Source organism: Cibotium barometz, chromosome 53 (genome assembly GCF_041138505.1).
Source record: "Cibotium barometz isolate CiBa-2024 chromosome 53, ASM4113850v1, whole genome shotgun sequence".
In the NCBI taxonomy this organism is placed as follows: Eukaryota; Viridiplantae; Streptophyta; class Polypodiopsida; order Cyatheales; family Cibotiaceae; genus Cibotium; species Cibotium barometz.
Genome location: NC_141098.1, coordinates 15974444 through 16030968, shown reverse-complemented (window position 1 = coordinate 16030968; position 56525 = coordinate 15974444). Strand labels below are relative to the sequence as shown.

General features: G+C 43.7%; 3 protein-coding genes across 3 annotated transcripts; all 3 read left to right on the top strand.

Annotated features, from left to right (window-relative positions):
- The first annotated feature begins 6297 nt into the window (after positions 1 to 6297).
- Positions 6298 to 11662, top strand: LOC147608351 (uncharacterized). The gene is made up of 4 exons (XM_086789430.1): positions 6298 to 7077; positions 10313 to 10428; positions 11404 to 11509; positions 11603 to 11662. The coding sequence occupies exons 1-4, from the start codon at positions 6298 to 6300 to the stop codon at positions 11660 to 11662; spliced, it is 1062 nt and encodes a 353-aa protein (XP_086645556.1).
- A 19737-nt stretch (positions 11663 to 31399) lies between these two features.
- LOC147608350 (uncharacterized) lies at positions 31400 to 31816 on the top strand. Its single transcript, XM_086789429.1, has one exon. The coding sequence runs from the start codon at positions 31400 to 31402 to the stop codon at positions 31814 to 31816; it is 417 nt and encodes a 138-aa protein (XP_086645555.1).
- Positions 31790 to 51319, top strand: LOC147608349 (uncharacterized). The gene is made up of 2 exons (XM_086789091.1): positions 31790 to 32051; positions 50154 to 51319. Exons 1-2 carry the CDS (start codon positions 31968 to 31970, stop codon positions 50925 to 50927), a joined length of 858 nt encoding a protein of 285 aa, XP_086645217.1. The 5' UTR covers positions 31790 to 31967; the 3' UTR covers positions 50928 to 51319.
- Positions 51320 to 56525: the final 5206 nt, after the last annotated feature.

The following is a 56525-nucleotide window of genomic DNA, read 5'->3' as shown; positions in this document are numbered from 1 at the left end:
AGGCTGTTCAAGACAAAGATGACATAATCCAATGTAGGTCTATATTTAAAAGACTTAAGGATCCTTCCATGATTGAATCTAGATGGGAGATGCACAGGTAATGTATGGTTGAGAATGAACTAAGGATGTTCAAGGAACCTCGTTGATTTTATAAAGGAGACTTTGCCTCGAGGGATGATAGTATATATGCCTTACTTAATAAGGATTGTAATGATATCACATACACCTTACTTTGCCTCGAGGGATGATACCACATACACCTTACTTAATATAAGGATTGTAATGAAAAGGATGTAGTGTTACTTTTATAATTATATTCAAAAGATTACAATTTGAACTTGTTATTTAAGATGACCCTTACCTTACCCTTGTCATATTTATCTTATTTAATGATTAAGATAATTAACAATTATGAATTTGAGTTAACTCAGACTATGAACCGGGTGACAAGATTATTAACCAAGCTTTTTTGTGATCCAAGTCCTCCTCAATAGGATTAAGACCTTTATCCAAGTATTTTTAAATATAAATTTAAAAATACCTATGATATTTGGGTATTTTCTGATAAAAATGGTGTTTATGATATCAATTATATGAATATTATGATTCAAAATGTATGTTTCTCCATTTAGAATGTATGTTTCTCCATTCAGATGTCTATTTCCTCAATGGTTCTGTGTGAAATCTGATATTTAGCTTTGGGTGAAAATTTGCCCTTAACACCCCAGATTACCTAAAAAAAAGCTTTGGGCCCCAATCTTTGTTTAGATGCCAAGGAGTGTGTGTGGTTGATTTTTAGTCACCATGGAGAGAGAAAGAGAGTGTCATTTTTAGCTATAAAGAGAGAGTGTGTAACGGGAGGTTCAAATGGATCTCATTGGGTGTGTGTGTGTGTGTGTGTGATTTTCACCTAGAGAGAGAGAGTGGGCAAGGGGAGGGACAAATGGAGATTATTGGTGTGTATGTGTGTGTGTGTGTGTGGTGATGTAGTAAGGTGTGTGTGTGTGTGTGGTGATGTAGTAAGGGGAAGAAGAAGAAGAAACAAAAATTGTGTTGATTCACCCTCTCTCTCTCCTCATTTGTAAAAAAACCAGCTAAGAGGATGACCTTTCTTCTAAGGGAGAGATTCCCTATGTTTTTTCAAGAAGCAAAACTTTCCTTTTTATTTATCTAAAGAAGATGGAACTTGTCTATTTATTTATTTTTTGTGTTCTTTTTATTTTTCTTTTCAAGATTCCAAAAGAAGAATATATTTCTATTGATGCAGGGTTTTGCAACCCTATGAATGTCCCTCAAATGAAGCTTAAAGACAGGAAGCAGTAACCTTTTAATCACATGTCTTTGTTTTAGGTTTTTTTAAAGGTCATCTTTAGGGTTTTCCATGTATGGATGGATGTTTTATGTACCTAAATAAGTATTTTTGTATAGGTGTGTGTTTTCACTTTTTACCCTCGATAAAAAATGATTTATCGACCGAGTCACCGCACGGTAACAGTAAATAATTACGGTGTCGTGCCAGGGCACGTCTATGGTGTGAAACCATGCTTGTGAGGCCATTAAATGCAAATCCAGATGCATGGGATTAAATGCCACAGTGTACATGATGTGTATATGCCTTTACGCATTCCGAGGGCTAGCAGAAGTCCCTATGCCCGTGTACATATGGGATGGGTGGTGTGCAATAAAACTTTGCCCTGAATGCCCCGGCAAGTGTACAGATGGAATGGCTTTGGAGTGAGTTAGTGCATGCATTTTCCGTTGGAGCAGCTGTTTTGGAGACTTCAAGTTTTTATTTGTATGAGCTTTTTAGTTGTCAAGAAGGTGTCTGGGATGTGTGTAAATAAGAGGTGGAAGAGCATGAGGATGTCAATGATGGGGTTTTGATGAACCTCTGGTGGAAATGGATGTAGATAAGCTGATTATGTGGAAAGAGCCCAATTTAGACTGCAAATATTGAAATTTACAAGAGATGCCAGCTAAATATGAATTGCTCCTATGCTTGAGTTTTGAGAATCTTTTAGGTTTGGAATGGCCGTCTTGGTAATGATGATGCCGATGATTCAAGCCGTGGCAATGATCAGTTTTGGAAGGTCATGAGTACTGCACGTGAAATTGAGGCACAAGGTGATGTAGAGGGGTGTGGTTATTATGAAGCTTTAAAAAAAAAAAACATGATACACGTGGCCAATAAAACAAATGGCCACTTGGAAGCCTTTTTGGGCCGCCAGCTTGATGTGTCTAGAAGGAGCGAAGGCGTGAAGAATGGAGAAGGTGGCCGCTTGGAGCCGAGGGGACGGGGGTGAAAAGTAGGAAAAAAACCCGCCTCAGGGGATTCTGCAGACTACGATGCTGGAGAGGAGAGAGCTGAGGGATATGGGTTCTTGGGGGGAATACACCTCTAAGCGCAGAGTTTTGATGCTTGTTTGTATAGCTGTCACAGAGCTAGAGTGTTTGTTTTTGTTTGTTTAGCCAGCACTGACTGGTAGTGCAGCTTGCCGCCTCAGGGCGCAGAGTTGTTGTGTTTGTTTTGCCAACAGCAGATGGCCAACTCTGGAAGAGAAGGAGAGTTTTTTTTTAAAATGTTGCCTTGTTTGCTTTGTTGCCACTGGCTAGTAGCAAGGAGGAGAGTAGGAGTGTCGTGTTTTGTTGGTTGGCAGGCGCTAGGTTTTGTCTGAGAGGTGAATGTTTTGCTTTGTCATGTTCCCACCACTGATAGCAAGGAGCAGAGAATAGAGGTTCCGTTTGAAGAAGTCACTAGTTATGAAGTTGGTAAAACTTATAGGAGCGATGTGTTTTCTGTTGGGGTCAGCCTGCTACTAGAGAGCATGAAGGAGTACTTATTTTTAAGCAATGAGAGTGTGGCTTGCTAGCGCCCCTACAATTATACTAAGAACGGATGCCACTCTAAAGAACTCAACTAAACGAGGGTCTCTTAAATGCCATGATGGTTTCTAAGCTTCTATGTGAAGGCAACTCCTTGTGTTCCTTGTGTTGAAGCCTTTGCAATATGATAAAAGCAGTAGAAGAAATGGACTAACAAGAGCCAGAAGTCGCCACTACTTCAAGGAGGAGGAAGTTTCGCATATTTTGGCTTTGCTGCATTCTCCTACAGTCGCCTTCTCTTTGGAGCTGCCTTGGATCTTGGGTCCTTGCCCCCTATTGCTGGAGTATTCTGGATGAAAATTCCGCCTGTTTCTGGAATTAAATGCTGCTTGAAGGTATTTTGTCTATTCTCTATCAGTTCTGTGGCTGCTGCTGGAGGCTGCCCGAGTATTTATTTGTTGTTCTAAAGGTGATCCTGAAGGTAATTTCAGAGTAGGCTAGGCGTGTTTATGGTTCATGTTGCCCCTAGATTGCTGGTTGACGTGGTTTGACCACTCCTATCTGGTGTTTATTGCAAGTTGGTTGCTGCATGAAGGAGTTCTCCCTAATTACGATATATCTGGTGGCTGGTTTTATTGAATTCAGCAAGTATGTGGTGATATTCTTACACTGCTGAGTGGCCATCGAGAGGACAGGTACACCGGTAGGTGGTCTTTCTCATTTGGATAGCTGTGTAAGGTTGGTTTGGCTGAATCTAGCAAGGATGCTGTGGATTCTTACACTGTTGAGTGGCCAGTGAGAGGATAGAGCACCTACAGGATTAGAAACGACTCTCACAGCCATAAGTCTCGTACTTTCCCAGCGACACCGCCCACGTCACGACAGCTTTGGTGAACCCGACGTGAAACTGCTGGGGTGAGAGTGTGGTGAAATACACAGGGAAGCTATGGCTGAGAATCCTGAGGGACAGGGGGTTCATTTTGACCCCGGAGTTATGCAAATGTTTCAGATGTTTACCATGTATATGCAACAACAGTAAGCGGCTGAAAGGGGGCAAATTTCTACAACTAAAGCACTGCAATCAATTGTGAAGAAGGTGGATCAATTTGATGGTAAAAACATCACAAAGTACCTGCGCAATTACACAAAGGAAATGGAGTTAAACAGGGTGACTGAGGAGGATATGGTTCGAAACTTTGAGCTGGTATGTGTTCCTGAAATAAGAGAACGTATAAGAGGATTGCAGGCAGCACATGGTGGCAGAAATTGGGAGGAGTTCATGCTTGCTTTGAAGGATGATTATTTTATGGAGGATTCTGAGCGGGTGACCAAGCGAACTTTCTTGGAATGGGTCACAAAACCCAAAATGGGAATTTCTGCCCCACAGAGTTGCTAAGAGAGTTTGAGAAGCGCTATGCCCAGCTGTCAAGGATTGAGCACACAACCTTGGACAGGGAAAAAACAGAGCTCTTCTTATAAGCAGCTGGGAAAGATCTCCAAGAAAAACTGGAAATTCTCCTTGAGGATAAGGATACAGAGCAGGGTCTAAAGAATGATTGGAATGATGTCGAGGATGCGGTCACCATGCTAGCAAAGCGGCAGTGAAGGAGGGATAAAATGGTGATGAGCTCGGGAACTCCTATAACTGCTGTTACCCCTGAGAATCTACCAAAACCAGCTGCTGCAATCCCAAAGGTAGAAGGGCCGATGGATGAGCTTATTAAGGGCATGCGAGACCTAAAATTGAAGATGTCCAGGATTGAGGAAAAAGGGCTACCATTAGGGCAGGCTTCTATGCAAAGGCCTCAAAGCAAAGAAGGGTTTACATTCAGATGTATATGGTGTGATGACCCATAACATGCAAAGAAAGACTGTGCTAGCTATAAGGAAGCCCTCAGAAATCAACTTGTGTTTTTCAAAGATGGGAAAATCCACCTTACAGAGACTGGTCTTCCATTAAGCACAAACTTTGGAAAAGGAGGGATGAAAAAGCTGGTTGAAGACATGGTTGCTGGACATGCCATCTCTATGGTTGAGGTAGCAACCTATGGATTAAAGGTTGGTCAATCGAAGCAGGAATCTGAGAATGATGAAGATTATGAGAATGAAGATTTTTGGCCATCAACAATGGAGCTAATTGCTTCAAAGAAGGTGTCTAAACAGGCTTTGCATGAGGCAGGTGACTGTATACGTCATGAGACTGGCTGGGAAGAGCTTGTGGATTCTTTATCTGTTCATGCCTACATTGCAAAATGCCAGAATAATGAGGCACAGGTAGAGGAAAAGCGTAAGAGGAAAAATGAGGAAGGAGGGCCATCAAAAAGGGTCACCCGTGGGGGTAGTGAAAAGAAGGATTCTGGGCCATCACATATGCCTCCGCTGCATAGCAAACCTCCACAAGAAGTATCAATGGAAGAAGTACCAGCAAAAATGAAGCATGAGAAGGAGAAGGGAAAAGGGAAAAGTCCACTCTACAAGCTTCAATCTGATATTGAAGCCGCAACATACCTCAAAAAGGTGCTTGAAGAGAGGATTCTAAACAGTAGGGTGGAATTTACACTAGGGGAAGTCTTGGGAATTGCAAAGAAAGAATTCCATGATGAGATGATTGATATTATACGAAGGAAAAGGCAGTCCATAATTGAATCTATTCCATCACAGGGGAGACAAGTACTTCCAAGACTCATGGAGTACAGGTACAGCAAAAGGAAGAGAGAGAGAGAATGTGGTGGAATGTAATCACTCTGCTGAAGGGGCACGACAAGTGCGCTTTGTGGATGAGGATGATGAAAAAGAAGTTCTTACAAAGAGTCATTACTCTAGGAGCCATTGGGCAAGGGCCACCACTGAAACCCTTGTCAAGATAGGTGACTTTGGAAGAGCCGTATGTCGCTCTAATCGACCATGGGTTTGAAATAAATCTTATGGCTAAAAATCTCTACAACAAATGTAAGTGGCCAATGGATGTAGATCATGGGTGGATGATTAAAGCGGCTAATAACTCATCTGGAGAGCTCTATGCAGCCTGTCCAAATGTAAGGGTAAAGGGGATGTGAAAGATGATCAGAACTTCTTTGTCCAGGAGATGTCATCGTATCCCCTCATCCTTGGGCAACCCTACATTACAGCTATGAGGATGGAAACAAAAGTTTTGGATGATGGCTCGGCATATGCAAGAATAAGGAGTAAAGATGGCAAGAAAGCTGTTTAGTTCTTGACAGTTTGCATTAACCATGAAAGGAACCGCGAGTCTCTTCGAGAACAGTCACTCCCAAAGATAAACAGAGAATTCATGAACTGCAGGGAGATGAGGGATTTTGGCCAGGTGCCATTGTAAAGCGAGATTGCAATGGTACAAGGGGCAATGAGTTCTCACAGGACTCAATCAATGTAAATAACTTTTCAGCAAACTTTCAGGGATTTTCTAGCCATGGGTCAGTAGCATATGTAAAAAGCAAGGATTTGAAGCGTGGTATGCATCAATATGTACAGAATGTACAAAAAAGTTTTGAACAGTGTGGTCTTTTGAAGAAGGATAAGTTTATATCAGGTGTCCTTGATGAGGTGTCATTTGTGGATACTATGGGTGAGCTTTGTGCCATGGAAAGTTCATGCTTGCAGGGTGGGAATGAGATGGTGAAAGTATCGTCTGTGGGTATGTATGATGTAATCAAGGAATTTGAAGAAGTGGAATGCAAAGGTATGTATTGTGGGACAGATGCTCGAGTTGATACAAAGTATAAAACGGTTGCAAAGAAGGTGAAACCAGTTGCCTTGCCCCTGCCACCAGAAAGCAAGGAGAAGATAGATGAAGCCTCTATGCAACCGAATCTCAGAGATCCGAAGAAAATTGGGCATAAGTTTACACAGGAAACCCTAAAAGAGCTGAAGATCGGTGACAAGGATTTCCTGTTACCAGTTGAAAAGGAATGCTTTGAGGAGATGCTTGTAAAACATGGGAAGGCCTTTGCTTTTCAGCCGCATGAGATAGGCTGTGTTGATCCAAGCGTAATAGCGCCAATGGTGATCTTCACTGTTCCACATGTGCCCTGGAACTTGCGACCGATTCCAGTACCAAAAGCTCTCTTGCCAAAGCTGATGGAATTACTAAAAGAAAAGATCAGGATGGGAATTTTGGAGCCATCATGCGCTCCATATTCCAACAGATGGTTTACCGTGCCAAAGAAAAATGGAGCATTGCGCTTCATTCAAGACATGCAACCTGTAAACAAGGTCACAATCAGGAATGTGGGAGTAGGTCCGATTGTGGACGAGTTTGCAGAAGCATTTGCAGGGAAAGCTATATACTCTATGGGTGATCTGTATTCGGGATATGATCAGTTCCAGCTGGATATACAAAGCAGGGACATGACCACAATGAAAACTCCTTTGGGTTTGGTAAGGATGTGCACCTTACCACAGGGAGCCACCAACTCAGTGGTGCATATGATGAATGGAATGAATAAAGTCTTACGAGACTTCATACCACAAATAACTATGCCTTTTCTGGATGATGTGCCAATAAAAGGCTGTGATGAGAAAGATAAAGATGGGGATTTGGATTCAAGGGGGTGCCGCAAGTTTGTAGCAAATCATATAAAAGATTGTGATATGATTCTATCCAGGCTTGAAGAGGTGAATCTTACTTTGTCTGGATTGAAATCAGTGTTTGGGGTTGGTGAAGTGCTAATCGTGGGGCATCTTTGTAGTACTAATGGGCGCAGACCATGTCCAGCCAAGATAGATGCGATACAAAGAATGAAAGAGATATGCATTTATGTTACAGAGGTGAGGAGATTTCTTGGTGCATGTGTCTTTTATGTTATATGGATCCCACATTATGCACATGTAGCAGATCCTCTCTACCAACTTTTGAGGAAAAATCAGAGATTTTTATGGAGTATAGCACATATTAAAGCTATGCGGAAGCTGAAATGTCTGCTCCAATCATCACCTACTCTAAGGAAGGTAGATTATGAGTGTGGCAGGCCTGTGATTGTTACAGTTGATACTAGTCCTACTGGGATAGGATGGGCAGTAGGGCAAGATGATGAGGATGATCACAGGTATGTAATCAGATTTGGAGCAAAGGTATTAAGCATTCGTCAGCGAAATTATCCGCAGATCAAGAGGGAGTTATGGGGAATAGTCACTGCTCTAAAATGTGAAAAAGAATATCTTATTGGGGCATCTGTACTTGTGGAAACTGACTGCTTGCCACTCCTTGGGATGATTGCAAGCTGCACCACTCTAGATATCGCTATGCTCAGGTGGATTGCCTATATCAAGTCACTAAATCCTGAGTTTAAGCATATTGCAGGGAAGGACAACCCAGTTGCAGATATGCTATCAAGAGCCAGGTATGAAGATGAAGAAGAGATGATTAGTGACATTGATGATGTAGGCACAAAGTTCTATACTACTGCACATGCAAAAGGGGACCATGCTTGCTCTTTCATCAAATGCACTTGAGTCTTTTACTGAGGAAATGTATGAAGAAGATTGGTTGCTTATTGGTCAATACTTGAGTACTTTGACAAGACAGGAAAATTGGTCTGACTCAGAATTTAAGAGGATCCGCAGAAAGGCATATGGGTATTTTCTAAAGAATGGGTACCTGTGGAAGCATCCTAAGCAGAGGAATGCTATGCCACAGAGAGTTATATGTGATAAAGAGACTCAAGGGAAGCTCATGAAAGAATTCCATGAGAGTCTCTGGGCTGGACATCAAAGTGTGTGGGCCACCTTTACCAAAATAAAGGAAAGATATTGGTGGAAAGGAATGTACAAGGATGTATCCCAATATGTGGAAACATGCATGGTATGTCAAATGTACTCGAATGTGCGACATCGTGATGGCCTGCAACCAACCTACCCACCTGCCATGCACTACAAATGGGTAGTGGATCTAGTTACAATGCCCTTGGGAATCTGGCAGATGCAGTACGTAGTACTTGCAAGAGAAGACCTGACAAATCAGGTGGAAGGACGTGCTCTTAGAACAAAGAGCACGGAAGCAGTATGCAAATTTCTCTTGGAAGATGTGATTTGCCGATATGGTTGTGTTGGGAAAATAACAGCTGACAGGGGTGAGCTAGATGCTGAAGAAGCAAGGGAATTCTTTTCTAGAATCGGCATCAAATTGGCCCTAACATGTGCTTACAACCCTGAGGGCAATGGTAAAAGCAAGCGAGGACATCCTCCAATCATTAAAGCGAGCGAGGACATCCTCCAATCATTAAAGCTTTGGCTAAGGCATGCAGAGGAAGAATGCGGGAGTGGCCAAGACTACTACCATATGCTTTATGGGCTGACCGTACAACTCATAGCTCAGTGACAGGATACATGCCTGCAGAATTAATGTATGGTCAGAAGCCGGTAATGCCAGTTGAAGTAGTCCCAACTTGGAATGTATTACCCTGGGTGGAAGAATTGAACAGGGAAGACCTCCTTGCATTGCGAATGAGGCAGTTGGAGAGAAGGCCTGAAGATGTAGAGCTTGCTAAAGCTCGTTTGAAAGATGCAAGGTTGAAAAATAAAGAAAGATTTGATAGAAGACACAGACTCCGGCCAAAACCCATTGAAGAAGGTGACTGGGTCCTAATGTATGATAGTAGTCTTGACAACCAGTTCACTGTGCGCAAAGGAAGTTTGCAAAAAGATGGTTTGGCCCTTACATTGTCAAGCATGTGCATGGAAATGCCACGTATACCCTGTGTGAGCTTGATGGAACAGAGATAAAGAATCCTATAGCAGGCAAAAGGATCAAGATGTTTAAAAGAAGGCATGACAGTGATCCTTTTGATTCACAGGAGACTCAAGATGAGAGACTTGATAGTGATAGCATGGATATGGTTGAAGAGGAAGAGGATGATCTTCTTGGTAATGTAGAAGATGAAGAAGATAACATCCAGATATACGTGGATCTTAATGATGACTTGGCACATACCGGAGGATGTGCAGGTTTAGAGGGGGTGGATGTCGTGCCATGGCACGTCTATGGTGTGAAACCATGCATGTGAGGCCATTAAATGCAAATCCAGATGCATGGGATTAAGTGCCACAGTGTATATGATGTGTATATGCCTTACGCATTCCGAGGGCTAGCAGAAGTCCCTGTGCCCGTGTACATATGGGATGCGTGGTGTGCAATAAAACTTTGCCCTGAATGCCCCGGCAAGTGTACAGATGGAATGGCTTTGGAGTGAGTTAGTGCATGCATTTTCCGTTGGAGCAGCTATTGGAGACTTGAAGTTTTTATTTGTATGAGCTTTTTAGTTGTCAAGAAGGTGTCTGGGATGTGTGTAAATAAGAGGTGGAAGAGCATGAGGATGTCAATGATGGGGTTTTGATGAACCTCTGGTGGAAATGGATGTAGATAAGCTGATTATGTGGAAAGAGCCCAATTTAGACTGCAAATATTGAAATTTACAAGAGATGCCAGCTAAATATGAATTGCTCCTATGCTTGAGTTTTGAGAATCTTTCAGGTTTGGAATGGCCGTCTTGGTAATGATGATGCCGATGATTCAAGCCGTGGCAATGATCAGTTTTGGAAGGTCATGAGTACTGCACGTGAAATTGAGGCACAAGGTGATGTAGAGGGGTGTGGTTATTATGAAGCTTTAAAAAAAAAACATGATACACGTGGCCAATAAAACAAATGGCCACTTGGAAGCCTTTTTGGGCCGCCAGCTTGATGTCTAGAAGGAGCGAAGGCGTGAAGAATGGAGAAGGTGGCCGCTTGGAGCCGAGGGGGCGGGGGTGAAAAGTAGGAAAAAAACCCGCCTCAGGGGATTCTGCAGACTATGATGCTGGAGAGGAGAGAGCTGAGGGATATGGGTTCTTGGGGGAATACACCTCTAAGCGCAGAGTTTTGATGCTTGTTTGTATAGCTGTCGACAGAGCTAGAGTGTTTGTTTTTGTTTGTTTAGCCAGCACTGACTGGTAGTGCAGCTTGCCGCCTCAGGGCGCAGAGTTGTTGTGTTTGTTTTGCCGACAGCAGATGGCCAACTTCGGAAGAGAAGGAGAGTTTTTTTTTAAAAATGTTGCCTTGTTTGCTTTGTTGCCACCGGCTAGTAGCAAGGAGAGTAGGAGTATCGTGTTTTGTTGGTTGGCAGGCGCTAGGTTTTGTCTGAGAGGTGAATGTTTTGCTTTGTCATGTTCCCACCACTGATAGCAAGGAGCAGAGAATAGAGGTTCCGTTTGAAGAAGTCACTAGTTATGAAGTTGGTAAAACTTATAGGAGCGATGTGTTTTCTGTTGGTCAGCCTGTGCTTCTGCTACTAGAGAGCATGAAGGAGTACTTATTTTTAAGCAATGAGAGTGTGGCTTGCTAGCGCCCCTACAATTATACTAAGAACGAATGCCACTCTGAAGAATTCAACTGAACGAGGGTCTCTTAAATGCCATGATGGTTTCCAAGCTTCTATGTGAAGGCAACTCCTTGTGTTCCTTGTGTTGAAGCCTTTGCAATATGATAAAAGCAGTAGAAGAAACGGACTAACAAGAGCCAGAAGTCGCCACTACTTCAAGGAGGAGGAAGTTTCACATATTTTGGCTTTGCTGCATTCTCCTACAGTCGCCTTCTCTTTGGAGTTGCCTTGGATCTTGGGCCCTTGCCCCCTATTGCTGGAGTATACTGGATGAAAATTCCGCCTGTTTCTGGAATTAAATGCTGCTTGAAGGTATTTTGTCTATTATCTATCAGTTCTGTGGCTGCTGGAGGCTGCCCGAGTATTTATTTGCTGTTCTAAAGGTGATCCTGAAGGTAATTTCAGAGCAGGCTGGGCGTGTTTATGGTTCATGTTGCCCCTAGATTGCTGGTTGACCTGGTTTGACCACTCCTATCTGGTGTTTATTGCAAGTTGGTTGCTGCATGAAGGAGTTCTCCCTAATTACGATATATCTGGTGGCTGGTTTTATTGAATTCAGCAAGTATGTGGTGATATTCTTACACTGCTGAGTGGCCATCGAAAGGATAGGTACACCGGTAGGTGGTCTTTCTCATTTGGATAGCTGTGTAAGGTTGGTTTGGCTGAATCTAGCAAGGATGCTGTGGATTCTTACACTGTTGAGTGGCCAGTGAGAGGATAGAGCACCTGCAGGATTAGAAACGACTCTCACAGCCATAAGTCTCGCACTTTCCCAGCGACACCACCCACGTCACAACAACGGTAAATTTGTAAATATTGATATATTCACCAATGTGTGTCTTTATGCCTAGTTAATCAAATAATGACCCTAGAAAAAGTCAAGGAGCTCATCTGGTAGAAGAAAAGTAGTGAATATGGCTTGGCGAGAAACACTCTTAACATGGGATTCACTATTATGGCAACCAAGGTCAAAGTGAATAGTAAAGGTGAGAAGGGGATGAGAGTTATGGGTCAAATAATTTGGCAATGTGATCCATAGGATAAGATTCAAATCAAATGGGTATCTTTTGGGAAAGAAAGGCCAACCACACGACTAAGACTCATGAGTTCATGTGTGGGGTCCTCTATGACAAGTTTTAGACTTCTATGACAAGCATACATGGCCTCTTTGGAATTATGTACACACTCCCTACATGTGGCACCTTTTTCTCACTCTTCTTCAATGCAAAAGTCAAGTAAGCTCTCTCTCTCTCTCCCCACTTGTCCAAATCACTTTTGGACTCTTCCACTTGTCCAAATCCTTATCTTTTGGGACCCTTTTTCCTTCAATTTCTCATTTTTTTATTATGAATTTAGTGAGCTAAATCCATATACTACCACTAGAGGCCTTATTTTCTTCACTTTTTCCACGAAATCAAGCCATTTTTCCTCTTTTATAACTCCCACTTAAAGTGTGTATTTTTTAGTAACTCTCCTCTCTCTCCTTTTTCAAAAAGTGGACCAATCAAATGCGAGCTCCACTTTTCCTCTTTCCCACATTTGCTAGACTCATTCATTTGCTCACACACACACACACACCCTCCTCTCCCAAGACTACTCATTTGGAGCTTGAAGGTCACCGTCACCATCTCTCTCAAGCTATTCATAAAATTCTCTTCTTTCCCCATCGCCATCACCCTTCTCTCTTAGTAATATCATCTACATCTACTCTCCTACTATTCCGTTTCATATTCTACTATTCTAGCTAAAGAAAAAGGTGAAGCATTCAAAGAAGGAGGACCAATCACAAGAAGGATTAGCAGTGGGGGGCAGCCAATCAAGAGGAGATCTCCAACTAATTACCATCATCTCTTTCAATTAATTATTCACACGAAACTACTAACAAGAGAGATAAAGAACAAAAAATAATGCTCAACATCATTTCTTCTATTTAGTCTTGAAAACTATTTTGAAGACTAATCAATCGGGTTGGTACTATTTGAATAAACAAAGTATAATCTCTCTCTCTCTGTCTCTCTCTCTCTCTCTCGAATATCTTTTATTATATAGAATTTTAGAAGTCCTTACTAGCTAATAATTAATGTGTGTATTGGTTGAGCATCCATTAACTAAATCGATGGTATTGCAAAGTAAGAAGAGTGTTTGTGTTAACACTTGGAACACCTTGAGGTCACAGAATTGACTCAATTTATTAATGCTATCATTGTATTTATTGCATAAATGTCATGCTCTACAAAAGTTGACACTTATGTAGGGATTGGGTGACAAATTTAAAATTCACTCACTGGATTGTTCGGTAGTAACCTCAATGGATCATTCATGATAATTCTCTACAATTGGACTACACCACCTACCTTTTGAGTTATGGCATGCCAACTCATCTCATATTAGGTTCACACTTTGGATCACTTGTAGTTGTCTACCTACTTTAAAGTTTGTGTGTGTGCGTGTACATGCAAATGCCTCTATTCCCCAATATTTTCATGGTATCAAATTTTGGTGTAATATAAGAGTCTAGAGGGAAAGCTAAAAAAACATACAAAGTGTTACAAGGGCCAGAATATCACTATCTATTCTGCCTTCTTTTTTTGTGCAACACTAGGTTTGTAAGATTTGGTAGGGGTAACAAAAATAATCTCCAATCTGGGTGGTGTCTTCAAAGGCCTATAGGTGAAAATGGAATCTTGGAAACTTCCAAGTTTGCTTTGGCCTTTGCCTCAAATTTAGAGGGTGCTCACGTACACTAGGAACTACACAAAAGGTGAGAACAAGATGGCTTTAGAATGTCCATAGGAGAATCCCACTATTGATAAGACGAATACTTTATATGGAAGCCAGGTTTAAGAAAGCTAATGTATTGTACTATGCTTTGTTAGTTTCTATTGCACTACATACAAGACATTGCTTTGTTAGTTTCTATTGCACTACATACAAGACATTGCTTTGTTAGTTTCCCATCATGGACCTTGCACTCCTCTTGCTTTATAAGGAGCTTCATCCACTACCACTTGGGTCATTCACAATTGTCTCCACCTTTATGCATCCTATCAAGTAATGTAGTTGGGAAAAACATTACCTAGCCTTGCTTTCACACTCACCATTATGCAATCAAAGTATGAATTGAGTTTGTGGTGGGACACCCTCCTAGATACTTGGAGTGGGAAACAATGAGATAGGGAGGTGGCCTAGGTACTCACTTTGGATTGTGATGATGTCATTCCCTTTATACCTAAGCTTCTTTGAAAGAGAGGTAGAGCACCCAATTTTGAATTGAGGCAGTAACCTCATAAATAACTATGTATAATATAAGAGCAGATGTAGAAGGCTTGAGCCCAAAACACTCAAAGTATCAAAATAGGTGAGTACACATACTAATATTTAGGCTATAATATAGCCACAAGTTTGTATACACATAAGCTATGTGTTTGAGGGGAAAAAAAAGTGGATGTAAGGGAAAGAGAGAGAAATAAGTGTGTGTATGAGATAGAAGTCAAGAGAATAATGAACTCTTTTTTTTTTGGCTTTACGCAAGATGAGAGAGAGAGAGAGAGAGAGAGAGAGAGAGAGAGAGAGAGAGAGAGAGAGAGGATAAGAGACATAAAAAGAGCAAGGTGAGAGGTAGAAATAAGAGACAACCAAGTGTACATATGTGTGGAGAGTATAGAGAGGAGGGAGGGTGTGGAGTTTGAATTTAAAGGTGATAGAGCTAGGTAGAAGGCAAGGGAGAACAAAGAGAGAGAGATTGCCCCATTTTAAAGAGAGGGGATGGATTGATTATGGAGGGAAAGGTGGGAGAGGAGACAAGAGAGGGGGGAAAATTGAGCAGGAAAGAGAAAGCCCACCCCCTTTTAAAGGAAGGGGGTGGATCATGCATATAGAAAGACACTGAGAGAAGGAGGTGGCAAAAGGGAAGGGTGGTAGAGGAGACACTAAGAGAAGGAGGTGGAAAAAGGGAAGGGTGCAAGAGGAGACAAGAGAGGGAGCCCACCCCCTTTTAAAGGGAGGGGGTGGTAGAGGAGACAGTAAGAGAAGGAGGTGGAAAAAGGGAAGGTTGGTAGAGGAGACACTAAGAGAAGGAGGTGGAAAAAGGGAAGGGTGCAAGAGGAGACAAGAGAGAGGGGGGTATGTGCATGCATAGATAAAGACAATGACAAGAAAGAGGGAGCCCACCCCCTTTTAAAGACAATGACAAGAAAGAGGGAGCCCACCCCCTTTTAAAGGGAGGGGGTGGACTGATTATATAGGGAGGAGGTGGATTGATTATATAGAGAGGGGATGGATTGATTATATAGGGAAGGGTGAGAGTGGAGACAAGAGAGAGGGAGGGTGTGCGTGCATAGAGAAAGGCATTGAGAGAAGGAGGTGGCAAAAGGGTGAGGGAGGACATACATATGGAAGCAATAAAGGTAGATTTACATGGAGAGAGAGAGAGCGGGTAGTTGGTGCATATCTAGCTACATTTTGTTACTCTAAAATAAGAAAGTTTGATGAGAATATAACTAGGTAAGATTGCATGAAAATTCTTGCACATTAAAACTACTCTTATTAAAAAAATTGCCACTTTGGTGGTTACTCTCTAATCATAGTAGTTTAGGAAAATGACTTTTAGGGAAAGAGGTGTAAAAAATGAATAAGCTGTACAAATTATCATATTACTATGAGACTTATGGCCAAATTTACAAGTCCTTTTGTTAGAATGCTTACTTTTATTAGTTTTTCTCAAAAGTGCCTACTAAAACAATTTCCAAAGTAGGCCCAAAATAGCTTTCAAAATTCATTGGTGTGTGTCTAAAGGATTGCTAAATGCATCGTGGAGGCTCCATGAGAAGTGCCAACTGTTTAGGTAGCTCCAAATTAGGTTAGGAAATTGTATTTTGAATGACAGTTTTAAATTTTAAAAAGTAAAGTTTTTATATTTACTATGTTTTTTTAGAAATGGCTCCATCTAGTGGTTTACAAGTATAGAGCATACTTTCAAAGTTTCACTAAAATTGAACTTTCCATGTAAAAGTTATCAAAAGAATCTTCACAAGCCACTTAGTGGCTCAAGCCAATTTAGTGGCTCATTTTACAAGACTAGTATTTCAACTTGCTCACCTAATATTAGCATGCATTCATTAAAATATCATGTTTTATAAATCCCCATTGCCCTAAAATTGTGCTTGATTTTTTCCCAAGCATTTGGGCATGGGACCACAAATCCATATATGTATATGCCAAGACCTTGACCTAATGCTTTTGTCGTCCACCTCCATGATCTTTGGGGATGCCTAAACGATCATTGCATTTTGGGCATGGTAATGGCCAAGCACATGAATTAGGGATAGTCAAAGTTGTATTGTTTTACATGTGTGATGTTCTTGGTTAATAAGTGGGTAACTAATAGTTATGGATAAAGCGTAGATTGGAGAGTGTGACAGAAGTTGGATGATTAGCAAGCAAGGCAAGGCATCATTGACAGACAAGTTTTGGAACTATTGGACTACTCATTTTTTTTAAAATGAGTAGCAAGCAAGGCAAGGCATCATTGACAGACAAGTTTTGGAACTATTGGACTACTCATTTTTTTTAAAAATAGCTACCATAGGAGGAATAACTTTGGAAAGACATTTATATTGCTAATTTAGCATTTGGGTCAATAGATTATGGTACATGTGTTTAACATCAATCACATTAATTCATTATTTTGATATATTTTTATTGAGAGACATTAATTTAAACTAATATGCACTGCATATTATAAAGATACTAAAAGGGAGGATGCTTTTTGCTCTTTCCCCTTTCATTGGTATTAAAGCACAAGTACAAAGTACATGAAGAGCAATATAGCTTAAAGAGTAATACAACTTGAAGAGTAATACAGCTTGGGATCAGAAACTCATAACTGAATTAAATATTGAAGGCAGTAGAAATATCTAGTTCAAGTTGGATAAAAAAGAAGAAATTTCATTTTGAAATTATAGAAAATTAGTGTAAATTTACAAATTAGTATGGTTAATTTCTAAAAAATGAAGGTTCAAAATAATGTTAATAGAAAAATAGTTGCCTCAAAAATTAATTTTCTCAAACACGGATTGAAGGGGAACTCCTTTTTCAAGTTACTGAAGAATACTTTTTAAAGTCAAAGGTCTTTGTGGAATACAAAGCTTTGTTTTCTTCTTTGTTGAAGAATTAGTATACACTAATGCAAGATACCACCCTCGAGCCTTCCCTTCACATGGAGGGGAATATCACTTGGTAGGCTCTCTTGCAAACTCATTGGGATAGGTTGTATGATCCTTAGCCCCTTAGGACGTCGAGATGTAGTACTAAACAATCCCAGCCCACAAGATTCTAACTACCAGTCAAATTCAAGGGATAAGTATGAATGGTTTGTTTGATAGAATGTCTCTTTATTTCTTTAAGTTTGCTTATCTCTTGCAATGAATACATGTAGATATAATCTTTGATGAAGCTAGATCTAAAACTATGAAGATTAATTGTGAGCTCTATGCCTTTATAGCAATGAATTTTTTAATCTATGTAATTAGGATTAATTTCAGATATAAATATAAATTTTATGATTCTCATATTATCATTTATGGTATTCCTATGTCATGATATATGTATATTGGGTTGGGTAATCCCAATGTGCTTGAAAAAGATGACATAATCCAATGTAGGTCTATATTTAAAAGACTTAAGGATCCTTCCATGATTGAATCTAGATGGGAGATGCACAAATAATGTATGGTTGAGAATGATGGGAGATGCACAAATAATGTATGGTTGAGAATGAACTAAGGATGTTCAAGGAACCTCGTTGATTTTATAAAGGAGACTTTGCCTCGAGGGATGATAGCATATATGCCTTACTTAATAAGGATTGTAATGATATCACATACACCTTACTTTGCCTCGAGGGATGATACCACATACACGTTACTTAATATAAGGATTGTAATGAAAAGGATGCAGTGTTACTTTTATAATTATATTCAAAAGATTACAATTCAGACTTGTTATTTAAGATGACCCTTACCTTACCCTTGTCATATTTATCTTATTTAATGATGATTAAGATAATTAACAATTATGAACCGGGTGACAAGATTATTAACCAAGCTTTTTTGTGGTCCAAGTCCTCCTCAATAGGATTAAGACCTTTATCCAAGTATTTCTAAATATAAATTTATAAATACCTATGGTATTTGGGTATTTTTTGATAAAAATGGTGTTTATGATATCAATTATATGAATATTATGATTCAAAATGTATGTTTCTCCATTTAGAATGTTTGTTTCTCCATTCAGATGTCTATTTCCTCAATGGTTCTGTGTGAAATCTGATTATTAGTTTTGGGTGAAAATTTACCCTTAACACCCCAGATTACCTAAAAAAAAGCTTTGGGCCCCAATCTTTGTTTAGATGCCAAGGAGTGTGTGTGGTTGATTTTTAGTCACCATGGAGAGAGAAAGAGAGTGTCATTTTTAGCTATAAAGAGAGAGTGTGTAACGGGAGGTTCAAATGGATCTCATTGGGTGTGTGTGTGTGTGTGTGTGTGTGTGATTTTCACCTAGAGAGAGAGAGTGGGTAAGGGGAGGGACAAATGGAGATCATTGGTGTGTATGTGTGTGTGTGTGTGTGGTGATGTAGTAAGGTGTGTGTGTGTGTGTGTGTGTGTGTGTGTGTGTGGTGATGTAGTAAGGGGAAGAAGAAGAAGAAACAAAAATTGTGTTGATTCACCCTCTCTCTCCTCATTTGTAGAAAAAAAGAGGATGACCTTTCTTCTAAGGGAGAGATTCCCTATGTTTTTTCAAGAAGCAAAACTTTCCTTTTTATTTATCTAAAGAAGATGGAACTTGTCCATTTATTTATTTTTTGTTTTCTTTTTATTTTCTTTTCAAGATTCCAAAAGAAGAATATGTTCCTATTGATGCAGGGTTTTTGCAACCCTATGAATGTCCCTCAAATGAAGCTTAAAGACAGGAAGCAGTAACCTTTTTAATCACATGTCTTTGTTTTAGGTTTTTTTAAAGGTCATCTTTAGGGTTTTCCATCTTTAGGGTTTTTTTTAAAGGTCATCTTTAGGGTTTTCCATGTATGGATGGATGTTTTATGTACCTAAATAAGTATTTTTGTATAGGTGTGTGTTTTCACTTTTTACCCCCCGATAAAAAATGATTTACCGAGTCATCGCATGATAACAGTAAATAATTACGATAAATTTGTAAATATTGATATATTCACCAATGTGTGTCTTTATGCTTAGTTAATCAAATAATGACCCTAGAAAAAGTCAAGGAGCTCATCTGGTAGAAGAAAAGTAGTGAATATGGCTTGGCGAGAAACACTCTTAACATGGGATTCACTATTATGGTTAAACCAAGGTCAAAGTGAATAGTAAAGGTGAGAAGGGGATGAGAGTTATGGGTCAAATAATTTGGCAATGTGATCCATAGGATAAGATTCAAATCAAATGGGTATCTTTTGGGAAAGAAAGGCCAACCACACGACGAAGACTCATGAGTTCATGTGTGGGGTCCTCTATGACAAGTTTTAGACTTCTATGAGACAAGCATACATGGCCTCTTTGGAATTATGTACACACTCCCTACATGTGGCACCTTTTTCTCACTCTTCTTCAATGCAAAAGTCAAGTAAGCTCTCTCTCTCTCTCTCCCCACTTGTCCAAATCACTTTTGGACTCTTCCACTTGTCCAAATCCTTATCTTTTGGGACCCTTTTTCCTTCAATTTCTCATTTTTTATTATGAATTTAGTGAGCTAAATCCATATACTACCACTAGAGGCCTTATTTTCTTCACTTTTTCCATGAAATCAAGCCATTTTTCCTCTTTTATAACTCCCACTTAAAGTGTGTATTTTTGAGTACTCTCCTCTCTCTCCTTTTTCAAAAAGTGGACCAATCAAATGTGAGCTCCACTTTTCCTCTTTCCCACATTTGCTAGACTCATTCATTTGCTCACACACACACACACACCCTCCTCTCCCAAGACTACTCATTTGGAGCTTGAAGGTCACCATCACCATATCTCTCTCAAGCTATTCATAAAATTCTCTTCTTTCCCCATCGCCATCACCCTTCTCTCTTAGTAATATCATCTACATCTACTCTCCTACTATTCCGTTTCATATTCTCCTATTCTAGCTAAAGAAAAAGGTGAAGCATTCAAAGAAGGAGGACCAATCACAAGAAGGATTAGCAGTGGGGGCAGCCAATCAAGAGGAGATCTCCAACTAATTACCATCATCTCTTTCAAAATTAATTATTCATGGTAAGCTCTAGAACCTTCCTCCTTTCACTCTCTTCCACCTTCTAAAAACCTAAAAATCAACCATGATGACATGCATGCACTCTACTAACCCTAATCCAGTAACTCTCTAATCACCATTAACAACCATAAGACAACCATGCCACCAAGTATAAAAGGGCAAACCCTCCTTTTGTAGGGGAGAGAGAGTCCCCACTTTCTTGTAACCCATGCCTCAGCCATAGCCTATGTGCCAATGCTTTGTGGGTTGATAAGCTTCTCCTTTGTGGGAAGAGAGAGCCCCCACTATCTTGTAACCCATGCCTCAGCCATAGCCTATGTGCCAATGCTTTGTGGGTTGATAAGCTTCTCCTTGTAAAGATTGAGTCTCTTTGTGGTGCTAATTACTTAAGTATTGTGATTTTCTAAGTGCTAATCTCTTTCATTTCATTCATAGTGTTTGGGTAGAGGGGGGTATGTGATTGAGTTTATGTTGTAAATTGCTTTTAAAGTCTTGCATAAAGAGCCATGGTGAGAGCAAGGAAGACTTCCAAGCGAAGGCTTGCTAAGCGTTTTCCTTGAGAGTCACAAATCCCTTGCACGTGCATGTTGGGCACTAGTGGGTAGGTTGCTTTCCCCGAAGTTATCAATGCTTTGTGTAATCACTTGTTGTGAAAATAAATACCTGTGATTGATTGTGGTTGTGTGGTTGGTGTATGTGTGAGTGGTGATTACCAAGGCAAGCCGCTCCATGTGCCCACCCCTCTCTCCAAGTGTGTTGAGCACCTTGCGATTGAGAAATGGGTCGTTGAGCTTTCGGAAGATTGGCACCCTTGATTAATGACCATCTCTTTGTTAGTGAATTTTTGTGTGTATGTGGTGATAGCGCGTGTGCTTTGTGGTCTCACATATCATTTGACTTGTGTGTGGTTCTTTGTGATTCATGTGAGGGTTACGTATTCCTAAGAAATTTGTGGTTACATGATTTGTGGATTATGTGTCACACCTTATGAAAGTAGTTTCCTCGTTTCCTTTACAACGAGGTGGTGTCCCCTTCTCTTTTGTGGATATTCTAGACATGACATCTAATTTCCTTACATCATAGCTAGCTCTCCCCTTTTTAGAGGCATTTATGCTACTTGCCTATTGCTTTCTATTGAAAAGTTGAGGTTGGTGGGCCCTCATTATAGTAGGGAGCCCTTTTTGTTCACCTTCCTTTTAAACTTGTTTGCATTCAATCCTTTGGAAGTATGGTTTTAGCCTCCGTCCATTAACTCTAGACCTAAGCATTTTAGCCTCCATCCATTTTAGCCTCCATCCATTAACTCTAGACCTAAGCATTTTACCATCCATATATTGCATTCAATCCAGTATGGTTTTAGCCTCCATCCATTAACTTTAGACCTAAGCATTTTACCATCCATATATTGTAGCTAGTAATTACCAGTGGGAAAATTATTGAATACTGAAATTGGAGCTTCCCATCTAGTATGGAACTTACCATCATTCCTAAAATCAAATCACTTATCTTATTATATGACCAATGAGAACTCATCCATATTCTTGCTTGCCATTCTATATCCAAGACTCACTGCCTAATCCTTTCTTTCCACTCCACCTCCTAGCTAGCCAAAATTCTTACACTACCTAGGTCTGATTTGATAGGAATTAGAGCCTCTCGCCCATAGACAAAATGGAATGGGGTGAAGCCTAGTGAAGTTTTGAATGAAGCCTTGTAAGACTAAAGTATGGCATTCAAGTATTTATCCCAATCTTTAAGCCTTTTATTCACCTCTCTGGTGATGATTCTATAGATCATGTCATTTATCTTCTCCACAAGGCCATGTCAATATGGGTAGTAGAGAGAGGAGTGTTGACACTTAATACTTCATGAGGTCACCCACTACATAAAAAAAAAGCTTGCCCCCTATCAAAAATGATCTCTATAGGGATCCCAAACCTACAAAAAATAGATTCAACCACAAATTTCTGGACTTCCTTAGATATGATTCTATTGGTCGAGACAACCTCTTCCCATCTGGTCATATAGTCCATCCCATGATGATATATATTTTTTCCTTGTCTGAGAGATGGCATCTATACCCCATTTCTCAAAGAATTTGTAAGATTGAATTGAATTTTAAGTCTTATAAGTGAGCTTGTGCACCCCTCTCTTTTGAAAAACCTCACAATATTGCCATCTATGTTGTATGTTGTTGTATGTTGCTATGAAGACTAAGCAAAACAAAGAATTTGTAAGACTGAACTGAATTGAGTCTTATAAGTGAGCTTGTGCACCCCTCTCTTTTTTGAAAAACCTCACAATATTGGCATGTATGTTGTATGTTGTATGTTGCTATGAAGACTAAGCAAAACAAAGCCTACTTAGCATGTCCTTTGAGTATGTGCTAGCCCTCTTTTGTAGTAGCAATGTGTAAGCACGTCTACTAAGCTAGCCCAAGAAGAGTTTTCAACAACCACGACTATATAGTTAAATTCTTGCACAACTGCACCACCCATTTGAAAATTGCTGACACATCCATATGATGAAGACCATATGGAAAAGTTTCTTCCATAACAATGATGATGAATTGCTTGCACAAGATAGGATCAAAACCTTCCAACCCAAAAAATCAAAGCTAGGACCATCTATTCCACTTGGGTGTATCCTATTTTGCCACCAATCATGACTCTGCTAGCAAAGTAAACAAGCACATGAAGGTTGTCCCCTTTGCAAATTTTTGCATTAGCATCACCCCTAAAGAATCTTCCTCAACACTTGGATTCACATAGAAATCTTTCCCCCAATCACCTGGTGAAATCATAATAAAAGAGCTAAAAATTTTTATTTACCTCTTGGAATCTTTTCTTGCTTTCTTCTCCCCAAATGGGACATCTTTTTGCACTAGGTGCTAGTACTTGAGTGGGAAAATAATTTGAGAGAGAAGGTGAATGAAATGGCCAAGGTATCTCAGCTTTTGTGTATGAAGAAGAATAAATCCCTAGCTGTAGTCAAAGATGATAAGCTAATCAAGTCTTTAATCTTGCCTAGATCAACCTCTATTTCTCTTTCTAATACTACATGACCCAGTAAGGATTACTTTGCCTTCCCCAATATGACACTTATTTAAGTTTAATTGTCCTTTGATTAGTTTCAACCTAGTCAAACCTTCATTCAGTCTCTCAACATGTAATGCTCTTGAGCTATATATACAAAAATCATTGATAAATACCCTAATGAATTTTCTGAAAGCCTAAAGGAGTTTAGAGTAGGTAAATTTAGGTTATTCTACCACATTGAGAAGCTTAGAAAGGGATTAGAGTAGTTGTAAGAAAAAAGTTAGATGTGCATTGCAGACTTGTAAACAGACTATAATTACTAAGTAGTAGTGGAGCTAGCTAGCATAGCTAATTATTAAGTAGGGAGTGGCCTTGAGGGACCATAGAACTGTACTTGTAGGAAGTTAGAATGCTCAAGAGGATTATAGGTTAGGAGCAAGATAGTGGTAGTAGGTAGTGTCATAGCCTTTAGAAGGTAACTAGTGAGGTAGATGGTAAAGTAAGAAGTCTAAGGGATGGAAAATAAGATAATTTATTGAAGGAAAATCTTGCTAAAAATAATCAATCTGCTAGGAAGCCTCTAACCAAAAGCTTGAAAACAAAAATAAATTACATGAATAATATGGAAATAAGTTAGCTAGTTTAAAAAGAACTGTAAATAAATAAGCACAAGAAATATTGGAAACTTTAAATTAGATTTGGATAAAGGAATTTGGATTAATAAGTAGAAGTACCTCGAGTCTCAAACACACCATCTTATTCTTATTAAAGCACCTTTGCGCTAGTGGATTGCATAGTTTGGTCAAGTTAAATTTTGAAGTAGGCTATTTTTATTAAGGTCTTATATGTTTAATAAATAAATGTAGGAATCAAGGACTTAATCAAGGAGTAGTAAAATCTTTTCACATGTCTATAAAAGAAGAAACCCTTTGACTTAGATAGTGACCATGCCATAGCAAAAGATAGTTCTGTTGATTAGGAGATGCTATTTTCTTGGTTGTCTATATTGCTTGTTGCTAGTTTTGTGAAAAATCCATTGAGCTAGGAAGACCTTGTGAGGCAGCCCAATGGGGTGATATTCCAACAAATCATATCAATTTTTGCTGTAGGGGGCAGTACAAGGAGGGCAACGTGAGGAGTTAGCCACCCAAAATCAAAAAGTAAAGGAATCATCATATCCAATTTTTGAGTTTGGCCAAGTATTTTGAAGGATGAGTGAGCTGACAACTTTGGGGAGGTATCTAGCAAGGTTGAGAGACCAAGACTTTCCTTGAGGTAGAGCTTGTATTTGGAGTGATTTGACTATCATGGAGAGAGTAGAGGTGAAAAGTCCACCTGGCAATTCTAGCCAAGTAGGGGTAAAGCTTATGTCTAGAATAAGCTTATAAACTTGAAGGGAGTCATAATGGCGGGCAAAGGTGGGGAATACCATTTTAGCAGACTAAGGGTGGTAAAGCTTATCGGTGGATAGGCCCTAAGGGATGATTGGAAAAAGTTATTTTTACGGTTTGTGAATTGGTAGTGGGCAAAGGCTTGAAAATGTGGACAATGAGGCTAAGGGCCTTGTTAGATAATCAAAGGAACACTATTTTCTTGTTTGTTGGAAAATGGAATTTATGGAGAACTGAGGAACATAGGCCAAAGTCATTCACTTTTTGCCTCCAACAAAGGAATGCAACATAGTTGAATTTTAAAAAAATGTAAGTCTCTTGCTTGATAGTCCTCCCCACACACCTAATTGAATAAATAGTTTGAATGTAAGAAGGATTTCCACAATGAGCATGGGTGAGAAAGAGTTCCAATAATATGACCTTGACCCCATTAAAGGAGAGCCTTTATCTAGCTATGCAGGTTGTTTGGTACAATAATGTAGGCGATCTTGAGTAGGTTTAAAGTGAAAATGAAGTAAAATAGAGGAAGTTGAAAGTCTTCTGCCTAAAAGGTGCACACTAGAGGATGACATTAACATTAACATTACCATTTGATTAATATTTAATCTTGTATGTTGTCACTACTTTCTTGTATTGAACATTGTTTGATATAGTTAGGTTGGATATATATATATCTCTCTTTCTTGTATTGAACATTGTTTGATATAGTAGGTCAGATATATACATGCTTAGTTCCGTACGTCGTACGGATCTGGCCGTACGTACGAATCGTACCGTACGGATTCGTACGATCAGGTACGAAATTTGCCTGTTTCTACCCGTTGGAAGTAGCCGTTTCTGCCCATTGGAAGTAGCCATTTTCTGCCCGTTTTTCTGGCCGTTTTCTGCCCGTTTTTTTGGTTGTTTTCCTTTCAACTATCTTGAGTCCTATAAAAGCCTCAAGGACCAAGCCTCTCCTCCATCTACTCCAAGCCTCTCCTCCACCATCCTCCATCTACTCCAAGCCTCAAGGACCAAGCCTCTACTGCAAGCCTCTCCTCCACCCTCCTCCACCCTCCTCCAAGCTCCTTCCATCCCACTTGAGCCTCTACTCCAAGTTCTCTTCCTCCAAGCTCTTCCCATACTTCATCTTCTCTACGCTCTCTCCTCTACTCCACGCTTTAGCCCTTCTCTTATCCATCATGCCTCGAGAGAAGCATGAGGCTTTTGATTTGCATTGCCTCAATGTGGAGAAGGACACCAAGAAGTCTAACTCCCATAATTGGACATGCCGATATTGCGGCAAGTCATACACTAGTGGAACAACAAGGCTTCTCCAGCACCTTTCAAAGATTGGGGGACAAGTTGCCCCATGCAAGGAGATTCCGCAAAGCATTGCCGATGACATTTCGTGGAAGATGAGCGGCGGCTCAAATTCAAGTAGAGGAGCATCATCAACACACACACCGGCACCACCACCAGCACCACCATCGGCACATGATGAAGCAGCCACCGGCTCTTTCATTGGTGTATCCTCCACTGCCACTTCCACGGATGCACGGTCCGCCTCCGCACCGGGCAAAAGGCAAAGGGTGGTGGAGCGTGAAGGGGTGCAACCCTCTCTTAAGGAGTGGCAACGCCTTTGCGAAGATAGAGATTGCTCGCACCATTATTGAATGCAATCTTGCCTTCAATGTACTCCAAAAGGAGTAATGGAAGAAGATGGTGACGGCGATTGCGAATGTGGGCCCATGTGAGGGGTGGACGGGGGTCTCTTACACGGCTATGCACTCGAGGAAGATTGATGAAGAGAAGGAGAGAATTAATCGAGCCCTTGACCCGATTCGAGCCGCATGGACGAAGTATGGATGTTCTATTCTCACAGATTCAAAGGAAGCGTGGCATTATCAACATCCTTGTGTCTTGCCCGCTTGGCACATACTTCTTGCGTGCGGTTGACACCGGGAGAAGGGGAAGAAAGACTACCGGGAGTTTCATCTACCGCCATATTAGGCAAGCGATCATAGAGGTAAGCATTATTTTACTTAAGTGTGGCTGATTTTGTCATTTGTGCAACGCCCTCAACTCATATGATTTATCTACCATGTAGGTTGGGGCTCAAAACGTGGTGCAAGTCATCACCGACAATACATCAAATTGTCGACGCATGGGCCGCTTGCTTGAGGAGGAATTCCCCACCATTGTGTGGACTCCATGTGCGAGTCATTGCATTGACTTACTCATGGAGGATGTGGCGAAGCTCGGGTGGGTGAAGAGGATTGTGCAACAAGCTACATCTATTGTCAACTTCTTCATGCTAAAGGTGAAGGTGCTTGCTTTTCGTGAGCATAGCAGGCTTGACTTGAAGAAGCCATCGGCCACCCGCTTTGCCTACATGTGGCTGGTTTTGGAGGCGCTATACGATGTGAGGCCCGCCCTTCGCCAGACAGTTGTTTCTACCATGTGGAACGAATGGGATGAGCACGTCACTGAAGAGGCCAAAGCCATGCAACGCTTTTGCCTAGAGGAGAGATTTTGGACTAGAGTCCGAGCAATTGTCATTGCTATGACTCCATTCTATAGGCTCTTGCGGATGACAGATTGCGAGGGGTCCACCATGGGCCTTCTTGTCCACTTCTTTAGAGCTGCCCTTGTGGAGTTGGAGGCTTGCACAGACATTACATTTGACGAGCGAGCACAAATCATGGAGATTGCACAGAAGAGATGGAGGTGGATGCACAAACCAATCCACGGGTTTGTAGCATTGGTACATCTAGCCTACAAGTCTCCAGTAGTTTGCACCGATAGGGAGCTTCGACAAGATCGGGATGCATATATGCTTCGAGCTGTGCCAGTTGATGAGCACAATGCCTTTCTAGAGGAGTTGGGCTGCTATGTTGATCAGAGAGGTCAAACCTCCTTTTCATCTCCCACTTGCTGGAGGAGGGAGTCACTTGTGAAGCCCCTTTTTTGGTGGGACAATTTTGGGTATGGACTAGAGCATCTCCAACCCATAGCCTTAAGGGTCCTAGCCGAGGATTGTTCTACGGGTGCATGTGAGAGGAACTGGAGTTCCTATTCTCTCATACACACGAGGATACGCAATCGACTGAGCACACGATAGTTGGAGTGGTTGGTCTACTACCGCACTAACTTGCACATGATGCAGGGCATTCTTAGTATGGGTAGTCCCAAGCAGGTAAGTGAAAGTCTAGACTCTAACTTGTCATGACTCATAACTTTTAAGTTTTGTGTACACTGTACAGACTCTAACTTTTGTGCCTTAATGTGTAGGTCAATGTTGACACTTTCACGTTGACGAGTGAAAACTTTGCAAGTGTCAATCAACAACCTGATGAGGAGGAGGAGGCAATCTTCATGGAGCTCTATAGTGAGCTTGTGGCAGCAGATACTTGCAGCACCAGGAGTTAGCATGGAGGATGGGGCCGAGCAGTTGGAGTTCATAGGCCTCCGCCTTCGACATCGGCAAAGGGTGGCCTTCGCACATATGTGAGGCGGGGATCCTCGAGCTCCAATCCCCGCCTTCATGATGATATTCCATTGCCCCCTCATGATGATACCCCACTGCCTAGAGAGCCCTTGTTTGATGATGATGGCAACCTACTTAGCGAGAATGATCCCCAGAGTGTCTCGTCCACCTTCGAAGAGTCCTCTTCAGAGAACTCTCTTGATGGACACTCTAGTAGTGATCATGCAGATGTTGGTGATGATGTAGACTTTTGATATGTTATAGCTCTCTAGGCATTGGGCATCTATCTCCTTCTAGCCCATCGATGATGTATTGTAGTATGTAGTATCATGTATGTACGCATGTTGGCGGTCGCCCATGCCATGAGTTTTTGGCCTATCCTTTTGTAGCAATTTTGTACTCTAATGGCATGATGACATTATGTTCATGGTTCTACTACTTTGTAACTTCTTGTCTACAATTTTTAACTTTAGGAAGTATTTTTTTTAAAAACGTACTAATATTGTACCTTACCTCAAAAAATTTTAAGGTACCAATTAGTACCGTATTTTATGGTACAGTATTTTAAGGTACCAATTAGTACCGTATCGTACCTTTCGTACTAACCAACCATGTTCAGATCATCTCTCTCTCTCTCTCTCTCTCTCTCTCTCTCTTCACCTAAGGCGCTCTCTCTCTCCTCTTCACCACTCGGTGCTCACCTATTTCTGCAGCTGCCCCTCTTTGGCGGAAGGCGACCCACTATTTGTGCATACTCTCTTTCTCAGCAGTCTATGAACAACGCCCTCTCTCTCTCTGTCTCTCTCTCGACTGGGAGACAGTGAGGGTGGGGGCAAGGACATAGAGTGCTTGCAGATACAGTGCGCCAAAAAAAACATAAAAACAAACAAACAAACAAACAAACGAGTTACAGTTAAGCTTGCGAGTTACTGTGCGCAAAAAAAACAAACGCATCGCTGTACTTTGCAACTCCAAAAAAGAAAAAGAAAAAGAGAGTCTTGGCTCTCTCTTGATGTCAAGGTCGATCATATACTGCTGCTGCTGCTTATTAGCAAGGTCGATCAGCATGAAGCCATGGGTGTATTAAACCCCCACCTTTTCCCCCTCATATCTAGCGCATATATAATATATTCACTAGTTGAGGGCTGTATGTTGAATTTGCAGCAGCAGCTGCTGCTGATGATCATATGAGCTCAAGCTGCATTTTCTAAGCATCTAACATGCGTTACTACTCAAGCTATGCAATTATGGCCTTCAATTGGAGGTTCCAAATGCTGTTAATGTTGTTGGTCCTTTCATCATGTCTGCAAGCGGCCTCAACTGATCACGCACAAAGCGCCGCTGATGCGTGCCCCTCCTTTGTGTTTGCATTTGGGGACTCTCTCTCGGATACGGGCAACCTCATGAGAACATGGAACCCTGCCCTGCTCTCACCAGCTTTCCTTCCCTATGGAATCACCTACTTCAAGAATGCGGCACAACGCTTCTCAGACGGTCGTCTAATCATCGATTGCATAGGCAAGTCGAAGATTTGGAAACGCCGGCAAAGAGCAGACAAGACTCACCAATGGTAGGACCCCCCGAGTATTTCGGAGGGGTACCAACAAATGGAATCTCAACATCTACTGCCCCCGTCGCCCCCTCGAGACTCCCCCGAGACCTCGGGTGACCGCCGCGCCCCTGTCAGCCGGCCCGAGGGCCCCACTGGACCTAGGGCGATCGTCCCTCCGGGCCCCCGTCGGCCCCCTCAGGACCCCGGGTGACCGCGGCACCGCGCCCCCGCCGACCGGCCCGGGGCCCTGTCGGGACGCCGGGTGACCGGCCCGATGCGCCCCGTCGGCCCCCCGGACTCCGGTTGATCGCCGCACCACCCCCTCGTCGGCCCCCCGAGACTCGTCCGGGACCCCGGGTGACCATCGCACCGCGCCCACGTCGGCCCGCCCGGGGGTAGCACGGGACCCCGGGTGATCGCACCGCCGCGCCCTCGTCGGCCCCCTCGGGACCCCGGGTGACCGCGGCACCGCGCCCCCGCCCGGGGCCCTGCCGGGGGGGGACCCTTCGAAGCAGAGGAAGCAAGCTTCAGGGTCACACCTGCGTGATTCCAGAGAGCAAGGCAATGGACAGCCTTCTCAGCAAAGCCACACCTGCGTGGTAAGCAGGATTACAGCCAGGGCACGCACGTGCCAACCCAGGTTCAGCGGGGGCATAATTGATTATCATTGTATATTCAGGGTTTTCTGGAATACAACCTCCTTGGGCTTGATGTATGTGTGAAGGGGTTGTGGCCTCTCTCTGCTGTTTGAAGTATTACATGCTGTGATGGAGTTGTGGCTCCGTGGGTGTGTGAGTAAAGAGTTGTGGTGATTGATTATTAGAAGATGTGATGATGTGATACAGAGGTAGCTAGTGCTATGATGTTTACATTATGCTGTGATTTATGTCTTGGATGTTGATAGCTTAGTGGGTTCTTATTACTAGGAGGGACGGACTAGTAGATTGTTGGTTTATTTGGGATGGTAGTGGTTCAGCACAGGCAGCTTGAAGGGAAAAAGTGAGATTGTGCGAGACCCTCATTACAGTGGTATCAGAGCCTAAGGCAATCAAAGAATCACTAAGTGATGGAGATTGTAGAAGAAAATGAGGCCGAAAGAGTGCAAGATCTTGAGGCCGACCCACCGGGACATCATGCTACAGTAGGAGTGCAGCTACAAGGCCACCGGCTCTCTACTAGGCTGAAAGTAAGAGAGCTGGAGAGAAAGTTCAGTGCCCTAGAGCAGGGTGCAGATTACTTCAGAAATGAAGTAGGCCGCCTAGATACAGGCTATAACCAAGTGATGGTTGAATTAGCTACTCTAGGTAGGCAGCTGGCAGATACAAAGATTCAGATAGCACAACTAGATGTTGATCTGCGAGCCAAGGGTGGTGGAACAGCCAGCAAGATTAAGCCTAAGGAGCCGGAATATCTTATGAAGGATTTCGGGATGCCAAGGTTTTGGAAAACTTCTTGTATGATTGTGAGCAGTTCTTCATGAGTGCTAAACTCACCACGGAAGCTGAGAAGATCTTCCACGCATCTACCTTTCTCACCAAAGATGCTAAGCTTTGGTGGAGAAACTACTTGGACGATGTGTCCAATAACCGGAATGTCTTCACCGTCTCTACATGGGAAGAGATGAAGAAGGCCTTACAGAAACAGTTCTTACCCTTGAATTCGGAGTGGAGAGCCAGACAAGCTTTGGATAGCTTGAAACACACTGCAAGTATTAGAGAATACATAAAGGCTTTCCAGGCTTTAATGCTGCAGATTAGAACCATGTCAGATGAGGACAGGTTCTTCCATTTCACTCATAGACTCCGGGAGTGGGCTCAAAATGATCTGCGTCGTCTGAATGTCACAAATCTGACTCAAGCTTATGAGGCAGCCGACCGCTTGACGGACTGGTAGGAACCAGGTCGTCAAGGAGGATCTTCAACCCAAGGGAAGAAAGGATCAGATTCTGGTTCGGCTGCATCTAAAGGAAACCCTACAGGGGGACCAAAAGCCAAGGTGGGCTTTAAAAACAAGAAGAAGGACTTTAAGGGTGGCGGTACCATGTATGTTCCAAAGGGGACCGCAGGAGATGCAGCCACTTCTTCCAAGAAGGGAGCTTCTGGAGGCAAAGCTGAAAGTTCCAAATCAGGTACCAGCAGTTCAGCTAAGTCCACGGCCAAGAGCAAGGAGGTGGATTGTTTTATCTGCAGTGGCAATCACTTTGCTAGGGATTGTCCTCTTAAACAGTCCATGCAGGGAATGCAGCAGCAGCAAGTACATGGGACAAGCTCCAATGTCCAGAGCTTGGGTACAATTCAACGGCTGAATGCCATCGAAGAGGGATCTCAGGAGAAGCTCAACAGATTGCTGTATATTTCAGCCATAGTCAATGGAAGGCCCGTGCGGGCTATGGTGGATAGTGGGGCAACCCACAATTTCATCACTCCGCAGAAGGCCAAGGAGTGCGGGATGAAAGTAGACGTAGATACAACCTCTGTGATGAAGGCAGTAAATTCAGCAGCCGCAAACGGGCAAAAGGAGTGCCTGTCACCTTGGGTGAGAAGACCCACAAGACCGAGTTGAAGAAGCAATTGGATGAGCTCCTGGAAGCGGGGTTTATCAGGCCCTCCCGTTCACCATATGGGGCCCTGGTTCTTTTTGTGAAGAAGAAGGATGGCAGCATGAGGATGTGCATAGACTACCTGTCATGGCCCTGTGAAAATGGAACAGCACAAGTGTGGGCATGGTGGTTGCTGAGTCAAAATATCAAATGATTCACATGTGGGGTGCCCGGACAGAGATAATGATGTGTGGACATCCCTAGGTGTGAAGGGGGGAACTAGAACATTAAAATTTTAATGTTTTATAGAAGGTTGCCCCTAGGCCTTAGTGGCCCCTAGGGAACTTTAATATTTATTAAAGTTGGGGCCCTAGGATTATTATGGGGAGGGGGCAACTCCACTTTTGGAGTGCATGCCTCTCTCTCTTCTCTCTCTCTCTAGCTTTTGGGGAATCATGCATGAGGAAGCGTGGAGAAGAAACGTGAGAGCAAGTCGACTGCTGAAGATTGATTCTGGCTGCTGTTTTTCTATGCAAACCAGCCGTACAGTCCAGGTGTGCAGCCCGTACAGCCCTGTACGACTGCAAGTACAATACGGCTGCTGTACTCTGCTGCAGTTTTCTCTGTGGGTACAGGCGGCGCTGACAGCCTGAGGAGGTACAGAAGCTGTGGGCTCTGACAGAAGCCGTACAGCAGGTACAGTCACCTGTACGACTGCTGACAGGTGGCTGTACAGCAGGTACAGAACTGTACCATCAGGTACAGTCGGGTACATCAGGAGCAGGCGCATCAGTACAGCTGCAGGCGGCGTACTTTCTGGTACAGACAGAGCCGTACAGCTGCAGGTAGCGCTCTCCTTGGTACAGGCGGAGTTTTCTTGGTACAGTCGGTGCAGCATCAAAGAGCTGCAGGTACAGCATTGAAGTGGATGCAGAGAGGAAGGTACAGACAAGTACACTCACACGTGTGAAGCAGGGTTGTTGAAACAAGTGTCTGCAAGTACAGATTGGTACCGTTACTTCCTCCGGTGCAGACCTACGAGCTGATGTTGGTAAGCTCTGTATCTGTTCTTCTATCTCTCTTTCTATTACCTTAGTTGTTGCAGATTTGAGCTATCTGGCCCCTTGTGAGAGGAGGGGTATGGCAGATTGAAAAGGGTGGAGACAGAGATTGAACAGTGAATGTATGTATGAGCTGAGATGTTGAATCATGTGCTTGAGATATACCAGATGTATGCTCATGGCTGCCCTGCTTAATGGTCTTGTCTGATCAGAGGGAGGCACAGAGTGTTGCTTTGAGACACAGATCTGTGTGTGTGAATCCTCTGTGCTAAGAGGTATTGTGGGCTGTCAGATTGGACATACAGATGTAATCTCTTGGCTGATTTTGTTGTACTCAGCCTTTCATACTTTTGAAATTGAATAAAGAAATACCGCAAGGGGCGCCAAGCTTTGGGGCCAACAGGTGTCGCTTTGTTTTCAGATTTGGGCACTTTAACTCCAATCTATTTTGGTTTTCAAATCTAGACTACAAGTGGAAGGGTGACTGCTAGTCCATCGCACTTTGGTTCATACCAGAGGCCGGTTTCAAGGTTCCGTTGCCGGGAACAATCATCAACTTTCTGAAGGGGGTGAGCTCGTGGTTGCCTCGAAGAAAGCCATTGCTGAAAAATTCAGCAAGCATGTCTGATACAGAGGATGAGTACTTTTATCATGAAGAGGAAGAGCAAGAGACCTCTCTTGAGAGGAATGTGTCTGAGGATATTTTTGCAGGAGAACAGGCTGCAGATGCTGAGCCTTATGAGGATGTAACACAGCCAGAAGATGTGCTTGGTAAAGAGGATGATGATGCTCGGTTCAAAGATCGTTTGGCTAGTGTTATGGATGTATTTATGCAGCTCACTCAGAGTGAGAGGTTTGCTGAATTTATGAGATCCCGTACAGAGCCCGAGAAGAAGAAGAAGAAGGTTCGTTCTAAGAACCTTTCTCAGGGTCATAGTGGTGCCATCCCACAGGATCCATCTTTTGGCCAGTTTTCGAACATGCAGCATGCTTATGGTGCAAACTCTCAGAGTTCCTTCTTTGGACAGCCATCCATTCCTCAGCAGAATATGCATCCAGGTTATTTTGGTGGTGGCTCTGTGTTCCAATCCATGACTGGGGGTTATCCTCAGGGAGGCATGGGTATGCCAGGGCCTTTTGGAGCTAATTTTCAGCCTGGTATGCAGGGGAATATGTATGGTGGTATGCAGTCCGGTATGCAAGGAAATATGTTTGGGGGCATGCAACCTGGAATGCAAGGCAATATGGTGGTATGTAGAATGGAATGTTTGGAAACATGGCTGGAATGTATGGTATGCCTGGTGTGGGAATGGGAAATGTTGACCCGATGATGGGCATAAATGTTGGGGACAGCAATCTTGCGAAGCCACTTCCATATGATAATCTAACGCCTATGGGTAAGGCGAAAGATTACAAGGAAGGGGGAGCTGCAGTGAAGTTTGATACATTCAGTGGAGCCAAAGATAAATTGAAAGCACTCACCTTTTTACAGCAGTTTGATGCTGCTTTTTCTGGTGGGAATTACACAGAGTCCTCTAAGGTGAGGAAAGCTGCCACTTTTCTCAAGGGCAATGCTTTGCAGTGGTGGTCTACTCTTCTTTTGCAGGGCATAGCACCCACTACTTGGGTACAATTTAAACAGGTTTTCTCTTCCGTATGGCTCACATCTACATTTGAGGTGGATGTTATGACTGCATGGCACAAGTTGGATGCTTCAAAATGTGAAAATTTGGAAGATTATAACAAGAAGTTTTGGGAAGCTTTACTCCCAGTTGACTTCTTACCGTGCAGTGCCTTTGTCTGAGCAGGTAGAGAAGTATTGTTGTGGGCTGCCCAAAGAGGTGCGAGATTATTGTATCAAGACAAGAGTAACGAACATGTCACAGATGATTGAAAATGCTATGACAGCTAATGCGTTACTCACTGGAGGATCATCTGGGTTTAAAGGCAGTAAGAACTTGAGCAAGAAAGCTGAAAAATTTGGGATGCTTCTCGTGATGCTAAAGGGTCTTCAGAGACGAAGTATAAGAAGTTGCCAATGCCCAAGAGGACTTCTGAGGAAAGACAGGCTTTTAGAGATGCTCGGAAATGTTTTTACTGTACTGAAGAGGGACATATGTCATTCAATTGTCCCAAGAGACAGTCCCAAAAGGACTCTGACAATAAAGGAGAGCCCAAGTCAAAGAAACCAAAACCTTCTGCAGGGTTAGTTCCTGATCTTGTGGGGGAACAGCCAGGTGGTGAAGAAACAGAGTTGTGCAGGGCATGGGGCAAAGTGAGAGATCAGAATGCCTTGATATTCTTTGACACAGGTGCTAGAGCCAACTTCATTTCACCAGATTTGGCTGGCCGATTGGGGATTCGTGCAGAGGAGATGGGGCCGTTACATGAGGCTAACATGGCTTGTCGAGGGTATGCAGAACCCGTTACTCCTATCATTGGGAAGCTTCGGCTTCATTTGCAGGGTTATGTGGACAGCGAAGAGTTTTTCATCATGCCTCTGGGTGGTTGTGATGTTTTGTTGGGTATGCCATGGTGCCACAGAGTACATGCGGTGGTGGACACTTACAATAGGAAAATCACTTTGACTCATAGAGGGAAAGAACATGTATTGGATGTGAAACTCAAAGGGGAATCTGTTCCTATTGTATCCGCTTCGGCGATTTCATCAGTAATGAAAAAGCATCTTTCCGCGTACTTGATTTATGTAAAGGATGCACAAGATGATGAGTCTAAGTCTAATTTGTCTATGTTAGATAAGGACAGGACTGATTTCTTATGTGGGTTTCAAGATTGTTTTTCCGAGTCATTGCCAGGAGAACTTCCTCCTGAGAGGCCAGAAGATCATGCCATTGATCTAATTCCTGGTAGTACTCCACCGAATAGACCGCTGTATCGTGTTAGTGCAGCCCAACAGGAAGAGATTATGAGTCCGGTGCAGGAGCTTTTGAATAAAGGGTTGATACAGCCTAGCTCATCACCCTTTTGCTCACCTGTGCTCTTAGTGCAGAAGAAGGATGGTTCTTGGCGCATGTGTATTGACTACAGGGTGCTGAACAAGAATACCATCAAGAATCGATTCCCCATACTAAGGATCAATGACATTTTGGACCGCTTACAGGGCTCCACAGTCTTTAGTCGTATTGACTTGAAAAGCGGGTATCATCAGATACGTATTAGACCCGAGGATGTGCATAAGATAGCATTCCGAACCACGTTTGGGTTGTATGAGTTCTTGGTTATGTCCTTTGGTTTGACTTGAAAAGCGGGTATCATCAGATATGTATTAGACCCGAGGATGTGCATAAGACAGCATTCCGAACCACGTTTGGGTTGTATGAGTTCTTGGTTATGCCCTTTGGTTTGACAAATGCGTCTGCCACATTTAACAGAATGATGGACAGGATTTTCAGGCCTCATAGAGCGTTTGTGGGCACTTTCTTTGATGATATGATTGTGCATTCACAAACTGAGGAAGAGCATAGAAGGCATTTGGCCATTGTGTTTGCAGAACTCAGGAACCATAGGCTGGTTGTTAATGGCAAGAAGAGTGAGTTCTTTTTGCAAGAGATACATTTCTTGGGGCATATTGTGTCTAAACATGGAGTCCGTATGGATCCAGCAAAGGTGGAAGCAATTCTTAATTGGCCAGACTTGAGGACCGTGCATGATGTACGCAGCTTTCTAGGATTGTGTTCCTATTACAGGCGGTACATACGGTACTTTTTTGAAATTGCTTCGCCTCTTCATGCCTTGACAAAGAAGGCAACTCCGTTTAGATGGGCTGATCGAAAAATTACAGCATTCAAAAAGCTCAAAGAAAAGCTTACTTCGGATCCAGTATTGGTGCTACCGGACCTCCGAAAGGCTTTTGTTGTCCAGTGTGATGCATGTGGAAGTAGCATTGGTGCAGTTCTCATGCAAGAGGGACATGTGATAGCCTATGAGAGTAGAATATTGCAAGATGCCGAGAAGCATTTATAGGTTTATGAGAAAGAGATGTTGGCTGTAATTCATGCTCTTTCTACCTGGAAACACTATTTGCTTGGGGCTGATTTCACTGTGCAGACAGATCATCAAACCTTGCGTTATTTCCTCACGCAGACTAAGCTTTCAGAGAAGCATATGCGTTGGGCCAACTTTTTGTCTATGTTTCACTTCCAGATTGTGCATGTGGAAGGCAAAAAGAATGTAGTGGTAGATGCTTTGTCACGCAAGCCACAGGTTTCTGCAGTTTCACTTGCTTATCATCATGAGCTTGATGAAATGAAAGAGCAGTATGCCCATGATGAGGACTTTGGCAGGGTGTACGATCAGATGTCTGAGGGTCAGCGGCATGAGCACTATACTCTCAGAGATGGGTTTTTATTGATGCATGGCAGACTGTGTGTTACCAGGCCATTGCGACTCAAACTTATGATTGAAAGTCATGCTCCACCGTATGCAGGTCATAGGGGTATTGACGCCACGGTAAAAGCAGTGGAGACTTTCTTTTATTGGCCAACCTTGAGAAGAGATGTTGATGCCTTTGTGAGGCAATGCATCGTATGTCAGAAGGTAAAATTTGACTGTCAAAAGACACCAGGGTTACTACAGCCTTTACCTATTCCAGATAGACCTTGGGAGAGCATTGCCATGGATTTTATATTTGATCTTCCACACGGACACAAACGGGCAATGATGGCATTTGGACTATCATATGCAGGTTCAGTAAGCAGGCTCATTTCATTCCCGTGCGTAAGACGATCAAAGTGGATTATATGGTGAAGTTGTTCATGGCGAACATCTTCAAATATCATGGCTTGCCTACGTCTATCATTAGTGACCGTGATCCACGGATGACGAGTTTGTTCTGGAGAGGGTTGTTTGACAACATGGGTACAACTCTCAAGTTTTCGTCGTCATTTCATCCACAAACAGATGGTCAGTCAGAAGAGGCTAACTCTACAGTGTTGGATCTTCTCAAGTGTTATGTGTCAGAGCACAAGCAACAATGGGAAAAGTATCTTCCTTTGGTGGAGTTTGCATATAACAACACTGTACATACCTCGACAGGCAAGGCGCCTTTTGAGATTGTGGAAGGAGGGAAGAAGGTACCACCCATTTTGCATACAAAGGATAAGATCTTTGAGGCTGATCAGTATGTGGAGAGTTTGGATGAAGCTTATCGGAGAGTTAAGTTGGCACTCCAGAAAACTCAGCAGAAGCAAAAGAAAGCCGCAGACCGTCACACAGACGTGATTTAGAGTTTGCATTGGGTGATTGGGTTCTTTTGCGCTTTGAAAAGGCTAGACTCAAGAAGATGAAGGGTAAAGAGCGCTTATTCCCTAAGTTGAGCATGCGTTATTATGGGCCTTTTCAGGTATTGGAAAAGATTGGTGAGGTAGCCTATCGCTTGAAGCTACCAGATCACTGGAGGATTCACAATGCTTTTCACGTGAGTCTCCTTAGACCTTTCCATGGGGATGTGCCTGAGGATGTATCAGATGAGGCTCAGCCAGAAGTTGAGGAACTTGATGAGGTTCTGATTCCAGAGCAGATACTGGCACATAAGGAAAGGAGGTACGAGGTAAAGTTTCCCGTCGCTATCTTGTGAAGTTCAAGAACTATTCACCGATGGATGCGAAGTGGATGGAGGAAGGTGACTTAACAGATTCACCTTAGGTTTTGCAGCTTTATCTCGATGCCTTTGAGTTAGAGCCGACTCTTGTTGTGGCTCATTCAGGTTCAGCAGAGCATGGGTCTGGAGCATTACCTGATGCTCAAGAGGGGGATAGCACCTCCACTCCCTTGATACAGACAGGCTCAGATGACATCTAGAGGTCGCTTGGTGCAGTTTTTATCTCACCCGAAGGTACTGAGGCTGACAGTACATCTGTTTATGGGACTTCTATGATATATGTGTACTAGTCACATGGATATGTATGGTTCACAGTGGTATACAACTTGGACTATTACTACGCCATTGGTTTGCAGTGAATGTTGATACATGTGCATGGCTTAGAGAGATTGGGACGCTGATCTTGCCATATTGTATATTTCACTTTGGATATTTTGCTGTATCACTAGAATGCAATCGAGGACGCTTGCCAGTTTTCAAGAGGGGGGTATGTCATGGCCCTGTGAAAATGGAACAGCACAAGTGTGGGCATGGTGGTTGCTGAGTCAAAACATGTGGGGTGCCCGTACAGAGATAATGATGTGTGGACATCCCTAGGTGTGAAGGGGGGAACTAGAACATTAAAATTTTAATGTTTTATAGAAGGTTGCCCCTAGGCCTTAGTGGTCCCTAGGGAACTTTAATATTTATTAAAGTTGGGGCCCTAGGATTATTATGGGGAGGGGGCAACTCCACTTTTGGAGTGCATGCCTCTCTCTCTTCTCTCTCTCTCTAGCTTTTGGGGAATCGTGCATGAGGAAGCGTGGAGAAGAAACGTGAGAGCAAGTCGACTGCTGAAGATTGATTCTGGCTGCTGTTTTTTGGTGCAAACCAGCCGTACAGTCCAGGTGTGCAGCCCGTACAGCCCTGTACGACTGCAAGTACAGTACGGCTGCTGTACTCTGCTGCAGTTTCCTCTGTGGGTACAGGCGGCGCTGACAGCCTGAGGAGGTACAGAAGCTGTGGGCTCTGACAGAAGCCGTACAGCAGGTACAGTCACCTGTACGACTGTTGACAGGTGGCTGTACAGCAGGTACAGAACTGTACCATTAGGTACAGTCGGGTACAGCAGGAGCATGCGCATCAGTACAGCTGCAGGCGGCGTACTTTCTGGTACAGACAGAGCCGTACAGCTGCAGGCGGTGCTCTCCTTGGTACAGGCGGAGTTTTCTTGGTACAGTCGGTGCAGCATCAAAGAGCTGCAGGTACAGCATTGAAGTGGATGCAGAGAGGAAGGTACAGACAAGTACACTCACACGTGTGAAGCAGGGTTGTTGAAACAAGTGTCTGCAAGTACAGATTGGTACCGTTACTTCCTCCGGTGCAAACCCACGAGCTGATTTTGGTAAGCTCTACATCTGTTCATCTATCTCTCTTTCTATTGCCTTATGTCTATTGTAGAGTTGAGCTATCTGGCCCCTTGTGAGAGGAGGGGTATGGCAGATTGAAAAGGGTGGAGACAAAGATTGAACAGTGAATGAATGTATGAGCTGAGATGTTGAATCATGTGCTTGAGATATGCCAGATGTATGCTCATGGCTGCCCTGCTTAATGGTCTTGGCTGATCAGAGGGAGGCACAGAGTGTTGCTTTGAGACACAGATCTGTGTGTGTGAATCCTCTGTGCTAAGAGGTATTGTGGGCTGTTAGATTGGACATACAGGTGTAATCTCTTGGCTGATTTTGTTGTACTCAGCCTTTCATACTTTTGAAATTGAATAAAGAAATACCGCAAGGGGCGCCAAGCTTTGGGGCCAACAGCTGTCGTTTTGTTTTCAGATTTGGGCACTTTAACTCCAATCTATTTTGGTTTTCAAATCTAGACTACAAGTGGAAGGGTGACTGCTGCTAGTCCACCGCACTTTGGTTCATACCAGAGGCCGGTTTCACTACCGGGCCTTAAACAAGATCACAATAAAGAATAAGTACCCGCTTCCAAATCTGAGGGAGCTTTTTGATCAGTTGGGTAGAGCAAAGTTCTTTACCAAAATTGACCTCAGGTCTGGGTACTACCAAATCCGGATAGCGGACCAAGATGTGGAGAAGACAGCTTGCCGAACAAGATATGGGTCCTATGAATGGTTAGTGATGCCATTCGGGTTGACAAATGCACCCGCAACGTTCTCTACCCTCATGAATCAGATTTTTCAGAAGCATCTGGATGACTTTGTGGTGGTATACCTGGATGATATGCTGATTTACAGCCCAACGTGGCTGAAGCATTTGGAGGATGTGGAGAAGGTGCTGGTTATCTTACAGGACAATGCATTATACTTGAAGGAAAGCAAGTGTGTTGTTTGCAGGATTCGAGTCTCGTACCAGGAACGATCACGAGGAGATCCTAGGGGATTTGACAGTGGCATCAGAGCATACCTCGTGAACGAGCAAGTCGGTAGGTAGAGAAGATGAGGTCGAAGAAAGGTATGTGTTAAAAAAGCTTGCTGTTTTTTCTAGGCATACTGCTGTTTTCAGATTCAGTATGTGTTTTTCTTCATCAAAGAAACCCATGTTGATGGGAGGCGGTAGTCTAAGTAGGGTCGTTTGCTTTGCAAAGAAGAGGAGAGACTCGTTTGTGCAGTCGCATGAACGTAGAGAGAGAAAATAGAAAAAGCATCTTGGTTGCTTTTGGTTCGAATGAGCGAGAGAGCACGTCTGAGAAGGTGGATACGCTGGCAGGTTTGTGCGCTGGCGGGTGATGTTGGTTGGCTATCGAGGCTGGCAGGCGGGCGCATGGGCCTGCGTAGCCAGGCGGCCAGGCTTGCGTAGCCAGCCCAAGCAGTGCCGAGGCCAGGCCAAGCGGGCGCCCAGTCCCAGCGATGCAAGCGTCTAGGCCTACGTGGCTTGGTGGCCAGGCCTACAAGGGGCGCAGAGTGGCGCGAAGGCTCCGGCAGGAAAGCTGGCAGAAGGCGCTTGCACGTGTGACGACAGCAGCCGACAGGCGAGGTGGTCGACGGCAAGGAAAAAGCACGCCTGTAGCTGGGTGGGTGACGCTAGCAGCACTAATCCAGGAGGAAAGAGAAAAAAACAAGGAAAGCACACGTTTTTTTTGGGGCTTTTGTTTTTTTTTAGTTTAATTTTAAAAAAAAAGTTTAAAAACCCCTCTAAGGTTTCAAGGTGTTTTATTTTTTTTAAAGAAACTAGAATACATACATACATATATATATATATATATATAACACAAAAGCAAAAGCCAAAGATAGCTTTTGGGAGCTTTTAGTTTTTTTGGAAACCTTTATAAACTTCCTTAAGTGGACTTCTTGCCACACATCTCTCAAGTTTTCAAGCTCTCAAGCTCTCAAGTTCACTCGCACTTTTATTGTGCAAAGATCGAATTTTCTCTCCACTTACCCTCTTCACGATGTTGACCCAAGAATCGGAGTTGGAGCCCCTTGTGGAACGCGAAGGCTTGCCACAACTACGGAAGGTACCGATGCCGATCTTTTTGACGATTTTGTGTCAAAATCAGATTTCCAAGAGTTCAAAGTAGCTCTCGAAGCTTCTTCAACGGAATGTCAGGCACAAATCGCAGCCCAGATGCAAGCTTTGCAGAACTCCATCACTCTATTGACCACTACCCTCTTCTACTTTATCGGGTATGGATACCTTGGCTTTAGCTTTAGGCCCCAATATTACTCCGGAACCGTTCGGGGGCGAGCAAAAGCAGCGCACCAAGGAGATCGTGGACACGTGGCTACATAAGTGGCAAGTTCACTTTCAGTTTCATCCATATAATGATGGAAAGAAGATCCAGTTAGCAGCAGGTTTCCTGTCCAGCAAAGCTTTGCTTTGGTGGAAGGAACTCAACCCTAAGCCAACAACTTGGGCACAATTTGAAGACGTCTTCAAGAAAGAATTCCTCAAGAAAGAGGATGATTATGATGTTGTTGTCCGGTTTTCAGCTTTGACCATGATCTCGCAGCACCTCACTTATGAGGTCTACCTCTAGAAGTTTCGTGACTTGCAGATGAAAGCTACAAAGATGGATCCCACTACTCTTTTGGGGTTCTTCGTAGCTGGTTTACCAGACTCATACCGTTTACAGGTTAAAAACAACAAATGTAAAACATTGGACGAGGCCATTCATTCAGCTCGTATCTATGATGATACAATGGTCTCTTCCAAGTCGAAACCCGTTACCGAGCAGGGGAACAAGCATAAAAGAAAGTTCTTCGCACCTATGGCTAACACGACTGAAGGCAAGTCTTCGGACCAACCTTCGAAGAATTCAAGTTCGACACCAGTGAAGAAAAAACGACTCCTTAGGGCTTTGAAGCTCAAGAAGGAAGGACATTGTTTTATCTGCGAAGAAAAAGGACACATGCGTAACAAGTGCCCAAAGAAAAAGGGTACCAAGACAAACGCAGGACCCAAGCCAAAGGCAGCTAACCAGTTGTCTTTGATAGGTACGTCAATTACTGTACTTTCTCGCCCTAGTACTTGTTCTGATTGTCTGTTCAATTCTAAAGTATTTGTCTTGCAGGATCTTCTCCGAGTTTATGGAGAAGTGAATGGTCATAAGATTTACATTCTTTTAGACCCTGGCAACTCACACAATTTTGTTAACTACAAACTTGTGCAGAAATTGAGTCTTGATACGACACCCAGCGATCATACCTATGAGGTACGCCTACCTGCGGGAAGACAAGAATGGGATCGAAAGTTGGAGATGCTTCCAATCCTGATTCAGGACTACAAAGATACTCTGGAATGCTATGTTATGCACCTGGAAAATGTAGACTTGTTATTAGGGATTGAGTGGTTTAAGACTCTTTAAGTCTAGATAGATTGGTCTAGTCATATTTTTTCTTTTCAGCATAGGGACACCAAGTATAGTATTTTAGGTGATTGTATTCATCCCTCTCAGGGACCTCTTGTAAATACAATTGATTTTGGAAATATAATGGATTCTTCTTTGTATACGGCTTTCCATTGTATATTGATTCCACTTTCTTCCTTTCTCATCCCTTCTTTGGATGTAAATGAATTAAGTGTGTTTGAAAGCAAAGAATTACAGAAGATACTTGATTCATTTCAAGACGTATTTCCTCAGGAATTGCCATCGGGTTTACCACCTGAACGGGCAGTAGATCATCGTATTGATTTGATCCCTGGTGCTCATCCTGTCAGTATTCCACCTTACAGGATGAGCCAAGCTGAGGAAGATGAGTTGGCTAAACAACTTGAAGATTATTTGAGGATGGGCCAGATCCGTCCAAGTAAATCACCTTGGGGTGCACCTGTGTTGCTTAGGAGAAAGAAGGACAACACCTGGAGAATGTGTATAGATTACAAGAGATTGAACAAGTTGACCATTAAGAACCGTTATCCTCTCCCTAGATCAGATGACCTGATTGATCGGTTAGCAGGAGCGAAATATTTCACGAAGATAGATTTACGTACTGGCTACCACCAGATACGTATTCATGAAAGGCATGTCGAAAGAACCGCCTTTCGGACTAGGTATGGCCATTACGAGTTTCTCGTATTACCTTTTGGGTTAACCAATGCTCCAGCCACTTTCCAGCAAATGATGAACGATCTTTTTCGTGAACATTTGGGGAAATTTGTGGTGGTGTTCCTGGATGATATTTTGATATATAGTCGTACTCTTGAGGATCATGTCAGACACCTCACGATTGTCTTATCTATTTTAAGACAGAATCGACTATATGCTAAGTTAAGTAAATGTGAGTTTTTTATGACCGACATCATTTACTTGGGACACAAGATCACTAGAGATGGATTGAGCATTGACTATGACCGAGCTCAGAAGGTTCTGGACTGGCCTATACCGCGAACAGTGAAACAACTTCGTTCTTTTCTCGGTTTTGTTGTTTTTCTTCGGAAATCTGTACGGGAGTACTCTCAGCTCACACTACCGACCGATGACCGACTTATTGAAAGGTCGTGGACGTAAGTCAAATCAGCCGATCACTTGGAATAGCGATTTGGATATGGCCTTCAGACTTTTGAAAGATAAAGTCAAGGAAGCACCTATCTTAGCATTACCCGATCCTAGTCGGCCTTATGTTCTCGAAACTGATGCCAGTGACTATGCTATCGGGGCTGCTTTATTTCAAGATGGTAGACCGGTTGCTTTTGAAAGTAAAAAGCTAGACGACACTCAATCTCGTTGGCCAACCCTTGAGAAAGAGCTTTATGTTGTGATTCATGCTCTCAAGGTTTGGAAACATTATTTATATGGCTCCAAGTTTGTGGTATTGACTGATCATCAGTCAATCAAGTATGTGTGTGATGCGGATGATTTGAGAGGAAGGAAAGCTCGTTGGGCGGAGTTAATGCAAGATTTTGATTTCGAGATTCGTTATCAGAAAGGGTCCATGAATAGTGTTGCAGATGCACTTAGTCGAATTAGAGAGGTGAATACTTTGTCGTTCACCGAGATTTCTACCGACTTATTTCAGTCATTGAGAGGGCTTTGCAGGACTGATAGTTATTTTGGTCCATTTTGGCAGAAGATCCAGGACGGGAGCTCATTGATTGACCAAAACTCGATGACTGAGCAGTCTACCATTCAGGCTGCAGGAGACTAGTGGATGATTCGGAATGGTTTACTATTCCGTAATGGCAAAATTTGTGTACCACAGATCTCGGACATTCGGTCCAAGATTCTTAAGGAGTGTCACGACGCCCCTTCTGCTGGATACCCTGGGGTACACAGGACGTTATCATTAGTGAAACACACTTTTTATTGGCCAAAGATGAAAGGGTATGTAGAAGATTATGTTCTCAAATGTCAAATTTGTCAGGCAAATAAAGCTGAACGCTTTAGACAGGCTGGGTTGTTGCATCCTTTGCAAATCCCAGGTAATAAATGGGAAAGTATTTCCATGGATTTTATTACCGGATTGCATCAAGGCCACGATTCTATTTGGGTTGTGGTAGATCGCTTGACAAAGATGGCTAGATTTTTACCGACCCGGAAGACTATTACAGCTACGCAATTAGCACGGCAGTTTATCGAGCACTTGGCAGTTTATCGAGCAATTGTTTAGACTGTACGGGTTACCGCAGGACATAGTCAGTGATAGGAATTCTAAGTTTACGAGTGATTTTTTGAAACTTGTTTTTGAGAAGTTGGAAACAACTTTGAATTTGAGTTCCTCCGATCATCCTCAATCTGATGGCCAGACTGAAAGAGTGAATCAGATTTTGGAGGATATGCTTCGTGCATATGTATCCAAAAGACAAGGTTCATGGGAGGATTATCTTCCTATGTTAGAATTTGCATATAACAGTACTAAGCATACGAATACAGGGTTTAGTCCTTTCATGCTTATGTATGGTTTTCAACCTAGATCACCTGTTACAGTAGGATTCTCAGGACTTCAGCATGATGCAGCACGTAATTTTTTGCAAGATATGCAGGAAATGTTACAAGTTGCGAAGGAATCTATTAGAAGTGCTCAAGACCGAGACAGGTTTTATTCTAATAGACATCGTTCACCCAGAGAGTTCTCTGAAGGAACGATGGTGTATTTGCGAGTTCTGAAAGATTCCGAGACTTTACGGACAGGTCGATCTTCGAAATTATCCCCTAGATACTGTGGACTGTTTCGTATTACACGACGGATTGGTTCAGTTGCATATGAATTGGATTTGCCTTCTCATGTGAAAGTTCATCCTGTATTTCATGTCAGTAGACTTAAGGAAGTACTGGGTGGAGCAGATAGTTACTCCTCAAGAAATCATAGATGTCGAGGACATGACATTTGTTCTGCACGAATCTGAAAAGATTCTTGGCTTTCGTGAAAGAAGATTGCGTAATACGCTTATCACGGAATACAAGATCAAGTGGAAGGATCGTGTTGAGGAGGACGCTACATGGGAAACATTGACTACTCTTCAGAGAGATTACCCTGGCTTTTTAGTGAGCTCAGGAGTGAGCTCTTAGAGGAAGGGGAGTATGTCATGTGCACAGTGTGTATCTACCGTGTGCTACACGCACACAAGACTAGTTTCGAGGCTTGGGGAAGCTTGGAGCTAGGCAGGCTGATTGACGAGCTGAGTTAGGGAAAGACTAACGGGCGGGCACCCAAGTATGGATGGGCGGGCACCCAAGTGTGGACGCCCAATGACCGGCCAAGAGCCTATAAAAGGGTGGCCAAGGTTAGTTATTGGGATAGAGAGTCTCGTGAGTTTGTGAGAGCTCTATGGTCTTGGAGCCTGTATCTAGTGCAGACGTGCACCTGCTTTATGCAGCCGAGGCCGGCAGCAATCTCGAGGCCCGCGAGGGTAGCTTCGTGGCGGTATGGGACGTCGCGAAGAGACGATTGGTCGGTACGTCAACCTAGTTAGCTCAGCTCGTGGCTCGGTGGGGACAGCCAAGATTGTGGGCTTGCCCACGGCTGTTATGGTTGGGAGGTGAGTCAGGCCTGCACCCCCTTGTTGTTTGTTGTTTATTCGTTTGTTTGCAGGATTCGAGTCTCGTACCAGTAACGATCACGAGGAGATCCTAGGGGATTTGACACGCTGTTTGCACTAGCAGGTACAACACTAAGGTTCAGCTCCTCGTACCATCCGGAGACTGATGGGCAGACGGAGCGGGTGAACCAGATATTGGAAGATTACCTGAGGCACTATGTACAGCTGGATCAACAAGATTGGTCAAAGTTTCTGGATATTGCTGAATATTCCTACAACTCTCACCGGCATAGCTCTACGGGCTTTTCTCCGTTCGAGCTTAGCTGTGGCTACCAACCATGGTCACCCGGAGATCTCGTTGTGCAGCCTTTGGCCAAAGTTGCACCCGCAGGCGGGGGATTCTTGAAGACTTGGCGGGAGCGGTTTTACAGGTGGCTAGGAGAACATTGGAGAAAGCACAAGCTAGGCACAAGAAGTATGTAGACAGGAAGAGGAGACACGACGAAGTGTTCTCAGAAGGTGAGAAGGTCTACTTAAAGATGGATCCAGGACAATTCAGTTTGCCTTCAGGGATCACTGATCGTCTTGCCAGGAGGTATGATGGTCCATTCAGGATTGTTGAGAAGATTAATGACTTGGTGTACAGGTTGGCTCTTCCAGAGCACATGCAGGTACACCCGGTGTTTCACATATCCATGCTCAGATCAGCACCAAAAGAGTTTGGCCCATAGCGGGTTGTAGTGGACAGAGGACCAGCCTTGGTAGTTGACCGAGGAAGTGGGTTTGAGTTGGAACACATAATCAGGCACAAGGACTGGTGGTATCAGTTTGGTCCAAACAGGACATACTTGTGTAAGTGGAAAGGCAAGGGTTCTGAGGAGAACTCGTGGCAAAAGGCTCCAACTTTGTGGAAGTTTGAGGAGCAGGTGAACGAGTATAATGTTCACCACCCTTTGATCCGACCTCGAGGGAAGGGAGTCTGGAATCGAGGGGTGGAGTGTGACGAGGACGCTCGTCATGCGAGGTCATGAATGACACGCGGGGGATACCGCATGCTCGCAGCCGACGGAGGAGTTGCTAGCATAAGACTTGTAAATGGAGCTGCAAGGGTTTTTGGAGTTACAGTTGAACTGGGCCTTAGGAGAGCTCACTAAGGGTCCAAGTATTATGGTTCAAGTTCGTTCAGATGGAGGTGGCCGGACAAGCTTGGTGTGGTGTGGGTACATTACACTAGGCATGGCATGGAAGCCCATTAGGGAAAGGAGATGCAAATGGGTGCATAACCAGGCATGGGCGACCATACGATGGAGGCATGGGGGATCTAGCATGCCCATCCATGAGACGGTTGGAGCAACTGCAGGCCGACCGGTGGTATGCATAGGCAAAGGGGTGCTTGGGCATAACACAACACACAACACCCAACACACAACACACAACACACAGGGCAAGCGAGAGGAGGCACACAAACGTGGCAGGCTGCACAGTGCGTAGGGGCGGATCGCATCAAGGAGATGGCCGGGTAGCGCATCAAGGGGCAGCCGCCTACGCTTAGAGCAGACGGGTCCCATCGTGGAGCAGCCGCCTACATACAGAGCAGCCAGGTCACGCGAAGGGGCATCGCCTACACCAAGTAGCAAGCGAAGAGCATCGTGGGCAGCCGTGGGCTGTAGCAAGGCTTGTGTGCGCATCAGCAGGTCGTGGCAAAGGAAGGGGGTTGCAGAGGTGGCCGTTCAGCAGGACCACACCTGCGTGGAACCCTTCGAAGCAGAGGAAGCAAGCAGCAGGGTCACACCTGCGTGATTCCAGAGAGCAAGGCAATGGACAGCCTTCTCAGCAAAGCCACACCTGCGTGGTAAGCAGGATTACAGCCAGGGCACGCACGTGCCAACCCAGGTTCAGCGGGGGCATAATTGATTATCATTGTATATTCAGGGTTTTCTGGAATACAGCCTCCTTGGGCTTGATGTATGTGTGAAGGGGTTGTGGCCTCTCTTTGCTGTTTGAAGTATTACATGCTGTGACGGAGTTGTGGCTCCGTGGGTGTGTGAGTAAAGGGTTGTGGTGATTGATTATTAGAAGATGTGATGATGTGATGCAGAGGTGGCTAGTGCTGTGATGTGATGATGTGATTGATTATTAGAAGATGTGATGATGTGATGCAGAGGTAGCTATACTCTCTTTCGCAGCAGTCTATGAACAACGCCCTCTCTTTTTTCTCTCTCTCTCTCGACTGGGAAGCAGTCCGTTTAGGGTTTGCAAGAGGGGAGACAGTGAGGGTGGGGGGCGAGGACAGAGAGCGCCTGCTGGGGAGAGGGAGAGCGAGCTGAGAGCCACGTGGAGAGAGAGAGAGAGAGAGAGAGAGAGAGAGAGAGAGAATATTGTGTGTGTTTGTGTGTGTGAAGAGAAAGATATTGCATTGCCTATTGTTTGCAAAATACCTTAGAGAGAGAGAGAGAGAGAGAGAGAGAGAGAGAGAGAGATGTGCAGAAATCTGCATGCATGCATGCATGGCACTTGTGTGTGGAAAGAATATGGGAGAAGGCTAAAACTTCTTGTGAATTTCATAACGCCCCTCGCTTTGTAGCAGGTGTTTTGCTGTGCTTACCGAATTTGCTGCTACCTTGGCATTCACCGCAGTATGGCCTCCTTGGCATGCTTGCCCTCCAAGGAGGAGGAGGATCCTCTCACAGAGCACGCGATGCAAGCTATGAAGCGGTGGAAGGAGCTCGAGGGCCGCCTGGCCAACATGGGATCGAAGCAACTCAATTCTGTTTTGTTGTCGTGCGGGCTTGCGAAGCGGAGTTCGAAAGCAAAGGCCAGAGATGCTGTACTGCAACATGTTCAACGACTCAAGTCTGGCAAGGGAATTCAGCAGGGAACTCCTCGCAGCAAAAGAGAATGGATGAAAACCAATCCCTTAGAGTTTCCACCAAATCAATATCACCGGGGGTTATTCCAGGCTAATTTTCCCTTGGTGGACGTTGTGGAAATCCATGATGGCATGTCTCTTCCAATATATGACAAGTTTGGGAGTACTCCTTTCCAGTCTCAAGATATCTTTGCAGTCAAGACTAAGTGGGCAGCACAGGTGCACGAGGCAAGGAGGATATGCCCTGATCCAACGACGGAGAGTCAGGGGAGCGATTTCCACCTCTCCTTGTTGAAGCTCAGCTTCGTCACCAATCTTGCCTCACACGAGCTCCCACAATTGGACGAGCTCCTAGAGAGAGTCGGGAAGAAGCGCACCTGGGAGAAGGCCTTTGGAACTGGGGAAGACGAGCAGTATGCCGGGTTCACAATGGATGCACCTCCTCAGCTTCTTGGGCTGCCTCGAAAGCCGTCTGAAAGAGCAGCCTTCTAAATTTGAGGGACAGCTTAAAGATGATGCAACAGTGAGTGGATATTCTGATGTGCTGCTTTCTGTCTGGGATGAGCGCCCTTCCAAGAAGCTTTGTACCAACAAGAAGAAAACTCCTGCCGTGGTGGAAAGGAAGTGGCTTGAAGATGCTCATAAGGAGGATGCAAGATACCAAGGAGGTGCTTATGCTGTTAGGGGGCATATCAACAATTTACAAGCGGTCATGGGACACCGATTTATGTGATTGTCCTCACTCAAATGAAATGGAGCTACGGGATCCTTGTGCCTCGCGGCTTCATTCTACTTCAAGATGGAGCAGTTGACCCTCGATCTATGACAGGGTTCAGGCAACATGAAACGATAACGAAAAGTGACAAAAAGATGGACTTTGTTGGGGTAAAGGCACTATGCCCACCCTTATAGTGTGTACAAGCCCATAAGTTATAGTACATAGTACACTTAGTACTTTTAATGTACTAAGTGCACTATGTGTACTAGTGCAATATACATGTGTGATAGGGGAGTCACACACTCATCTTGATGAGTTGACTTATCCCCACAACTCTCTCTCTCTCTCTCTCCCTTGTTTCTCTGTGTATGTCTCCCACATGAACTCTAACCCTAATTTTCTCTCTCCCATTCAACTGGTATCAGAGCTGAGGCAAACAGAACTGAAGAGACCTGCTGAGCACAGCCTTCGGCTGCGTGTGTAGAACTGTTGCTGGTGTTAGACGAGTTGAGTTCTAGGAGGTGGGCGTCAATACACCAGGAGGCGCAGAGGCTGTGGTGGCAAATCTGGGACGAAGAAGAAGCTCGGGCTGATACGCGAAGGCCTTTAGGTGGACCCCGTTGGGAAGCGTGTAGTGCTACACGGCGAAGGCTACTAGGCGAAGTCGTCGGCTGGCTACTAGGCGAAGTCGGAGGCCAGCGCGCACAACTCTCGGCGCCCGTCAACAGCACATTCAACAGGCTTCTGGGCAGCGCTCATAGAAGGCCCCAGGAAATTCCGTTTTGTCGTGAATGGGCAGCCAATCAGAGTTTTCACTCCCACAACACCTCGCTGCCCAACCATCCGTGCATCAGCTACAGCTACAGCAGCTTCATTACCCCCCTTCTGCAACAGCATCAGATTTTCTGCAACAGCATCAACACAAAGAAATTCAGCCTGCAAATCTCAGAGAAAATCACAAATTACCTGAGGTATTTGCTTAAATTTTTTTGGAATTTGCATGTCCAATTTGCAATTGAGCAGGTCAGGTGCCAAATTGCTCAAAATTGGCAAAATTGGGTGACATTGGTCACAATCAGGATCAATTTGCAGGAAATTGGATGTCAAAATTTGGGGCTTTTGATGTAATTGTGCAATTAAACATTCATACATGCTGTATGATGTGAGAAATCGCACATTCGGGCAAAATTGCAGCAAATTGCAGTGCAAATCAAGGGGCTTTTGTGCCGATTAAGTTGATTTGCATGCAGGCACTCTCAATTGATGCTTTGGGCAATGTGTTGATGCCTGTCAAGCACTCAATGTGCCTGTAAATCAAGGGGCTTTCATGTATTGGATGTATATGTGGCCAGGGGGAAGCATCGCGAAGACTCCGGATGCCTTCATGTGCGTCAATGTACCATGTATGATCAGCAATTGATCTTAAATCAAGGGGCTTTTCAAGATTTTATGCTTGTTGAGCTTGGCAAAGCAGCAGGCAAGACTTTTATGCCTTGAATCCTCAGAAATCAGCTTGCAGTCAAGGGGCTTTTGCCCAATTTCTGTTCGGGACTGTTGTATGCAGTGTTCGGGACTGTAAAAGTCTGATTTTCACTCATTTGGACAGCCAGGAGAGCATTTATTGCTACTGTACCTGCTGGTGCAGATTTGGCACAGCTTTGTGCAAGTTTTGGCATGGCTGTACACTGATTTGAGTGAGGAAAAGGTTCAATTTCAGCTGCTGTACTTGCCAGTACAGGTTTGGTACATCACAGGTGAGCACTTAGTACTGCTGTACAGTACTTTGGAAGGGCAACAGAGCACATTTAAGGTGCTGTCCTAAATCTGCAGCAACCAGATTTTGGTGATTTCATCACATAAAGTGGGAGAAAAGTTGCATTCTTGCTTCCGCAGTGGGAGATAAAGCTTGGGAGAACAACTGTGAGCACTTTGTGTGCTTTTGGTGCAGTGTTTGCACATTTTGCAGGGAGTCAGGCATTGACAGGTTGCATATTGCTATGGCAACCACAGGTGAGAACTCTTCATTGCTTCACATCAAGAAGCTTGAAGGCTCACATAACTATGATATTTGGCAAACCCAGTGCTATAATGTGTTGCTCCAGAAAAAGCAGCACAAGCCTATCAAAGAAAGGGGTGTAAAGCCCGCTTCTCTTACTGCTGAAGAGTGGGAAGATATGGATGAGTTGGCAAGATCTACTATCATGTTGTCTGTGTCAGACTCTTTACTTTTTAGCATTCGTGAAGAGAAGACAGCTTGGGGAATGTGGCAAAGATTGCAGGACTTGTATGCCCAGCAAAGTGCCTCAAGCAAAGTGTATTGGTTGAAGAAACTCATAGGTCTTCAGATGAAGGAAGGGGCATCTATGGCAGCCCATCTAAATGAGTTTAATGGTATTGTCAGCCAAGTTATAAATCAAAAGTTGGCAATGGACGATGAGTTCAAAGCCACTTTTCTCTTATGCACTTTGCCAGAGAGTTGGGACACATTCAGGACAGCCACTAGCAATTCGAATGCTATGCTGTCATATGCAGATGTTGAGGGTGCTCTTCTTCAAGAAGAGATGAACAGGAAAAACAACTCTGTTGGAAAGTCCAATGCAATGAATGCACGTGGGAGATCCCAGCAAAGGGGTAAAAGCCAAGAACGGGGAAGGAGCAAGTCTCGCTCCAAAAAGGACTTGGAATGCCATTATTGTGGCAAGAAGGGACAAATTAAAAAGCAATGCTACAAATGGAAAAATGATCAAAAAGAAAAGGGAAAAGGCAAAGACAAAGACAAAGATGAAGCCAAAGATGTAAAGCCAAAGGGCAAAAGTGGAGTCAAGATTGAAGAAGTCAATGTGTCACATGCAGGTGACAGTGAGGATAAGGTCCTATTTACGTCTTCACTTGATGCCCATTCACTTCTTACAGGTGGTCATGGTATGCACTCATGGATCATTGATTCAGGTGCCTCCTTTCATGTCACAGGTTGCAGAGACTTGTTTGTCAGGTATACTGCTGGCAATGAAGGAGTGGTTTATTTGGGTGATAACCATGCATGCAAGATTCTTGGCAGAGGTGATGTGAGGCTTGTGTTTTCAGATGGCTCACAGCTTATGCTCCATGATGTCAGGCATGTGCCTGAGATCAAGAAGAATCTGCTTTCTACTGGACAGCTTGATGATGCTGATTATGTTACCACATTTGGTCGTGGAAAGTGGAAGATTAGTAAGGGCTCACTGGTTGTTGCCAGAGGCTCTAAGGTGGACACTCTTTACTTCATGCATGCAGGTGTTTGTCACCATGCTAATGTAAATGCAACCGAGCTGCCGGAAATTTCTGTGGCATAGCCGGTTGGGACACATGAGTGTCAAAGGAATGGAGCAATTGTCTCGTTTGGGTTACTTGCCTTCTCTAAAGTTTTCAAGTTTTCAGTTTTGTGAGCATTGTATATATGGCAGGCAACTCCAGTGCCCCCACAAGAAAGCTCTTGGACAGAAAGATGCTGAGTTAGAGCTTGTGCATACAGATGTATGTGAGATGCCTCAGCTTTCTTTGGGAGGGGCAAAATATATTGTGTCTTTTATTGATGATGCCACACGCAAGGTGTGGGTTTATCCTCTTCGTTTGAAGAGTGATACATTCTCAGTGTTTCAGAAGTTTGTTGCTCATGTTGAGAATCAAACAGGCAAAACACTGAAGGCTTTGCGTTCCGACAATGGTGGAGAGTATATGTCCAAACAGTTTCAGGACTTTTGTGATGCTAAAGGCATGAAGAGGGAGCTCTCTACTCCTTATGATCCTCCACAAAACGGGACAGCAGAGAGGATGAACAGGACCATTCAAGAGAAGGTCCGTTCTATGTTGTCACATGCTGCGTTACCTCATGGTTTTTGGGCTGAAGCTGTTATGACAGCCGTTCATCTTATAAACAGGTCACCGAACACGAGGCTTGGTGGGAAAGTGCCAGAGGAAGTATGGACAGGGAAGCCTCCGTCATACAAGCACTTGAGAGTGTTTGGTTGCGTTGCGTACGTGCACATACGCAGGGAAATGCGCACCAAACTTGATCCTAAGTCTCACAAATGCATATTCCTAGGATATGGTGACAAAGGTGAAATGGGGTATAGACTTTGGGATCCCGTGAATAGAAAGATTATACGCAGCAATGATGTCATTTTTGATGAAACATGCATGTATAAGGAGCCTGCAAGGCAACAGGAGCCTGGCAGAGTCATCTTTGATGATGATGGACATCATGGACAACAACCAAGGGCTGTAAATCAGCCATTACAGCAGGAAAACCAGCCCTTAAATGGTGCTGAAAATGGTCCAAATGGACAGCCAGAGATGGCAGAAGATATCCCTATGGATATGCCACAGTTAGAGGAGATACCGGGCATGATTTTTCAGCCTTATGGCATGGAACAGGAGCCACCAATAGGTGATATGCAGGCTGGACAGCAACCTGCAAATGATGGTCATTGGGTACGGAGGTCCATAAGACCCTCCAGAGCCCCTGACAGGTTTGTTCCAGGGGTTGACTACTTGATGCTTACTGACTGTGGGGAGCCCTCATGTTACAAGGAGGCTTTACAGAGGGCAGACAAGGCTCTTTGGGAGCGCGCCATGAAGTCAGAGATGGATTCTCTGCACAAAAATGGAACATGGAAGTTGGTTCATTTACCTGCAGGCAAGAAGGTTTTGCCATGCAAATGGGTTTACAGGCTCAAAGTTGCACCAGATGCAAAGCCAAGGTACAAAGCCAGGTTAGTGGCTAAGGGCTTCAAGCAGGAATATGGTGTGGACTTTGAGGAGATCTTCTCTCCAGTGGTCAAAATGACCACACTTAGAGCTGTGTTAGCTTTGGTTGCACATGATGATCTGGACTTGATTCAGATGGATGTGAAGACTGCTTTTCTTCACGGTGATCTCCATGAGGAGATATATATGTAACGGCCAGAGGGTTATGCAGTGAGTGGAAAGGAGAAGCTTGTATGCAAGCTGAAAAAGAGTCTCTATGGGCTCAAACAGGCACCAAGGGAATGGTATCATAAATTTGATACATTCATGAAATCCCAGAAATTCAGGAGAAGTGGCATAGATCACTGCTTATACACCAAGAAAGCTTTGGATGGCAGTCTATTGATCCTCATCTTGTATGTTGATGATATGTTGATTGCCGGGAAATCTCGTAAGGAGATGGATACCTTGAAGCAGAGGCTGCGTCAAATCTTTGATATGAAGGATTTGGGTGATGCAAATCACATTTTGGGTATGCGGATACTTCGGGACCGAAATCAGCATGTGTTGTATTTGTCTCAGAAGGAATACATTGGCAAAGTTTTGCAGAGGTTCAATATGGACGGGGGGAAGAAAACTAGTACTCC

What these genes read in the sequence shown, in the direction of transcription:
- LOC147608351 (XM_086789430.1), top strand. Translation starts at nt 6,298, where the DNA reads ATGCATCAATATGTACAGAATGTACAAAAAAGTTTTGAACAGTGTGGT. An exon ending in TCACAATCAGGAATGTGGGA is followed by an intron (nt 7,078 to 10,312) that starts GTAGGTCCGATT and finishes AGAATCTTTCAG; the next exon opens with GTTTGGAATGGCCGTCTTGG. An exon ending in GCACAAGGTGATGTAGAGGG is followed by an intron (nt 10,429 to 11,403) that starts GTGTGGTTATTA and finishes ATTCTCCTACAG; the next exon opens with TCGCCTTCTCTTTGGAGTTG.
- LOC147608350 (XM_086789429.1), top strand. Translation starts at nt 31,400, where the DNA reads ATGAGTGCTAAACTCACCACGGAAGCTGAGAAGATCTTCCACGCATCT.
- LOC147608349 (XM_086789091.1), top strand. Translation starts at nt 31,968, where the DNA reads ATGTTCCAAAGGGGACCGCAGGAGATGCAGCCACTTCTTCCAAGAAGG. An exon ending in AGCTGAAAGTTCCAAATCAG is followed by an intron (nt 32,052 to 50,153) that starts GTACCAGCAGTT and finishes GCTTTGTAGCAG; the next exon opens with GTGTTTTGCTGTGCTTACCG.